Source organism: Chenopodium quinoa, unplaced genomic scaffold (genome assembly GCF_001683475.1).
Source record: "Chenopodium quinoa cultivar QQ74 unplaced genomic scaffold, ASM168347v1, whole genome shotgun sequence".
NCBI classification, from domain to species: domain Eukaryota; kingdom Viridiplantae; phylum Streptophyta; class Magnoliopsida; order Caryophyllales; family Amaranthaceae; genus Chenopodium; species Chenopodium quinoa.
This window is the reverse complement of record NW_018743863.1, coordinates 2,733,191-2,805,279: the sequence shown is the minus strand read 5'-3', so window position 1 is coordinate 2,805,279 and position 72,089 is coordinate 2,733,191.

Below are 72,089 nucleotides of genomic sequence, written 5' to 3'. Positions count from 1 at the left end.
TGACAGAAACAATATAATTCCTGACTAATAGAACTTATTTCTTAAGAAAGATAATATGGTAATTTGTGAAAATTATCTGATTCCTGAAAATTTCAATGTATTTATTACTGGATTAAAAAAATCTAATTCTTGTATGCTATAATCTAACTGACTATTATTATATTAAACCTAATTATAATTATCTATTTTCTGACTAATATTATCTAATTCCTTACACTTTCAATGTATTTATGACTGAATTAAAAAATCTAATTCCTATATGGTATAATCTAACTGACTATTATTATATTAAACCTGACTATTATTATCTATTTCCTGACTAATATTATCTATATCGTTTTCATTTCCTATATAATTCCTGACTATTATTATCTGCTTCCTGACTAATATTATCCTAAACCTAACTGAGATAATTTATTTCCCGACTAATATATTGTAATTCCTTATCCGAATAATCTAATTCCTGACTAAGACATGCTAATTCCTGACTAAGACATGCTAATCCCTAAGTATTATAAATTTAAAAAATATGTAATTACTGTGTGTAATATTGTAATTCCTGACAAAAATACAGTATGATATAATTTATATTTACTTTTGTTGTAGATTATTACAAATATGACAAGATTAAAAATATAAGTAATTGTCTAGTAGGTTATACTGTGTTGGACTACAATGATGGATATTTTTTATACAAAGCTCATTCAAGATCTGTTGGTTTCAGCGTTAGAAAACCAAGAAAGAGAAGAGATACCAATGATAAACTATATGAGTTTTATTTTAGATTCTCTAAGAAAGGACATACAAAGGGTAAAATGAAGATAGCAGGTGAACAAAATTCAGTGGAAATACCCATATTGGGTAAAACTGATGAAAAAAAGAAAAAAGAAAGGGAGGTAAATGAGAGAAGAACTGGATGCAAATCTCATATTCGTTTCAAGAAAAACAAAGAAGGAAATTTTGTAGTTCTTACACATGAGTTCGAACATAATCATGAATTGGTAATAGCAGTTCAACGACATCATCTAAGATCAGAAAGGCAAATATCAGCTCCAATGGGTGAACTAATTGAGAGCATGGTTGAAAGTGGTATAAAACCAATGGATGCTTATAATTATATAAGCAATGAAGCTGGAGGAGAAGAATGTGTAGGTCATACTAAGAGAGATCACCTTAACTATTTATCATGGGTGAAAATGAGTATTGTTGAAGGTGGAGACATGCAGAATGTATTAGACACCCTTCAAGAAAGAGCGGATCAAGATCCTTCATTCTTTTACAGACTGAAATTTGGAGAAGAAAATAATGTTGTGAGCTATTTTTGGCGTGACTCTCAAATGCTTTAAGATTTCAAAGCTTATGGTGAAGTTTTAATAATCGATACAACATACAGAACAAACAAATATGGGTTGATATGTGCTCCATTTGTTGGTATAAAAAATCACTAGAGAACAACAATGTTTGGATGTGCATTTATAACTGATGAAAAGAATGACACATTTGTTTGGCTTCTTTCAATTTTCAAAAAGTCAATTTGTGGAATAGAACCAAAATCATTCTTCACTGATCAGGATCTTGCAATGAGTAATGCCATACCAAAGGTAAGCATATTTGTTTTTATAATATATGGTTTCCTTATTAAATTATTTTAATAACTGATAAAAATAGATCAATACGTGTTTAACTTTTCTAAGAACTATTTAATTCCTGACTAACAATATATGTTTTAGCTTCATAATATATGTATTCTATAATTTAATGTAACCTAATTCCTGACTAAAATATTAATATTTCTTAGAAAAAAAATGCAATACTTGACTAAGATATATGAATGATTTCAATTATTTAATCCTGATTAACAGAATCTTATTCATGATAGAAACATTATTAATCTTGACATAAGTAATCTATTACATGAACAAAATTATATCATTACGAATTAAAATGTATTTAATTTCATTTTAAGTCAATTTTTGACCAAAATTTTATAATCCCTGAGTAAAATATTCTTATTCTTTTTTAATTTATCTAATTTCTGACTTGAAAAATTATTACTGATTAAGATAATATATCGTATACCTGACAAAAAAAACCAATACCTGAATAAAGCAACAAAACAAAAGTTTTTGATAATAACAACAGCAAATATAATAACAACAGCAAATAAAGAAATATAATGTATTAGTAAATTTAAAGTCATTACATGTCATTTTTTCCATATATTGTAATGTTATTGATTGCACTTAAAAGTTAACAGACAAATAAAAGAAAAAGAAAAAAAAACCCTAGAATCTGAATCTTCTTCTTGTTCTTCTTGAGATTTTTAAACTTGTTTTTTCTTTTCATCTTTTTTTTTGTTCTTTCTGTTCCTTCTTTTGTTGATCTTCTTCTTTCTTCTTTTTGTTGTGTGCTTCCTGGCATTTCTCTTGTGCTCTCTTTCTCTTCCTCACTTCTTCAATTTCATTCTTTTCCACTTTTCATAGAGCTTCATCAGTCCATCCTTCACTCTATCTCTCCTTTCCAATAGATCATTTTTTTTTCAAAGTTTTCAATAACATTTTCTTCTGGAGCGTTTGATGAAGTAGAAGACTGAGAATTGTTTTACATATTTGAGGAATATAGAGAAACATTAATTTTAGGAGAGATAACATAACAGAACAAAAACATGAAAAAAGTGTGAGAAAATAATGGTTTTATAGACAAATAAAAAATATTTTAAAAAAATTAATTACATATATTTGACCTTATCCAAAAATCTAAGTAAATATCTTTATTATTACATATTTTTGTCCTTATCAAAAACTCTAAGTAAATATCTTTATTCTAAATATCATTTACCAAAACACAGAGTATTCACAGCCACGCTAAGTAAACTTTAAGACTATTTAATTCTTGATAAAATATTTTTATACCTGACATATATTAACTAATATCTGACTAAAATATGTTAATTTCTGGCTAAAATATGCTAATTTAATATATTAACTAATATCTGACTTTAATATGCTAATTTTTGACTTTAATATACTAATTTCTGACTTTAAATATGCTAATTTCTGACTAAAATATATTAACTAATATCTGACTAAAATATGCTAATTTCTAACTTAATGCAAATTTCTTACTAAAATATGCCTTACAAAAATATACCAATATCTTAAATATTTTATCCAATATCAGACTAAAGTATGTTAAGTCCCGACTAGAGTAATCTAATTCCTGATTAAAATAATAAAATTTTTGAGTGAAAAATATAAAATCCTTGTTTAAATAAATAAATTCTCTTTGCAGGTTTATCTAAATTCAAGACATAGATTATGTCTATGGCATTTGCAAAAGAATTTTGTGTCACACTTTGGAACTCTAAAAACCAATTCTGAATTTAAAAATATGTTTCACAAATGCTTAAGTGAATTTGAAGATTGCTGGAACAAGATGGTTTTAAAAAACATGGATTAGAAAAAAAAAATGGTTTGACAGGTTATACAGGCTACGAGATAAATGGTGCACAACATAGAGCAAGGACATTTTCTCAGTAGGAATTTTTCATCTCAAAGAGTAGAATTAGCAAATAGAGCAATTTCATTTAAGGCTAACAGAACCACTAAGCTTTTAGAGTTCTTTCACATATTTAATTTGAAGCTTCTGTAAAAGATGGAGAAGCACTGAACAGAGTGGCAACTTCAGATGTACTACTAAGAAACAAAGAACAACAACATCAATATTAAAACATGCAGCTGAAGTTATACTCTAAACTTATACAAGGATTTTAAGTTGGAATTTGATACAAGTCTAGGAGCATATGCAAGAGAAAAGGCCACTTCAATGCAATATGTTAAATTCTTTGATGTTTCTCTTGATGAAAATTATAAGCACACCTATCAAGTCATATATTACATTCTAAACCATGAGTTTATGTGTTCTTGTATGTTTTTCACAGAGACTGGATTGTTGTGCTTTCACATCCTCAAGATATTGCAAATGTACAACATACATGCTATACCAGAGAGACACATTCTGAAACGCTGGACAAAGCTTGCTAAATCAATGATATGGGATGAGAATCAATCAGGTACACACATACTTTGTTATTTTAATATTTATTATTTGTTAATTAAATATTAAATGAAAGTATTTTACTCTTAATTATAAGAATTTATTCCTAACAAATATTATATAATTCCTAACAAAAATAGTCTTTTTGTTGAAATAAATATAGTTACTTCTGATAAAACAATTTAATTATTACAAACATAAACTTATACCTGATATAAATATTATTATTTATGATAAATATAAACTTATCTATTACAAACATAAACTTAAAAGAGAAACTTATACATTAATACCATTTTCTGCATCAGTAGGAATCCTCTCGCTACCATCAGCACTAAAAACTCTAATGTAAAAAATTTGAATCAATATCATGATAAATATCTAGTCTTTCTCCTTCAACAATATTATTGGATGATACAAAGCTTGTCCATTCATCATCAATAAAAAGATCACCACATGTTCTTGTATTTTGTGGTACGCTTAACACTTTAACTTCCCAAAATCTGCCATTATTCCCACGATAGACTCTAACTGGACCTCTGAATCTTAAAAGAAAACCTTTCCAATCTGCAGGAAGTGGCTGAAATATATAAAAAAAAAACACAAAATAGAATTAAAACATTAAATATTTACTAAGATACAAAACAAATATATAAGTATAAAGCTTAATGAATTTACCAAACTAAGCCGATAAATTGATCTGAACTTAACATAACATTTTGCCAAATTTTCATAGAAATCAACCATTGTCTTCAAGATTGTACAAAAGAAAAAATATAACTTATTGTGAAGTTCTGATATAAGACTCAACCTTATAAAGAAACAATACAGGTTGTTAATTTAAGGTTTTTTTTATAGAAAAAACTTAATTTAAACAACCTTTAAATAGAAAATAGTTGTGTATGAACAACAATAATTGACATGTAATTTAATAGAAGAAATTATGACTTTTATCTTTTTTTAAGAATTTTTTCATGATGCAATAAATTACTTTGAAATTATATGACTTTTTTAGTTTTTTCAGATTTGTATGAGTTATTGAAGATGCAATTAAATACTTTTTTTTTTTAGATTTGTATGACTTTTTGAAGTTGCAAATAAATACTTTTTCAGTTTTATATGTCTTTTTTATGACTTTAATCAAATTTGTATAACTTTTTCATAATAAAATATATTAAATTTTCATATTTTTATAACTTTTCATGATACAAGAACACTTATGGCCCAAGGAGAAAACAATATTGTTTTTACTGAAAAATTTTAACTTACTTTTGACCAAACATATTTTATTCCTGACATTAAGATTCTTATTCCTGATTAAACATATCTTATTCATGCCTATACGTATCTTATTCCTGACATTTAGATTCTTATTCCTGATTAAACATATCTTATTCATGCCAAAAGTATCTTATTCCTGACATTATAATCTTAGTTCTGATATATGTATTGTTATGATGATTGATAATAATAATAATTGGCCAAAAAAATCTTATTCCTGACAAAAATAATCTAATGCTTGACTGAAACAATTTTATTGCTTACTGATAATTTAAGTCCTGAAAAACATATTTTAATACCTGATACACATATTTTAATTCCAGACAAAACAAAACTAATAAATTACAAAAATAGTCTCATTCCTGATCTAAAAATTTTAATTCCTGAAAAAGTACCACCACACCCGCATGTATTGTTTATTATCTTATTTATCAGGAATTAAATCAAAGTACTCAGGAATAAGATCAATTTTGTAAGGAATAACTTATGGCTCAAATAGAAAACACATATTAAAACTTATTGCTGACTTTTCTTATATTTTTTATGACATATATAATTTTATTAATTTCTGATGTTAATATTGTTATCTCTAATAATTATAATATTACTCCCGAGCTATATGTTTTTATTCCTGAGTTAAATTGTCCAATTACTAACAAAAATGTAGTAATCTTTTTGTTTTTTTTTTGTTAGGAAATTCAAATACAGATCATTCATTAATAAACACTCCTTGGAGGCAATCAATAACAAAGAATTTTTATAAACTTGTGACAATATGTCAAGGGAATGAAGAAGCATCAAAAATATGTGATGATACTTTGGAACAAATGTACAAATCTGTAAGGAAAGTGTTCCAAACAAATGAAGAAAAAATTCGTGAACTTGATGAAGAAGAAGAGAGAAGAAATAGAGTAAAAGATCCAAAACGACCAAAAACAAAAGGACGGACAAAGAAGAACAAAAGAATTAGAGGACATTTTGAAAGAAGAAGAACAAAAACTAGAGATCCAAATGAGTTTGGAACAAAAACTCCAAATCCACAACTCATTTAATATAGGGTCACTCATCAAATAATTTTTTTTATATTCAAATTAGTTGTAAAACATACTATGTTTTGATATTTTGATTTTGATATTTTAAAATTTTAATATTAAGGTTTGATATTTATGTATAATTCCTAACTGAAGTAATTTAATTTCTGAGTAATATAATTTATTCCCTGTTAAATATAACTTTATTCCTGATGAAAATAAACTAAATCCTTACCATCATTTTCTTATTCCTGATAAAGATAATCTAATTTCTAACATAAACAACAATATATCTGACTGGTATTATTAAAGAAAAGAAACTTAATATCTTACTTTTAAAACATATATATATATATATATAATAAAAAATAAAATATATATATATATAAATAATTGTAAAAATAACTAACAAAAACAAAATTTATATGTATCTATACAAAACAAACCTAATATCTGACTACAAAAAGACAATACATATACATATTAATAATTGTAAAAAAAAAAAATCTAACTTTTGTCTTTAATTTCCTAAATCTGTTGTTCAATTTGTTTTTGTTGTTTTTGCTCCAACAAACATTGCCTCTCTTTTTCTCTTTGAATGGCAACACTTTCCTTCTCATATTTGGCCTCAAACTTCTTTCTTGTAGGCTGAGCTTTCCAAATTTTATGCTGGTTTATAGAAAATGCAATGCAATTGTTCCACAATTGCTTCTGCAAAAAAATCTCTTCTCTATTAGCCAACTCATAAGATACTCTGCATCTATACAGCTTCCGATTTTGATTCTACAAATTTATACATAAATACAAAATAAGAATATTAAAAATAATAAGTAAAAATCCAAAAACAAAAGAGAAAAAAAAAACTTACATATTTCAAGTCAATAAGACCTCCATCTTAATCCAGTGTATTTTTTCATACACATTAATGCAAAAAGCCCACAATCCTGATTTTCAGTGCATGTCTGCCATGTAAATTCATGTTCATCCCATTTCAACTTTGTAATATTATTATTACCTTGTGGATGTTCTTTCTTTTGTAAAAAAATACCAACAACTTTAATTTGTATATATATATATATATATATATATATATATATATATATATATATATAATTTTCAAAGAATATACTTAGATATTTAATTTAAAATAACTTACCAACACTTTATCTATTCCCTGTAATTTATCTCGAGTCATATCACTCTTGTTATTTATCCAATCTATTTTTGGTTCAATACCAGGAATGAAATTAAAAACCAGCAGAGTAAAATAATTATGGAACCCAATGGGAAAGATTATCTGCAAAATAAATAAAACATAATAAGTAACACAATTATTTGTGTAAAATAAATTATTAGGTTAATAGCTGATACTTGGTTAAATATAAATCTAATTCCTGACAAACAAAACCTAACACCTGACAATTAAAATATAATACTTGACTAAAACAATCTATTATCTGAGTACTATGAATTATCAACAGACAATGAATATTTATCAGCCAAAGTTGTTATTCCTGACAAAAGTAATTTAATTTCTGACTTAAATAATGTAATACCTGGCTAATACATCACTATAAACCTAACTAAAAATGATATAATACCTGACAATAACAAGATAAAACCTGACCAAAAAAAGCTTATACCTTACTATGTTTAACTAATTCCTGAATAAACAATATATATTACCAAACTTAAAGAAGAAATAAAGTTAAAAAATTACCAACTCTGTTTCAGCTATGTTGACCAATGGAAAACGCTCAACCCACTTGCACATGCAGTTATAAATTTCGAATCCATTATGTTGTTTCAGTTGCAATTAAAGCTCCTTTTTTTTCAATTGCTCTTTAAACTTTTCATATTCTTCTAGATCATTTTTCAAAGTCTCCATAATTTTTCATGTTCCTTAATGTAGTTAATTTCTTTTCTATAAGCAGCTCTTCTTTCTACGTATCTCTTTGTAAGATCTTGCAAAACAAAAAATATAATAAATATATTATGTTATATAAATAAAAATTTTAAAAATAATAAGTAAAGAAAAAGAAAAAACTTACAGCAACTTCAGTATGAAAAACAAATCTTTTCTACTGAAAAGTTTCTCTATGAGTTATTTTGCTCTCTTCAATATTGAGCACAGAAGCCCAAGCATCATGAATACCATAATTAATCCACTCAGAGGGACGCAGAGAACATAACTCCTCTTTCACAAAAATAATATCGCTCTGTGAAATATCTTGAGTGGGAAACTGACAAATAATAGTACCTCTATCTCTTTTATACAGACTGTTGTTACGCCTCTTAACTCCCTCATCTTCTCCAATAGGATCTAACTCAAGCTCCTCAAAATATTGCATAAAAAAGGAAATCACACATATATTTTTCATGTTCACTCAAGTTTTTCAGATACAAAGGCTTATTTTCGTGCAAATTACTACAGACAAGAATGTCTTGATTTTGAATCGGAAGCTTGTGAATAGGTGGTTCATCCCAATATGAATCACCACTTACTTCCAAATTAGCCTGCAATCTCTGCTCCTGTTTTTGTCTCAATTCATGCCATCTCTTCTCCCTTATTTCAGAATATTTATCAGCAACAATAAAAGTAGATTCACTAGGAACATTTGTAGCAGTAGGAGTACTATAAATATCAATTAACTCAATGCCTGTGTTTGGGAGGCTGATTTCCTGATACCATAAACTCATCACCAACAATAAGAGGTGTAGGAGTTTTATATATATCAATTATGTTAGCAGTAGCAGAAGTAGGAGATTCATTTGCTATAGATTGCTTTGGAACAGATTCACCAGGAACACTTTTATTCCTCAATAAATGTAAAACTGCACATGCATCTCTAGGCTGAGGTTGTACTTCCTACAAGGAAAAAAAGAACTGTTAATACTCCTACTACAAGTGTTCTTGATAATATAAGTTAATTTCTGATAAAAATCTTCTATCTTCATAAAATTAATATAATATATGACTAGAACAATTTTATTCCTGACAAAAGTAATTTAATTCTAAATTTAAAGAGTAATTTAATTCCTAACAAAAGTAATTTAAGTCCTGGAAAGAACAATTTTATTTCTGACTAGAACAATTTTATTCCTGACAAAAGTAATTTAATTCCTGACATAATCAATGTAATTCCTAACGAAAGTAATTTAATTCTTAACTAGAACAATTTTATTCCTAACAAGAACAATTTTATTCCTAACAAAAGCTATTAAATTCCTGACAGAAATAATATAATACCTGACTTATATAATGTTATTCATGATATATTTAATCTAATTTCTGACTGAAAACATCTAAAATATGACAAAATTAATATATTTACTGACAATGATACATTCTGAAACTAATTAAAAATATGACGTACATATTTTAATTCCTGATAAAACAAATCTAAAATTTGACAAAAATAAACTAAATCCTAACAATGATAACAATCAAATTTCTGATAAAATTATATTTATTCATGACAAAATATATTTAATTTATGATTATAAAGATTAAATTACTAAAAAAATTTAACAAAAAACATTACCTGTTGCGCCTGATCAATAGCTAAAGGGGGTTCTTCTGTAACTTTAGACTAAATTACAACATCAGATTTAGTAAAAACCTGAAAGCATATCAATATTACAAATAAAAAATAAATACAATAAACACATTTATTTATATAAAATATGATAGTTAAATACAAAAACTATTTATATAAAATATTCAGTTAAAATACAAATATTACACCTTAGATGTGATGTCATCATCCTTGTCACTTTTATTTTCTTGTTCAGAAGCTTCTCGAATTTCTTTTTCAGAAACTTCTACATTATGTTCTTAAGATACTTGTGGTTCTGGTGGAGTAGGAGGAGTAGGAGTAATTAAATTAAACCTAGGCATAGAATTATCTCCCTTCAAGAAACTACTCCCTTCTTACACAAGCATACTCTGATTCTCATTGATACCAGAAGAATAAATTTCATAGAGTCCCTTAGGTTTCTTTGGTGTTCTTGGAGGTGATGTGGAACTAAGAACACCTTCATCACCAACTAAATGAACCAGATTTTCTGATGGTCCTGTGCCAAGGTCAGAAAATATAGCACCTTTTGCACCAACTGAAACATCAACTAATTCTACTTCTCTATTCAAATTTTGATCAACATCAATTTCTTCAACAACATTCAAAACATCGAATTCATCTGCATTATTCTCTGGTATCTTTTCATTCCCACTAGTTTCAGGTATATCAATTTCAATCTCTACATTAATTTTGCTTCATTAGTTTGCATCCTCTAAATTAATATCAGATACAAATCTTAAATGACTTTAATATATAAAATAATAATAATAATAAAGATAATTAAACTTACAATTTCATCAGCCTTAAACTTTATATCAAACTGATCCAAATCAGTAGCTAAACTTTTGGTCTGAAGAGCTGCTTCAACTACTGCATCAATTTTTGCTAAGAATTCAGGATTATAATATATATCATCTTCTCCTTGAGATTGAGAATATTTTGAATATGTTTTAGCTTCATCCTTCAAATAAATAGCAAAGTCTATTTGGTTCTCTGATACGATCTTCAAGTCACGACCAAATTTCATCATTTTCTTCTTCACAGGCTAATAAAAATAGAATAAAAATAGAATAAGTAAAATATAATAAAATGTCCTAATTCTTATTCCTAACCGAAGTTATTTAATAAAAACATAAAATGTGTTAATGCTTAGTGTAGTAATTTAATTCCTAACTAATATAATTTCTTTCTTGTCTATAATAATTTAATTCGTGATTGAAATAACTTATGTCCTTAATATATTAATTTCATTCCTGACCAAAATTAACATATTCCTGACTAAATTTTTTTTTTTTTTGCAAATAAAAGTAACCTAATTTCTGACTGACAATATTAATGTTTATTGACATAAATGCAAATTATACAAAATCAAAACTTGAAATATAAACTTTAAAAATTAAGAAAGAGATGAAATCTTAAACTTACATCGATATCCATATTATCAATATCAGCATCAGTGGGATACTCTTTAGGAATCCTGTACATTATATATCTAACTTTGTCATCTTTAACTTTCTTCAAATCAATGCTAGTAATTTGTACACCCTGGTCTACCTTCTTTTCAACTTTCTTTTCATATAAATTTTCATCATAATCAGTGTCTTCAAGCATAAACTCAATATTGTCAAGCCATAAAGCTTTTAAAAGAGCCTGTTGACTTTTGCCAGCATATTGTTTTGGTATGGCAGGAGGATACAATTTCACAGTACCAAAATCAATATTTTCTGCAACAGACTTAATCCTCTCATTCAGACTTTCACAACTCCAATTCATTACAAATGACTTCCGATGCAAAGTGGTTCCAAACTCAAACTTTTGCAAAAATGCAATTACAAAAGCAACAAGACATCCATTTACTTGTTTGGATTTAGTTTTCAACTCCTCTCCTGCCTTCTTCTTTAAAAGAAATGCCTAAAATTCTGCTATTGAACTACATAAGAAGTCCATAACATAACCAGCCTAGTTGAAAGACTTAATGAAACGTACATCTTCTAAAGACTTGATGATGTTAAAATTGGGGGACTTATCACCCATTGGAGCAAAAAAGTTAGAGACAGCAAACATAACAAATAGTTTCTTAAGATCAGAACCACCCTGTCTATTTTTCTCAAACAACATTTGATAAGTAAGAAAATTGACATATGTCTTCTTCTTCTTCTTACTCTGAACAACTTTTTCAGAGTCCTTCTTACTTGGAACAGTTTTTTCTTCTGTTTTCCTCTTCTTTTTTTTTTCCGTGCTTCAGATTCATTTCCCTTTTCTGAGTCATCTACTTTTTCTAAATCATCTTCTACATCCAAACACAAAAACTTCCTCCACTCTATCTTCAAATACTCATCAGGATTAAATGATTCCTTGTTTTTAGAAATCTCTTTCACAGCTATATCGGTATAAGGAATACCTAACACATCGGCAATATCAGAACTATCAATATGAATTGCATGTTCCTTTTTACCCACAATCATATTTCTAGCCTTGGGATTATAATGGGTTACTATATAACTGTACAACTGATGGATAATATTTTCCTTCAGATTCATATGAAGCAATCCACCAAAACCAATGTCTGTTACATCCTTCTTTTGCTCATCACTTAAATCTTCCAGAATTTGAGAAAAATAATTAGGATTAGATTTATTTCCAAGTTCAAAGTCTGAAATATCATCTTCAGTGAGAGGGTGGTTCTGATTTTAAGAAACTATTTGTTATGTTTGTTGTCTCTAACTTTTTGGCAAGTTTAAAATTAAAAAGTAAAAAATAACATTAAAACTATAAGATGAATAAAACAAACTTATTCTTCACAATACTTATATTATTCATGATAATAGTAATCTTATTACTGAGGCTAATTATCTTTTTTCCGACCAAAATAATTTAATTTCTGACCAAGATAATCTTAATCCTCATTGAAGAAATATTATACATTATCGAAGTAATTTCAATACTAACAAGAAGAACTTAATTTATGATCAAAATCATCTAAATCCTAACAAACATATACTAATTTCTAATAGAAAGAATATAATTCCTGACATTATAATAGTGAAACCTGACAAAAATAATGTATTTAGATTATAATATGAATAAAACAAACTTATTTCTGACAATAATTATGTTATCCCTGATAATAGTAACTTTATTTCTTTGCATAATTATCTTTTCCCTAACAAAAATAACTTCAGTTCTGACCAAAATAAACATAATCCTGATGAAAGCATTATAAAATGTAATGACACATATCTTAGGCCTGATTTAAATAATCTTATTTCTGAGCATAATTATCTTTTTACAGACAAAACTATCTTTATTTCTGACCAAAATAATCTTAATCTTGATTGAAGCAATATTATTCATTTCTGATGTAATTTCAATACTTAGAAGAACTTAATTTATGACAAAAAATATCACATTAAAATTATGAAAAGAATAAAACGATCTTATTCCTGACAATAATTATGTTATCCTTGATAATAGTAATCTTATTTCTGAGGCAAATTATCTTTTTCTTGACAAAAATAACTTAATTTCTGACCAAAATAATCTTAAGCCTGATTGAAGAAATATTATTCATTACTGAAGTAATATCAATACTGACAAGAACTTAATTTCTGATTAAAATCATCTAAATCCTGACAAACATATAATATTATCAAAATATAATAATAAAATTCAAGATAATATTATAAAAAGCTAATTTCTGATAGAAAGAATATAATTCCTGAACATATAATAGTGAATCCTTACAAAAAAATGTATTATCAAATTACAGAAATATAATTACATACAACAGTAAACTAATTGTACACAAAATATTCTACATAAAAACCTTAAGTGCTATGTTTACTAATAACAAATTGCATTTTATCGAACACCTAACATGCTTTGGTTATACAATTTTTTTTTTTTCGAATTTAAAAGACTTTATTTCGAATGTCACACCTAATAGATTGACTTCGTTTAGAACCTAGTTTAGGACCACGCTTCTTCAATGGAGGTTGTGAATGATCCCTATAGAACAAAATAATAAATTAGTGAATAAGAATTCTTTTTAAAAAGTATAACCTAAAAATAACTGAAAAAAATAAACCTTTCAGCCATTGCAACTATCTGCTTCTGTGTTGGTGATTGTTTAGTTCGTTTCTTATAAATTTTTAAAATGAAGAATCATTTAGAGATAAAAGGTCAGCCGTTAATGTAGTCGTAAAGGACGAATATTAGAGTTTATATTAAAAAATTAAAATTAAGTAATGGAGTGTAACTGCAAATAAAATTAAAGCTAGAAACTGAAGGAGTTATGCGAAATATTTGGGAAAATGGAGGTAATTTGATAGTAATGGAGTGTAACTGCAAAAACGTGGGGAAGAAGAAGAAGGAGAAAGGCGGAACGTTAGAATGAATTTTGATTTTTTTTTAAAAAATGAAAAAAAACAGTTTATTTAATGTTCGGGCTGCGCGCGGGCCAAATAAAAGAACGGACTCACATGAGTCCGTTCTACACAATAGTTTTCGAAACTCATTATTTTTCTAAAAGATTAACTATCAATCCTAATGCTGTTAGAACTCAAAATAATCTTCTCGACTATTCTGGAAGATTATAATCAATCCTAACAATTTTAGGAATAATAATTAATGAGCCCTCCACTAGATCACTGGGCCATAAAACCATTTCAGACCTATATTAGTATTTGGACCATAATTTCCTTATTATTCATCAGAATTGGGCTTATAATATAACATTGGAAAGCTCTTTACGAGCCCAACCCAACTACACTATTAATGGAGCCTTATCATGGACCAATAAAAATTGGACTGGCTATTTCCATAAACAGAGAAGATTTTAAAAACAGAAAGAGATTTTTATTAAAAGTAACACATCACAAGACTTTCACACTTTGACTTCATTTTATAATCAAGTGAAGTGAAAAGTATTCATCATTGGGTTTGGTTTTCGGGAAACACAATTGGGTGTCTACAGAAGCCCCCACTTTGACTGAGTTTGGAGAAACGCATGTTTCGAAAACAAAGGTCAAAGTAGCGATAGAGAAGGAGAATGAGTCAGAACGTTCTGCGATCTAAAACCATTCTTATAACGCCGATACCTGCAAACTAGCATTAGTTAAACAAATAAAAGAGTTAAGAAACGCGTATCTTGCACCGTCGAGCATGCGTCTCTGGAGTAACATATTTTTTGTTGTTGCATTTTGTTGTGACGACCTCCATAATGCCTCGTGAACGCCATCGTCGAAGATCGCTTTTTGCAGTTGGTTTGTTTTTAGGTTTTTTGTTTCTTGGTGTTGTGTGATTTTTGTTGATATTTAAGTTAATGTGTGTAAAATTCGTTGCTTAAATATTTATAATGTTTTTAATTGAAAGTTTATCTAGGGTTCTTTGTGTTCATTACCGAAATCGATCAATTGATCCCCAATTCGTTCATTTTTAGTGGTAATTTTTGGGTTGTTGGTATATAATCTCTGTTAATCGGTTTGTTGAAGTGAGAATTAGGGTATTGGTTATTGATTCTCTATGCAAGGTTCTTTCTTTCTACATTCTTCGGTGTTTTAATCTGATAATTAGTTTTTCTCTAAGGCTAATTAGTGTAGAATTAAGATTTTGTCAACAATTGTTGTGTTCTTGGTAAGTACCTGTTTCTGGTGGTGCTTCTTGCGCCGATATAGCTGATTGTTGCTGCTATAGTTGTTATATTAGCTGTTGCGCGTTCCTTCTTTTCTCTAGTGTTGTTGGTGATAAATCTAAAATGGGTTCATTTCTTGGTTAAGCAGGATTTTTATTTGAGTGTTTGGTTAATCAAAATTATATTTCCCTCAGAAGGCTATATATATATTATATAAACCAACACTACTACTAATAGATAATGTTGATGCATATGTTCATTATTGTTTCTCAAGTATTTTCGTTTTTAATTAGTACTTCGTAGTTCATATTATTCCATATGTGTGTGTTTGTGTTTATTTATTTATTTATTTTTGGTGGAATATGTCAAAGATTAATTCATTTTTGGCTGTGTATAATTCTGTGTGTGTCCAATTCTTTGGTAAGACTTAATCTTAGCAGTAATCTCATTTGGAGTACCATCCCAGAATAGATTTCTCAGAGCTACTGGTATCCCCTCCTTTCGAAGTATATGCATTTGTTTGATTCTCTAAGCTTCCACATGATCTTATAAAGCCGATTTTGAAGTATATGCATTTGTTTGATCTTTGGTATTTTCGAGATAAAGCTGCTGGTATCCCCTGCTTTTGTCCTTCTTATTGTCTTTTTAAGCTTAAATGAATTATTGGGTTTTATATATGAAATTTTAATTTAATTCTACTTTGAATGATTGTTGGTATTTTATTGTGTTGCTTTTTTTTTTTTTGTTCAGATTTATAGTTCTATGCGATTACCTGTATGTTGTACATCTTTTGGTGTCAAATTGTCAATAATGCTATATAATCTTCAAGTATGATCTTCTGTGCATAATGGCGTATTTATTTGGACTTGTCAATGTAATTATGAATGCCATTTGTAAGCCTGAAACATGATGAAGAATTATCAGTGCACTTGGTTATTCTCATGATTTATACACAAGATGAGACGATCTTGTGAGAACCTTTGATTTTTGATGTCTTGTTGGTTTGCTGATGTTGTTGCTGCTGTTGTCGTTCTAAGTTGTAACAAGCTTTAGGTATGTTGATACTCATAAACTACAACTGGTTTGTAATAATAAGATAGGCATGTGATGTCTTACAAGTTGGAATACCTTGTTTTCAAAGATGCTTATAATCTGTTATGATTTAATCACATGTGCTCACTCATTACTGTATATTGACAGGCTAAAGTCGTATCACCTAGTCAAAAGTAATTCCTAAATCCTATAACTAGGGGTGAACGTGGTCTGGTTTGGTGTGGTTTGAGTCTAAACCAAACCAAACCGCAGAATACGGTTTGTCAATTTTCCAAACCAAACCAAACCAAACCATATTAGTATTGAGACCAAACCAAACCAAACCAAATCGTAATAATGCGGTTTGGTGGGTTTGGTTTGCGGTTTATGATGAGACGACATTTTTCCTAAAAATTGTCATATATTAATAAACTTATAATAAATTTCAAATAATTAGCCCAAAGGGATTGAATTATACTACAAATTTTTAATAAAAATAACAACCAACTAATCAAGTGCTAAGTGCTAACACAATAACACATAATAAAAATAATACATAACAAATTAATAGTGGAAAAAAACATAATACTTTGTCCAAAAAAATAATTCATACTACATTATAGTTATATTGACCTATTGAATTTTAAGTATTGATATTTAAGATTTAGTATGGAGTATAGTAGTATACTGACCTTATAGTTTTCTAATGATTTTTCATTTTTTTCATTTTTTATTTTTTTATAATATATAATAACTATTTTAATTTATTTAAAATTATATAAATATTAAAATGCGGTTTACTGGTTTGGTTTGGTTTATAATTTTTGAAAAACCAAACCAAACCACAAACCGTATTTCCCAAACAATCAAAACCAAACCGTATTTTTCCAAACCGTAAACCAAACCAAACCGCTAAAATGCGGTTTGGTCTGGTTTGGTTACGGTTCAGACCAAACTGTGTACAGCCCTACCTATAACTAAAGTAGATAGGGAAGTAGGGTCGAATCCACAGGGGAACTGGTCTTTCTATTCCTAATTGATTAAAGCAATCTAAATTATAAAGTAACCAATATATTATAATCAAAGGATAACTAAGCTATAAGAGTAAAAGTAGGGAAGAAAAAGAATAGAGGAAATCAATGAATAAAAGACGTAGCGCATAGGTTCACCAATAAATAACATTCAAGGGTAAAGCATAATAATTAAACATCAATGCATCAATTAATCAGATCATAAAGGGTTTTCGCTACGTATTACAATCACAGAATTAATCTACCGGTATTAAATCTTATCTCTTGAATCTCGACTTAGCCATTTATGAATTAACCTGCCTATTGAAACTAGACCTAAACATCAACTATCATCTCCGAAACTCGAATCAATATTGTCAAACTCATGCATAAAAGATAAGGCCTAATCTAGTCACAGAGCATTAAATCAATCAATAGGAAATTAATCTACCATTAATCAAAGTAAAACTTCTCACACATAATTCAACCTAATTTAATCAAAGTAATAAAATAAGACATGATGAAAAAATTAAAGTAAATAACAGAGATTAAAGTAGAAGAAATCGTTACCAAATAATCTGAAATAAGGAGTTGAATTTAGAAAAAAGTTGTAGAGAGAGAAACTAAACTAAAATCTAAGTAGAGAGAGAAAATCTAAAAGAAGAATTAAGAAAGAGTGAAAGAAGATACTAAACTTGTGTAACGGAAAAGTATTTATATTAAGCAAGAATTCTAAACTAAAACAAACTTAAACGACGATTAAACCCTCCTAATAATGACACGCGCCCGATTGGGCGAGGCACCGCCCGATCGGGCCCGCCTTTTCACTCTCAGGTGCGTCTCTCGCACCTTGCCGAGCGCGAGTTCGGGCGCCAGCTTCTCTTCCCCCCCGGTCAGGCGCGCCTTCGGGCGAGAGCTCCTTTGGCCAGGCGGCACTCTTGGGCTACTCTTAGGCCTTTGATTGGGCTCCAATTCTTCGGGCCAATCCGGATTTCCTCTTCGGGTCTTGAATACTTGGGCCAAATGCCCCGGTATCACATATACCGAGCCCTTAATCACCGGTTCGATGGCTCTAACCAGCCTTGGGCTATGAAGGATGGTCGTGCATCTCCAATGCTCGTAGATACTCCATAAATTCCCGGGAAAATGCTCCAAAAGTGCAAATCCCTACAAAAGTCAACCAAATCTACGAAAACACTAGAAAACACCAATAAGTAATAAAAGTGGGTCTAAAGAGCCAAAAACACTACAAATTATGACCAAGGGACGGGGGTAAAATACTACATAAAATGGACATATCAAACTCCCCCAAGCCAAACCTTTGCTTGTCCCTAAGCAAAGATCTTATCAATGAATAAATAAATATGCTTCACCCCAAAAAGTAAAAATCAAGCACAAACAATTTAAGGTAAATCTAATAAACATGCTTCAACATCAACCAATCTCATCCATCCAATTACTCTTCCTCCCTAACAATTATCAAATAGAGCAAACCACAAGAGCATATAGAATTCAAGACTAGTGTTCACACACTCAACTCTCATTTATGTGGCGAGTAAAAGATGTACTCGATTGCTCTCCAACCAACCCCTTTATATGTGAACAATGCCCTCCCAACTCACACTCTCGTGTGTTTAAAAAGATGTACACTCAACCTACTAGTAGACTCGAAATATGTAAAATCATAACTTGCATTGATAAACAACACTTTCACATTCATACAACTCTATGCACAAAGGTTGGAAGGTTTTTAAAGCTTCTAATCTAAGGCTAGGGTAAAGGGTAGGAAACATTTTGGAATAAGTGAGAGAAAAGCTATGCTTAAAGGGAGTAAATCCTAATAAAACCAAAGGTCAAAATAAAAAATGACCAAATCATCTCCACCCATAACTTAACTCCAAAAAGTTCACCGATCAATCCCAATACTTACAAATTCACTCATAAAATATGATAATAAAGAAATAGAGTGAATTAACAAACTTTATTTTCCAAACTTGAATTTTTCATTGAAACTCAAAGATTTTTTTTCTTTCTTTTAATGAACCTCCAACTAGAACATTTGAACATCAAACAATTTTTTTTCTTTTGAAGTTCACTTTTTTATTTATTTTTTATTTTTTTTTCTGAACTTCTCTTTTTTTTTCATAACATTATACTTTATTTTTCAATAAAATTCAACTTTCAAACTCATCAAAAATAACTATGATAAAGAACAAAATATCTTCTCAAAACCCACTCAAATTGTGCAAATAATAAGCACACTACAAACTCCCTCACCTCACTCACTAATAGCTCCTCCAAGCCAAGCTTGGGACTAGTAACCAATGGGGCAAAATAGGCTTTTAATGTGGCTAATAAATAACAAAAAGTCAAGGCAACAACATGGGTAGTAAGAAGGGAACAAATATATCTAAAATCATCTGAAGGCTACCTAAAAGAACAAATGCCTTCGTCCTCTACAATGTGCATAATAATGAGTCATATAAACATTACTTATAGTTTAAAACCAATACTCAAATTCATTGACATATACCAGGAACTATCACACAATTCCTAACCAAATCAACTAGTCAAGCACTATATTCACAAGCAGTTGGACAAAATTGACGCATGTTAGGACATCTAAGCAATTAAACTTCAAATCATGATCAACAAATCCACAATGCTTATCATCATATACCAAGAATCAAAACAATATTTTCCAAGTATGGGGCACATGCAAGCATGATTTATAATTCATTAGATCGTATTTTCGGATTTATGGATTTTTTTTTCAATTTTTTTGTATTTTTCATAAAAGAAAGCAATAAAACTAACCTAGAAAGCAAAAAATCTAATCTAAGAAAAAACACCAAAAAAAATAAAAGAGAAAAAGAAAGATACCAAATCCAAAATCTCCCCCAAGCTAGAATCAGACAATGTCCTCATTGGCTCGGGAACTAGCCCATCATGGCTAATCCTCATCATCCTCATCCATGGAGCCGAATCCTCCACCTCCGCTGCCACCTGCACAGAAGAGCTACCCCCAAAATAATCAGTGTGAAAAACCCCCCCGGCGGTCCCCCGAAAGGAATGTCTTGGCCGTACCCATGGAAGGCAGAATAGTCAGTATAAATACCATGGGCAGTGGGATCCCTATCGTATCCCTAGGTGGAGGCTGAAACCAGTCAGGGTAAATGGCATCGTCGGGAATGTTGCCCCGACAAGCATAATCATCATACATAGGGTAGATAGCTCTACCCTTGTTCCTCTCAAGGTACCCTAATCTATGGTCAATGGAGCCTACAATCCTCCTATGTTCAGTGTGGGAATGCTCAATACGGCCTAAAGCCTGACCTATACTCTGGAGGTCCCAAACTGGGTTAGAGTCAACATAGGGGAAAGAGTGAGACATGCGAGGTGGTGAATGCACTACCTCGAGCTCAAGCTGGAGTGGTGGTACTGGTGGTGCTTGCCCCCTAGCATGGGAAAATATTAGGTCGTATGTGTAGGACGCTTGCTTGGGGGGGGGGGAGAAGGCGATCAAGTCAAGACTAGGTAGGGGAAAGATAAGCAATGGCTGCTCAGTCCCAGTCCTAATACACCAGTGGGGAGTTTGCTCACTATCTAATCGTACCCAACCCAACTCCTAAAAATACCTAGCAGTCATATAGGTATCTGGTCTATAGTTAGTCATCTGGTGGGGTCCACTCTCAACAAAACCAGCCTTTTTAACTGCTATACTAGTGATCAGGCCTCCTATACGAATAGGGGTACGAGACTGGGTACTAGCAGTGGCATGTCTACTCAGGTGGTGGATGATGTATCTACCTATGTTCAGTTTACCAAAACCAAACACATAGTGTCCAATAACAACTAGTTCGTTGGTTTTGGCGTTGTGAGGCTCGTTCCTACCAAGAAAACATAATCATGCAAATCTTTGCCAGATTTATGAGATAAGGTGTTGGATAGGTTTCCTACTAGCATGTTGGGGGTCGGGGGTCGGTAAACCAGTTAAAGCATGATAAATATCACCCATTTTATAATCAGCATGCCATTGAAAAGGTAATTCAGAGTTCAATTCAAATAATTTACAAAATTCAACATAAGTCAAACTAATATTCCTATTGTTCAACCTAAAAAATAAGTTTGGTCCATTTCTACTATTTACAACTTTCAAAGAGGACAAAAATTCACACGTTAATTCACGATATTTAGGATAATGCATGTCTACAAATTTTCTCATTCCTATATCGTTCAAAAAACGTTTAACAAAGTCATACAAACCATAAGATTCAAGGGTAGAGCGGTGTAACCACCGTGAAAGAATTACCTCCCACCCGACAAGGTGTTCTAGCCGTTCTTTTTGCTCCTGGCTAGAAATTCGGATTGTTGGCAAATAGGGGAGTTGCAAATCCGGATCATACTCCTCCCTCGAACTAGAACTCCTCCCAAAAATTGATTGGGCCCTCTTTGAATCCATAATAGAGAAATGGGTATGAAATTATTTGATTGAAACTTGAAAATTTTAATGTAGGATTGTAGAGGATAAATAGAGGATTAAGATTATGTAAAAATTATTGGATTTGGGTAAGAGATTGATCGCGGGTGGAAGTAGGTCGTTGGGACTACTAACCCTAATCAAATAAGAAATTTATAATACCTAAACTTACACTAAACTAGTTAGTGGCAAGTAAAGGGTCGAACCTAAAAGGACTAAGTGTATTAATTTGTGCCAACTAGACTACTAGGAAAGGTTGTGAGATATAGAGAGATTAAATCAAATACTACTAAGAGCAAATAACTAAAACTAGGGAAAGTGGAATCCAATTACATCAATGTATTCAACAACATCATACAATTAGATGAAAATGCCCTCGATTAGGAACATCAACACATTTAACTCACTCTCACACAATTAAGCATGTTAATTATCCTACTAAACTAATTCACTCTGGTGCAACTAGCCTAGCAAAGGTGTGGAAGAATTTAGGGCTCTCAACCAACTCACTCTTGCACAATTGATTGAAAACACAATTAAGAGGATAGAATCGATTAGTTAGAAAGATTCTAATCCATAAAAGCATCACCCATACACAATAATCAAGAAACAATTTCATACTAATCACAATCAATCATTCAATTCATTAATATAACCTTCATCCAATTCCCTAGAACAAAACCTAGGCTAACATAATGAAGAAAGACATGGGAAACAAGGTAAAATAATAATAAAAATAAGATTAAACAAACAAACTAATTAATCTACTCAAATCAACAAACAAAAAGCAAAAACTAAGAATCAAGCAAAGAAATAAAGATGATAGAAAGTTAGAAAATGCATGCTCATTGAATAGATGAGAAGAAGTTCCGCAAAGTTGCTTCTTTAACCTCTCAAAAACTCCATGGAAATCCAAGCTTTCTCTCTCTACACTACTCCTAAAATAACCCTAAGAGAGAGAAAATAAAGGCTAAACTAATCTAATCTATCTAAAATAAAAATGTTGATTGAAAGTTGTGAGAAAATAACCCCAAAGTGGTATTTATAATACAAGTTAAATAAAAATAAAATAATAAAAAATAAAAAGAAATAAAACTAAATAAAACAATTAAAATAACTAAACTAAAAACCAAAAAAACAAAACTACGATAAAAAAAATAAAAGAAAATGAAATGGGAAAAAGAAATGCCAAAACCCCCAAAATTCCCCCCAAAACCCACGAAAACAATCAGACTACCCTCTTCTTCTTCCCTTTCGAATTTGGCTGCTTTTATTCACCATATCAACAACAAACAATCATCCTCACCGTTCATCAACACTATCATCATCTAGCATCACCAAAATCTCGGCCTTTGGATTAATAGAAGGAATCGTGGCCGTCCGATTTTCATTAAAATCACGTGAAAAGGTCGTGATTGACCCACAATTGCGCGCCCGCACAGAAGTCACACACAGGTTGCGCAAACTTACTGCCTCAACTCTGATTTTAGACTCCATTTGTGTGCTTTCGGACAGGGCTACGCGGCCATGAATTGGTTGCTCTATGAGTTTGGGTGTTAGGCAAATTGCGGCTGCAATTGTTGTTGTTGTTTTGGTGGCTGACTGTGGTCTTAATTGGAGTGGAGTGCTGGTGCGGTTGTGGTGGGCTGATAGGTGGTGTTAGTAGCGGATTGGTGGTGGGTTGCTGGGGCTAGTTTGGTTGGTTGATTGGTGTTGCGGGTCAGTGAGAAGAGGAGATGAAAATCAGGGGAGATGCGTGGTTCAGGTAGTGGTTCGCAATTGGTTGCGTGAGGTGGTTGGTTGATTGGTGTGGGTTTGGTTGTGATTTTGGCGGCTGGTGAGTGTGGTATAGGTGGCTGAAATTGAGTGGCTGATGGGGATGTGCGTGGTTGTTGTGAGGGTGAGTGAGCAGGGAGCGGGGCAGTAAGTTGATGGTGGAGGTTCGCAGGTGGTTGCGGTTTTGTGTGTGGAAGTGGTGGAACATGGGAGAATTGATGTGGCTGTGATAGGTGGGTGCTTGTGGTTGTGCAGTGCTGCTGTAGGAGGCTGGTGGTTTCCGGGGTGGTGATTGGAGGTGGTAATTGCCGTTGGTGAGTAATTGGGTTGCTGGTGATTGTTTGGTGATGTTAGGTGCGGTTTATGGGAGCAGGGGATTGGTTGGTGATGGTGGTTCAGGTGCGGCTGGGTTGGTAGTTCAGGTGGTTTTTGTTGGTTATTGGTGGTGATGTGTGTGGTTGCTGTTGGTGTTGGTGGGCAGCAGTGGTGGATGCTGTCTTGTGTGGTGAAGGGGGCAACAATGGTGGAGCTTGGTTCAATTTTTGTGCCTCGAACCTCGGACCTTGAACCCGATTGACCAAGGACCCGAAAACACCTACAACCAAAAACAACACGAGGGGATGATCGAGAACAAAGTAAAAATAAAATAAAGATAAAATAAAGTAAAGTAAATTACTAAAACTAAAAGAAATTAAATAAAATCAAAAGAAAATAAATAAAATAAAATAAAGAAAGCAAACTTGAAACTAAAATAAAAAAAGAAAATGAGATAAACTAAGAATTATTAACTAAAAATACGAAAATAAACTAAAAACTATTAAAAACTACTAAAATACTCAAAATAAAGATAAAAGACTTGAATAAGCAAATAAAAGAAATAAAGAACAAAATGGGCTAAATAATTGTAAAATAAGCCGGAAAGCGACTCAATAAACGCCCTAAAAGTGACATAAAAGGCACTTATCAGAGATGGAGAAGAAAACTTAGAGAGAAGGTAGAGAAAAATGGAGGTTTAGTGAGAGAAAGTAGGGAGGAAAGAGAAAGAAATGAGGAAAGAAAGAAAAAAGAAAAATAAAGACAGACAAGGAGTCGCGCCCGGTCAGGCGAGCTATCTCCCGATCGGTTGATCTGGGCTTTTATTCTTTGTTGCTCTCGCGCCCGGTCAGGCCAGCTTCGCCCGATCGGGCGATCTGTTGCCCAAAAAATCTTGTTCTCTCGCGCCCGGTTGGGCGCCCTTTGATGAGGGTCGGAACTAGGTCGTTGAAACTAACCCTTACCCTAGGCCAAAAAAAATTTGTAATCTCTCAACAAACCCTTACACAAGTATAATGGTAAGTTGAGGGTCGAACCACTAAGGAACGGTGGGCGATTATCTATTGCCTAAGTCAAGCTACTCCAAAATGATAGGGTGTAGGTATGTAAACTAGGACAAGGATGACTAAACAACGAATTGAAATCAAGTATGTAAAACGCTAGGGCTAGGATCCACATGCAATCGTAACGGATTCAACAAATTGGGAGGTCAAAGTGACTAAGTCAAGCAATCTAAGGGAAAACCAATCATGCATCCAAAAGAGCGTATCAAGCTATTTTCCTAGAGGTCGAACTGGCGTCAACTACGATAAACTCTAGCTAGGAACCTCACAAGACACCTCAATCGTTAAATGCAAGCCACAAATCAATGGTCCGTATCAATGTGAACTTACAATGCAATCTAGTGTAACAATCAAAGTTAGCTACTCTTTAATTAATCACACACATGCACATGATCATCAACAATTTTAATCACATAGTCAACTCCATCAATTTCCCCCAATTAGCATTAATCAATTACTCATACATGCTTCACCATTACCCTAGCAAGCAATCTACTCACTAGCCATTAAAATTAAGATCAAAACAGCACTAAGCAACAAATTCATTATGATAAAATCAAACAAGCTAAAATCAAACACAAATCAATCAAACTTCAATCAAACTAGAACAATCAACAAAAAAAAAGAAATCAAACTAAAGATCAAACTATAGATTGAATTAAAGAAAAGGAATCCTTACAAACTTTATCAAAAATCAATGGAAATGAAGAAATCTTCAATCATCAACAATCCACCATGAATTTCTCTCTCTAAAAACATAGAGTTTCTCTCTCTAAAATCTTTCTAATTATCCTCTAATTCTGATCTAATTATTATCTCTTTCTCTAATCCCCCTCCCTCTAAAAATAGAAGGAAAGGCTATATATAAGAAAGATACAAAAGAAGAGTTAGTTAGATCGTCCCAAAAGAAAACCCAGAAGGTGCGGTCGCAACAAGGGGGAGGTGCAGCCGCAAGAAAATGGGTACGGAATAGATACCCAGGCAGGCACGCCCGCACCCGCACTAGGCGCGCCCGCGCCACCCAGGTGCGCGGCCGCACCACCCTCGTGCGCGCCCGCACCTGGCAGCAGGGGAGCAATCCCCTTCTCCGTCCTAACTCATCCTCGTGCGCTCGTCTTGGTGATGATATGAACACTAAGGTAGGCAGTCCTGAAATGCTATTTTGGTGGGTTAATGCCAAAGATGATGCCCCCACAGCATGCGTGCACCGATCTCATGAACTTTCTCCTTGCATTCCTTCAAACTTGAGCTCCAAATGACAAGCAAGAGGCATCCAAAGTGATGGGAAATATGAGAGGAAGGCTCGGGAATCCTCAGAACACGATCATAACCTGAAAATACACAAAAACAAGCAAATTAAAGGGAAATAGTCCAAATAAACAAAGAAATGCACAAAGAAAGAAAACTAACTAAGGAAAGCACAAACTAAAGGAATAAAGAACAAAACTAAGGAAAACTAAAGAAAAGAGCTATAAAATAACATGAAATTCATCCTAAAAGAAGCCAAATGAGTGCCATTAATGACACTCATCCAATTCCCCCAAGCTAAACTTTTGCTCGTCCTCGAGCAAAACAAAGCAAGAAAGAATAAGGATGAAAGACTTATTCAAAAAGAAAAAGAAAGACTCAAGATGAGATTATACACTAAGACTAACTATCGTAGGAATCACGGTTGTTTTTAGCTACAACAAGCCATTTTAAACCCCTAGATCGCCCTAGAGGACGAGTAATGCTCTCGTAAGGGTATCCTAAGAGTTTACCCATAGCTCTCCCCCAAAATCCAAGAGGCAAAACCATATAAAGAAAAAAAAGGGAAAAGGGAAAACAAAACCTTTGCGAAATGGACTTACAAAAAGACTACATTGAAAATGAATGAAAATTTTTCTCAAGTAATCAAGGTATGCATGTTCCAGGATATCCAAGGTTGGTTGAAACATAAGGTATGCTAAGCATAGGAACTAGACATCACAATCCACGTTCATCCCAAACGATCTTACCGCGTTCTCCCCACTAGTCTCAAATCTCCACATAGTGAGCATCCCAATGATTCCTCAAAGGAACCGAAAAAGAAATTATTTTAGGCTACTCGACATCTAGACTATGAATTCCCTTTCCTTAGGCAATGACAATGATTCCCTCCCCCAAATAGTGACTCAACTTCTAGGTCGAAAGGGCTTTCCCAAAGGTTGTAACGTAAGGCTTAAAGGGTGAAGGTAGGCTAAAATTTAAAATTTGGCGGTTTTCCTATATAGTGAAGCAAAAGGGTGATCAATCCTCAACATCACGATCAAGAAATCACCAAACAAAAACAACTACACCCCCAAGCTTATTCATAGCTATACTCACAAGAATATGTACAAAAAGCGTAAACGCTTCTCCCCCAAGATTAAATGAAGCATTGTCCTTAATGCTTAGAAGGAGAAAAGAATACATTAAAATATTTTTGATGTTTTTCACTTTTTCAAATTTTTTTTTGTTTTGTTTTATTTGCTATTCTTTGTCCTTGCCTCTTTCCAACTTCGGACGACTTTTTTAATTTTGCACTGATTTGTCCAAGCCTTTTTTAAATTTAGGACGGCTTTTACTATTATTCATTTGCCAATATTAAAAAAGAAAACATAACACAAGCTTGCATCAAGGGAACCACATATCCCAACTTTTTCACCACAAACTCCACCAAGAATGATCAATTGCTTCACTAAAAACAAGAAAAGAAAGAAAATGCAACAAAAGGCCAAAGGTCTAAAGATGTGGCTTGAAAAGAAGGTAATAGGCTCAAATGGTTGCAAGTAGGCAAATGAAAACCCAAAAATAAAGATCAAAAAAACTATCCTAAAAATGAAATACACCACCCCAAAAAGATGCCTTTGTCCTCCCTAGATAGCTCGGTCTCGGGTTGAAGAATCATAAATCAAGCTTTATAGATAAGGTCCGCAATAGTCAAGGATCCACGCCGCTCATACAAAATAGGTTGAAGGCTTGAAAAACAATGAACCTCAGATGGATGGAGCAAAAACTCACTAGTGGTGTCAAATCGACTATAGGGAGCAACTACCAAGCATGCCACAAACAAGTAGAATCCGGCTTCATGATCCTCCTAGTTCAAACCAACTACCATAGCATACACCTATCCTAGAGTCAACCAAGCATAGTCTCAAACCGTGCATACCTTTACTACCTAGGAAGAAATTCATTCAAAAGACAAAGTCCAATGTACAAAGTCCAATTCATAAGTAAAACAAAAAAAGGGTGAAAAACAAGCCTCAAAGCATACCACATACCAAGACAAGAACAAAGTAAAAAGAAGGGAAAAGAAAAATAAAAGGAAAAGAAAAGAAAAGGAAAGCCATAGATAAAGAAAGAATAGGAAAAATTGAGAAAGAAACTGGAAAGCAAATTAAACACATATATCCCAATCGACATACAAGTGATCGAATGACAACATCGTCAACGATCCCTAACACATTACGTGTTAACAAGCAATCATCCTCGAATTGTTCAACTTTCCCTAAACTAAACCTAATCTATGCATCCAAAAAAATAAAGAGAAAAATAATAAAGGTCTCACCGGACTATCCATGCTTAGCATAATAAACAAAGGCGATAGAAAGAACCACATTCGTTGCGCTCCAAAATCATAAGCATCATCAAAAAGCCATGTGAGAACAAGAAAAGCAAAATAAGCTATAAACAAAGAAAAAGGTTAGTAACTACAAAACAAAAGAAAAAGATACTACAAAGTAAAACTAAACGAGGCTAACAAAAACATTAAACAACTAAGCAAAACTAAGCTAACAAAGACCAAAAAGGAAAGTAAAGAAAGACTAAGTAAACAACTAAACAACTAACTAACTAAAAGACACTAAAATACAAAATTTGGATTCAAAGGGATTTGGATTCAAGAGCTTTTGATATAAGGGAGCAAGAATCAATCAACATCATCACAAGGAAAACATCACAACAACAATGGCAAAACAAGCTCATGGGACTAGCAACAAGCATCAACAAGACTAGAGACCAAGAAATGAAAACCATATGCAAGAGGCAATTAAAATACAAGGTAAGAAACAACAAAAAATATTGGCAACTGAGATAGAAATGAAGTTCCCCCAAGCTAAACATGAATACATATTAACATCCCAACAATACAAATCAAGCACATAAAACATAAGGGATGGAGGTAAAAGGCACAAAAGTGAGGGAACTAAGACTCATCATTACCACCACCACTTGGCCCAGCCTCATTCGAATCATTGTTGCCCATGTAGTCATCAAAGGTTGGGGGTGAGTAAGGAGCCCAACCTCCGGTGAATCCCTCGGGCCAACCATAATGCCCCTTGAAGTTATCTTGCTGCCAAGGGGCGAGCGGTGTGAATTGCTCGGGCAAGGTAAGCTCAAATGGATGGTTAGGGTGCACATAGGGGTAATTAGGGTCACCCCTATAGTCACACCCTCCGGGAGCACGGTAATCATAGTTACCACGCTCGTCCGGGTAAGAATGAGGCTCGTTACCAGGCTCTAAAGGCCCTTAACAATAAGGATGCCCATGCGAAGGTATAGGACCTTGATGGGGCAGAAAGTAAGGATAGTTAACCGGGGGAGTGAGGTTCCCTCGGTTAACCTCCGCATCATAGAGTTGTTGTTGTTGAATGAACATACGTTGTTGCATTTCGGAAATACCTTGCATATGGGAGTAGAGGGCCTCAAAATATTTTTCATACATGCCCTCCAAGCGAATTTGCAACCAAATCATTTGGTTGCTTAGGGCCTCCAAGTCGGAGCTAGCAAATTGAGGTTGTTGCACTTGCCCTTGTTGATGTTGTTGTTGTTGTTTTTGTTGTCGTTGTTTTTGTTGCTCTTCTTCCTCTCCTTCTTCTTCTTCCTCATCGGAGTCAAAGTAGGGGAGACGAAAGCTCTTTGGGACATGCGACACATTAGGGGTGTCCATCTGGTGGAGAGATGTAAAAAATGGGTTGGGAAGGTAGCACCAATGCTTGTTATCCCGAAGCCACTCATAATGCCCCTCCTCATAATGCTTAGAGATGAATTGAATTTGCACCAATTGTTTCATATCAAGGTATAAGGAGGATGCATCTCCAACCGGCTGGAAATATGGAAAATGATGATCGAGGTGGAGGTTGGTCAAGAGCCTAGTGACCATTCCCCCACAAGGAATCTCCCCGGTGTCCCTGTCTTGCAAAGCTACACAGTAAGTGGCAAAGATGTACCCCAAATTCAACCGGCCACGATATTCTCCTTTAGTGGCCAACCATAAAATTTTGAGCTCCAATTTCCTCATCTTGCCCAACTCTTGCTTGGGGAAAAACGAGTACCCCAAAAGACGGTGAACAACCCGAAGACAAGGTTGGTACACGGAGCAAATCTTGGCTTCCTTGGTGACAAATGCACCACCTCCGGAGATATCATCCCACCAAGAATCTTGATCATACTTCTAAAAAATATATGGCTTTATATCCAAGATATCACCATGAGGATCAAAATCTAGAGTGGCATTGAATTGATCTAAGGAATGGTCGAAGAAGTTGTTGAAAATCTGGAAACGAACCCTATATTGACCTTCTATGGGAACTAGCTCAATCGTAGCAAAGAACTCAAGAGTGGGCTCAACATAGGTGCGGTAGCTATGGGAGATGAATGTGCCAATCCGAAGGTTGATCAACAACTCTCTTACATTCTCATTAATCCCCAACACGGACATGTTGGGTTATAAGTAGTGCCTTGTGGGTTTGAGGGAGCGGTTTTCCTTTAAATTATGGTACCGGTTCTTTTGTTTTTGATCGTGGAATTTTCTTTTTGGTGGTGGAGTAGGTTTACGTGTTTTAAAGGTGGATGTGCTTGGGGTAGGTTCATCAATGGAGGTGTTTGTTTTGCTTTTCTTGAAAACTTCTTTGAGGACTTTCGACATGATGAATTCAAAGTGTAAGATCACAAAAACCAATCACAAAATTTTCCAACAATCCGAAAAATTCACCAACCAAGAACTTCAATTTCCACCAATCACAATTCCAATCTAAATTTCCAAACAACACCAAACAACCAACAATTTCTTCCGACACAATCAAAATCAAAAGAAGAACCAACCAATACCATAATATCACCTTACTACCCAAACTACCAAAATTCAAATTCCAAATTTCTCAACAAAATTGCTCACAAATGCTACAAAATCAACAAACAACACAATGTGAGTTTAAATCAAACAACAAACAAATCAATAAATCACCAAAAACCAATATCAATCATCAAAAATGATACTACTACTATTCATGCTCATGAACAAATCAAAACTTGCAAATATATGACATAATTAAGCAATTAAAAGCTAGAGAAGATGATTATACCATATATGAAGCATGATTGAACCACTTTTAGCCACCAATTCCCACCAAATTGAAAAGCCCCAAATTATACCCAAGTATAGAGGAGAGAGATTGGAGGTTTAATTTGGTGAAAGTAGTATTAATTTGATGATTTGGATGAAAATGTAGAAGGTTTTAATGAATTTTGAGTGAAAATTTGAGTGATTTGGGTTGAAATTGGATGAGTTGTTGAAGTATGTGGTGCGGTTTGGAGGGTTAGAGGGTGATAGGGGTCGAAGCTATGAAGGAGGAATAAGGGGAAATGAAAGAAGAAAGGAAGGAAAGAAAAATAAAGGGGGCACGGCCAGGGGTGCGCTCGCACCATGCCTTGGCGCGCCCACACCAGCCAGGTGCGCGGCTGCACCAGGCACGTGCGCGCCCGCACCTCTGCTAGCCCGATTCCTTCTTTTTTTACTTCTTGGTGCGTTCATCGGTGGGTTTATCGATCAAGATCAACATTTGGGCTATTGAACCCACTGAAAGTGGCAAATTCAAATCAAGATTTTAGTGGGTTCAAAATCCCAAAATAATGGTAGCACCACATGAACCCACCAAGAGCAAAATTCCTTCAACTTTAAGGCACAAAGTCCCCTATCTTACCTCACTAAAATTCTTACCCTTTTACCTCAAAGTTTGATGATATCGAACATAATCACATCAAAAACCGCAAACACCTTCTCATTCCTCACGCTCACTTGATGAAATTCAATCCCAAAAATGCAATCTACAAATCCAAATAAGTAGAAAAGTGAAAGAAAAGAAACTAAAGGAAGGAAAAATAAGAAAAAATCAAAAATCAAAAACGAAAAGTTAGAAATATCCTGGTTGCCTCCCGAGAGGCGCTTGCTTATGGTCCTAAGCTTGACCCTTCCTCGAAATCCTGGAGCGTTAAAGAACACCACCTTCTTCAAGGTAGCGGAAAGAGTAAATTCCTCTTCAACTTCTATCATCCTCTTGTTGTTGCTTGATGAAACTTCCTTCAAAGACTTTTCAATTGCAATTTTTTCTTTCTGTAACTTCTTTCTCTCTCTCTTCTTCGTAGAATCACTAGTTTTTTTATTTGGCTTTTTATTCATTGTAGATGGTTCCTCACCATCCATACTCATGGAAACATCCCCTTCATCTTGATGATAGAGCTCAAACCGATGAGGAATTTCAACTTCCTCCTCGTCCATAAGCTTGGGAATCATCATTTTCTCTTCACTAACCTTCTTGCCATCAAAACTTGAAAAAGCCTCATCACAATTCTCAAGAACTTTGTTAGTTGAAGAATCAATCATGCACACATTATCAAAAGAGCGAGGGGAATTAGCACACATAATTCCTTGCACAAGAGACAAAGACTCAAGCATTGGTTTCAACTCAAAACTTTCCTCTTTCTTACCAACTCTCAAAGTAATACGACCTCCTTTCACATCTATTAAGGCTCCCGAAGTGGCTAAGAAAGGTGTTCCTAAAATGATAGGGATATGGTCATCTTCCGCAATCCCAAGCACAATGAAATCAACGGGAATAGTGAACCTTCCTATCTTAAGAGGAACATTCTTAACTCTCCCCATTGGAATCATAATAGTCCGATCGGCCAAATGAAGGGTTATGTTAGATGGGAGGAGCTCACCTAGCTTGAGTTTCTTGAAAATGGAATAAGGCATGACGCTCGCACTAGCTCCAAGATCACAAAAAGTATCATCAAACATTTTTCCCTTGATCTCACATGGAATAGAGAAATTACCCGGATTCTCCATATTCTAGGGCAACTCATTATGAATGAAAGCACTACAACAATTCCCAACTTCAACCGAATCAACCTCATTACACTTTCTCTTCCCGCTCAAAATCTCCTTAAGGAACTTAGGGTACCTAGGCATTTGGGTAATTGCATCGGTGAAGGGGATAGAAAGGTGAACTACCTTGAGCATACCAAGAAACTTTCCGAATTGCTCTTCTATTTTGTGCCTCAAGAATTTTTGTGGGTATAGAAGGTCTTGTCTCCACACTTCCTCACGCTCTTTCTCACTACTCCTCTTTATCTCTTGCACCTCCTCATAACTCACACTCTTAGACACAACCTTCTCAACTTCCTCTCTTGGGTCACTCCTCTCATCATCCTCCTCAATGGACTTTGAAAATCCCTCACCTCCCACTCCTAGTGGTGATAGAATACACAGGTTTCTTAGGTTCCACTCCTTGATAAGGCAAAGAGGATGGACTAGCATAATCCTTTAGAGTGTTGGCTAGTTGGGTTCTTTGTGTCTCGAGAATTTTGTTATGAGTCATCATCTCATTAAATTTCTTGTCACTCACCGCCATATATGTGTTTATGATCTTTGTTTGGTTATCAATCATTTCTTCCAAATTTGTTTTAAATGATGATGGTTAGGAATAAGAATTTTCACCATTGGCTTGAGACTTTGGAGCAAAACCGGGTGGGGGTCCCCTTTGGTTGTTATTTTTAAAACTTCCCCGATTTTGGTTGTTGTTCCAATTGCCTCGGCCTTGACTATTGCCACGATTATGGTAATGGTTACCAAAGCCTTGATATTGACTTTAGTTTCCATACCCATGGATTGGGTTTTGATTACTATAACCTTGGTTGTTATAGTTACCTCGGAAACCTTGGTTTCCTTGGTTCCTATAGCCTCCATTGTTGTAGTTATGGAAACCACCTTAGGGGTGAGAATTCCTATTGCCAAAATTCTTAGGTCTATCAAACCTTTGACCACCATTGGCATTAGACACAAAGTTCACATGTTCACATTAATTATTTTCAACATCATCACATCCATCAACAAAAGTTTGAGAACACATGGAAGAATCATGATCATAAGATCCACAAGAATCACAAAATAGACAACCATTTGGCATGTTATTGGAAGTAGAAGGAGAAGAGTTAGAAAGTGTACCTCTCCCTTTGGATTGGGAGGGAAGACTCAATGAATTCGTAGAAACACTCTCAAGCTTGGCTTTGATAGATGTCATTTCCTTCCCTAGATTTGAAATTTGGGAGGACAAGTTGTTAATCGCGTTGATATGATCCACTGAATAAACCGTTGAGCAACTCTTGCTCATAGACTCCCTCTCTCCTTCTTTCCAATCTCTATAGTATCTCAAAACATCCTCAATTATGTCAATTACCTCTTCTTCCGTCCTATTCATTATATCTAGCCTCCGCCGTCTTTTTTTGTTGGTAAAAGCGAGACAAGAAAGCCTTTGTGACTTCATCCCACGTCCTAAGGGAATTGTGCTTAATCTCCTTATCCAACCACTCTAAGGCACGACCAATAAGAGAAAAGGGAAACAACTTTAGCCGAATGAACTCTTGAGAAATGTCGTTCACCTTGATAGTATTACAATACTTCTCAAATTCCTTTAGGTGATTCAACGAGCTCTCACTCTTGGCTCCACTAAATTGCCTCCGTTCTATCAAAGTAATCATGGCCGGTCTTATTTCAAAATCATTCGCCGGTGTTGTAGGTGGAGCAATGCCGCTCTCAAACCTATAAGCACCGGGAATTCCCAACTCCTTTAAAGCTACTCTTGGATTCTCTCCCATTCCTTGCTCTTCTTCTTCCTCAAACTCTTCTTCACTTGAGGAAATTAGGCTCAAATATCGGTTGGCTATCTTTCTTCTTGAAAGAGTTCTTTCAATTTTCGGATCCAAAGGAACTAAGGACCTATCATGAGTTCTACTATGCAAGCAAAAACTCAAAAGAAATTATTAGTAACGTGGCTACAAGTGTAGCCTAAAAGAAAGAAGAAAAATCTATTTGTGTTTTTGAATAAGATGGAATAGACTCAATAATAATACACAATCACAACACCGTTCCCCGGCAACGACGCCATTTTTGACGAGGGTCGGAACTAGGTCGTTGAAACTAACCCCTACCCCAGGCCAAACAAAATTTGTTATCTCTCAGCAGACCCTTACAGAAGTTTAATGGTAAGTTGAGAGTCGAACTACTAAGAAACAGTGGGCGGTTGCCTAAGTCAAGCTACTCCGAAATGATAGGGTGTAGGTATGTAAACTAGGACAAGGATGACTAAACAACGAATTGAAATCAAGTATGTAAAACGCTAAGGCTAGGATCCACATACAATCGTAACAGATTCAACTAATTGGGAGGTCAAAGTGACTAAGTCAAGCAATGTGAAGGAAGACCAATCATGGAACCAAAAGAGCATATCAAGCTATTTTCCTAGAGGTCTAACTAGCGTCAGCTACGATAAACTCTAGCTAGGAATATCACAAGACACCTCAATCATTAAATGCAAGCCACAAATCAATGGTTCGTATCTAATGTGAACTTACAATAAAATCTAGTGTAACAATCAAAGTTAGCTACTCTTTAATTGATCACACACATGCACATGATCATCAACCAATTTAATCACATAGTCAACTCCATCAATTTTCCCCAATTAGCATTAATCCATTACTCATACATGCTTCACAATTACCCTAGTAAGCAATCTACTCACTAGCCATTGAAATTAAGATCAAAACAATACTAAGCAACAAATTCATTATGATAAAATCAAACAAGCTAAAATCAAACACAAATCAATCAAACTAGAACAATCAACAAAACAAATTAAGTCAAACTAAAGATCAAACTATAGATTGAATTAAAGAAAAGGAATCCTTACAAACTTGATCAAAAATCAAAGGCAATGAAAAAATCTTCAATAATCAACAATCCACCATGAATTTATCTCTTTAAAAACCTAGAGTTTCTCTCTCTAAAATCTCTCTAATTATCCTCTAATTCTGATCTAATTATTATCTCTTTCTCTAATCCCCCTCCCTCTAAAAATAGAAGGAAAGACTATATATAGGAAATATACAGAAGAAGAGTTAGTTAGATCGTCCCAAAACAAACCCCGGAAGGTGCGGTCGCAACAAGGGGAGGTGCGGCCGCAAGAAAATGGGTACGGAACAGGGACCCATGCAGGCGCGCTCGTACCCGCACTAGGCGCGCGTGCCACCCAGGTGCGTGGCTGCACCACCTTCGTGCGCGCCCGCACCTGGCAGCAGGGGAGCAATCCTCTTCTTCGTCTTAGCTCATCCTCGTGCGCTTGTGTTGGTGATGATGATGAACACTAGGGTAGGCAGTCTTTAAATGGCCATTTTGGTGGGTTCATGCCAAAGATGATTCCCCCATCGCATGCGTGCACCGATCTCATGAACTTGCTCATTGCATTCCTTCAAAATTGAGCTCCAAATGACAAGGAAGAGGCATCCAAAGTGATGGGAAATATGAGAGGAAGGCTCAGGAATCCTTAGAACACGATCATAACCTGAAAATACATGAAAACAAGCAAATAAAAGGGAAAAAGACCAAATAAACTAAGAAATGCACAAAGAAAGAAAACTAACTAAGGAAAGCATAAACTAAATGAATAAAGAACAAAACTAAGGAAAACTAAAGAAAAGAGTTATAAAATAGCAAGAAATTCATCCTAAAAGAAGCCAAATGAGTGCCATACGTGACACTGATCACCCTTCTCCCGGGCAGGCGATCTAAATCACCGTAAACGTCAAATCCCGCGCCTGGTCGGGCGCCATTAGCCTGATCGGGCCAAAATTCCTGATTTTTCTAACCTTACTCTCGCGCCTGGTCGGGCGAGCTTCGCCCGATCGGGCCCGAGGCTGGCTTGGACGATTTTTTTCTTTCTTCTTTTCTTTAATTTTTGGCTAACTCTTTTCCTTCAAACCTGTACAAAAACTCATAAAACTCATTAGATTCCCTCCTCTCTCCTCTCACAAGAAAAAGAAAGAAAAACTAGTCTAAAAAGCATTAAAATACGGGTTGCCTCCCACAAGCGCGAGTTTAACTAGGTCCCGCACGACCCTCTTACCAAGTATATGAACAAGGAGCCTTGGCCTAACGCTTGGTCAGGTGGTTTCTCACCTGGTCGAACAGTGTTTAGGCCACGGCGTGGCTTCCTGAAATACCCTGTGGGACACTAATTCACGTTATCTGGTGGATCCTCCTTGACTTGGACTGGGGGTTCTTCAATGCTTGACAGGGTAAAGTCGTATCCCCTAATCAAAAGTAATACCTAAATCCTCTAACTAATGTAGATAGGGAAGTAGGGTCGAACTCCACAGGGAAACAAGTCTTTTTACTCCTAATTATTTATTATAATCTAAATTTTCTAAGTAACCAATATTTTTGGGAATAAATTCTATACTACGAAGAAAAAGTTTAGGGAGAAAAGAAACAATAATAAGGAAGCCTATGGTCACAGGTTCATTAATAATTAATATTCCAGGATAAAACGAAGTAATTGATATTTAACAATGCACAAATAACATGATTAACAGGCTCTCGCAATTTATTAATCAACATAGATCTAACAGGCTCTCGCAATTTACTATATCTAAGTTCCTATTGAAAATAGCCTTTAATATTAAATTAACATCTGCTCGATTCATCAATTTAATATTGCTAAACATTTACAATAATCAAATTACATCTGCTCGATTCATAATCTAATTGCAAAGAATTAAAACAATTCAATAAGAAATTATCATGCAATATCAATAATCAATAATAACAAATTATCCCTTCATATTAATTATGGATCCCCATAAACCCTACAATGAAATTACTCACGCATCATCATAACTTAACTAATAAAATAATTAAATAAAAGCATAATCAAAGAAGCAAGTAAAATAGCTGAAATTAAAAGGGAAGAAATTGTTATCAAAAGAAAACTGGATTAATGGAAGTAATTAAGAATAAAAGTTGAGAGAGAATTTAAGAGAGAGAAAATATTCTAAGTAGAGAGAGAAAGTCTAAGAAAGAAGGTAATCTAAAAATCCGTACAAAAAACATACTTAAACGTTTTTCTAAAACAAAAATTAAGGCTACCTAATCAGGTCCCATAAAAAAACGCGCGCCCGATCGGGCCCGCCTTTTTCTTCGCATTCCTTCTCCGCAGCATCGCCTGATCGTGCTAGATGCTCGCACGATTGGGCGAGCTATAGCACGCACAGCACCAATGCCTTGCCGTGCCCGATTGTGCTAGAGGTTGCCCGATCGGGCCCTTGCTTCACTTTGAGGCTCGGACTTCGATTGGGCTTGATTTCTCGGCCAAATTCGGATTTCCTCTTCGGGTCTTGAATACTCGGTCCAAATACCTCGGAATCCCAATTACCGATCCCTTAATCACTGGCTCTCACCGATCCTGGGCTTCAAAAGTGGTCGTGTCCTTCTAGCTTCCGTAGTTGATCCATAAAGCCTGGGAAAAAGCTCCAAGAGTGCAATTTCCTGTAAAGTACAGCTAAAACTACGAAAACACTAGAAAACACAAATTAGTAATAAAGTGGCCCGAAAGAGCCAAAAACACTACTAATAACGACCAAGGGACGGGGGTAAAACACTATATAAAATGGACATATCAAACTCTCCCAAGCCAAACCTTTGCTTGTCCCTAAGCGAAGAGCTCATCAATGAACATATAAAACATACTTCACCCCAATAATCAAATCAAGCACCAACGATTCAAGGAAAATCTAATGAACATGCTTCAACATCAATCAATCTTATTCATCTAATCACTCTTCCTCCCCAACAATTGTCAAGTAGAGCAAACCACAAGAGCATATAGAATTCAAGACTAGTGCTCACACACTCAACTCTCATTTATGTGGCTAGTAAAAGATGTACTCGATCGCTCTCCAACCAACCCTTTTAATGTGAACAATGCCCTCCCAACTCACACTCTCGTGTGTATAAAAACAATGAACGCTCATCCTACTAGTCGACTCGAAATATGCCAAGTCATAACTTGCATTGATAAACAACACTTTCACATTTACATAACTTCTATGCACAAGGTCGGAAGGTCTTTAAAGCTTGTAATGTAAGGCTACGGTAAAGGTAGGATAAATTTGGGATTATGTGAGAGAAAAGCTATGCATTAAGGTAGAAAAATCCTAATAAACCCATGATCAAAATAAATGATGATCATACATCTCCATCAACATAACTAACTCCAACAAAAACCATCAAATACAACTTTAATCATCATAAACAATCCCAACGCTTACAATAATCACTCATAAAAATATGATAATGTAGAACTTTGAGTGAAAAACAAACTTTGAACTCATTCTTTTTTTTTTCTACTTGAATTTTTTCTTCTTTTTTTTTTCTTTTTCTTTGAACAACCTTCAAATAGAACATTTGAGCATTAATAAAATTTTTTTCTTTTGCTCTTTTTTTTTCTTTTTAACTCATATTGGAAAATTCAACTTTGAAACACAATATCAATATTTTCCAATCAAAAATCAAAGAACAATAACTCTTCTTTTATTCCCACATTGTGCAAATAATATGCACACCACAACTCCCTCACCTCACCAACTAATAGCTCCCCCAAGCCAAGCTTGAGACTAGTAACCAATGGGGCTCATATAGGCTTGTAATGTTGCTAAATAAACAAAAAAAGGGCACAAGAAACAACATGGGTAACAAGAAGGGAACAAATGTATCTAATACTCTGAAGGCTACCTAAAAGAATGAACGCCTTCGTCCTCCTCATGTGCATAATAGTAAGTCATGAAACACTACTCATAGTTGCAAATCAATACTTAAATTCATTGACATACCAGGAATTATGGAACTATCACACATTTCCTAACCAAATCAACTAGTCAAGCACTATTTTCACAATTAGTTGGCAAAATTGACTCATATTAGGAATCCAAGCAATTTAAACTTCAACTCATGGCCAACAAATCCATAATGCTCATTATCAATAACCAAGAATCAAAACAAATTTTCTCAAGTATGGGGCACAGAGAAGTATGATTCATAATTCATTAGAACGTATTTTTGAATTTTTTTTTATTTTTTTAATTTTTTTATATTTTTCATATATAAGAAAGCAATAAAAACTACACTAGAAAGCAAAAAAAAAAAAGAGAAAAGGAAGAGAATTACCAAGCGAAAGAACACCCCCCAAGCCAAATCAAGCAATTCCCTCATTCACTTGGGAGTGGAGTCTACTCCTCATTCTCATCCATCCTCGAATAGCCCCCTCCATGGCTAGAACCGGCTCCTCCATGGCTAGAGCCACCACCTCCATAACCCGAACCACCTGTGACAAGCGCACTTTAGGGCGCGCTTTAGAGCATATTTTAGGATGATTTTGGATGTATTTGGGGCCGCTTTGGCCGATTATTACCTTGTTATGCTTACGTTCCCCATATTACGTGCTTCACGGGTTTCGGTTTGTTTTTGATGTGTTTTCAGGTAATATCAACCGAGTTTAATCGGATCTCGAGCCCTTGATGCGTAACTGAGCTAGCCTTGACCGGAGTCCGAGGAGTTAAGGAAGTTCAAGTGCCGTGCATTGATTACATAGCACAGGCAGCACGACCGTGTTACCATAGGCACACCCGTGCTGGCCTATAAGCAAGCAACCCCAGGCAAGGCAGCACGGCCGTGCAAGCCAATAGCACGGCCGTGTCAGTATCAACGCACCCGCACGGCCGTGCAGGCCATTAGCACGGCCGTGCCAGATGTTGCACGTGTCCGTGTCAGCTTCAGTATGAGCCCCGTGCTAGAGCATATTCAGCACGGCCGTGCCATCTTTAGCACGGCCGTGCCAGGAAGCTGCACGGCCGTGCCATATATAGCACGGTCGTGCCAATTTGAAGAAGAAATCTGGTTTACTTACTGACAAGCTAGCACGGCCGTGCCAAATACAGCACGGCCGTGCTGATCCAGGGTCAAATACAGCACGGCCGTGCCAAATCTGGTTTACTTACTTTTCCATTGATCCGCATCAATACAATTGGTATTATTCATTCTTGTTTATTAATCAAGCTTTATTATTCCTTAATCAGAATTCATGTTTATATCTATTATGCTTTTGGAATTCATTATTGCTTTGATTATGAATATGTGTGAGTAGTCTCCTAGCTAGGGTTTCGGGATAAAACCCGGCCTAGGTAATCTATGTAATTGAGGATTGATTTTGATAAACGGATTGTGATTAAATTGATTATATGCGATTGCATGTTAATTCATTATAATAGGAGTAGCTAACCTAGAATCTTGAATTTGATTGCATGATATTCTTGATTTGAACAAGAGATTGTGAATTGAGTATTTCATTATTGAATGTGGTTTGATTATGTATCGAGTAATGTTAAGTGCATGAGAAATCCAAGCTTAGTATTGCCCGTTGTCTTCCTATCACATGATATTGATCAGACATATAGTCTTTGCATATCCCGTTTGTCTCTGCGATTCCTTGTTGCGTAGTTACCGATGGTTTGGTGAATTCCCGTTCTCCCTAGTGTCTTAATTTATTGATTTATTCCATCTTATTAGAAGTATTTTAGAACACCATTTTCCATTGATTTCGAACTAGCTTAGGTTTAAGATTGATTTGCAATTACTCTCGTTCCTCGTGGACCGAACCTTTATTTGCCATTGTACTTGGTTATAGGGTGTTCGTATAAGTATTGTTTGATTGAGAGTTAGATTGTAGCGACCGATTTAACCCTCGTCAAAATGGAGTAGTTAGGGTCCACATTCCCCCCAAGCCCACCAAAAGGTACATCGGTCCCATAACCATGGGCCGATGAGTAGTTGACGTAGGTACCAAAGGCACTTGGGTTCGTATATCCACCTTGCAGATATTGGAACCAATAAGGGACAAGTGAATCGGGGGGAATAGCCCCCCGACAGGCGTAGTCATCATACATGGGGTATAAACCCCTCCCTTGGTTCCTCTCCACATACCCTACCTTTCTATCTAGAGACCCTACTCTAGCGTCTAAATCCCTAACCAAACCCTCAACTCTCCCTTGCCCCATCTCAATCCTATCTAATTGGCTCCTAAAAGCCGAGAAGTTATAAGGGGCGTTGGGGTCTATGTTGTAGTTGGTAGAGGAAGTGGGAATATCGTATGTAAAGGGTGGAGGTGGTGGATAATGTGGTGAATGGTGATGAGGTGAGTGGTCTACGGGAGATTGGTGGGGGTGAGGTGGTTGAACCTCACCTTGACCGTCTAGCTCGAAAGTGTAAGAAGGCTCCCCCTTCTCAAATTTGGTCAAGTTGCGGTTGGGTAAAGTGAAAGCATTATCCCTCGTACCCGATTCCCGTTGAATCACCCACCAAGTCTCCCCTCCCATGACATTAACCCAATTAAGGCCACCTAAATAGGGTAGGTCCATAATAGTTGGGCCGGCTACCTTACCGTCATCGTTAGGGACAAAGCTAAGGTGTTTGACCGCTATGTGTGTAACTAGGCCACCAAAGTAAATGGGTACCCTAGACCTACCCGCCTCGGCCGCATTGGCCACTCGTTGGAAGTGGTTGGCCATTTTGTGGACTATATTAAGCTTATCACTCCTAGGGATCATGTATGACCCTAGCAATTCAAGCTCATTCCGCCTAACATTGGCGGGTTCATGCCTTCCAAAAATGGTAAGGCCAACAAACCGTTGCCAAAACTTTGGCACGGGATGTTGTATCCAAGTGCCCTTGGCATGTTGGAGGTTCAAATTAGGATCCCTCGTAAGGGATTGATAGACAACGACAATGTTGTCTTGGGGCGGTTCAAGGGGCCTATCCGATTTCAACTCAAAAAGTTTACCAAATTCTTTCAATGTCAATCTAACATCATTATTAAATAATCGAAATTGAACATGAGAAATTAAGGCATTTGATTTTATGACATTAAAACTAGAAACGAATTCTAAGGTTAAATAATCATAAGTATCGTAATGCATGTTAAAGAAACCACTCATGCCAACTCCCTTGAACAATTTTTCTACATGCTTATCAATTCCTAATCTAATAAGGGTGGGGTGATGAATGAAACGAGTGGGAATTACCTGCCTCGTTGTGAGGTTGAGCATCCTTTGTTTTTGCTCTTGGGTATCAGACCACCCTCTCCCATCCCGGAACTTGCAAATCCGGGTCAATTCTGGCCTCTTGTAGCCTTGAGCTTTCCCCCCTTACCGTTCTTGATCTCTTGAGAGCCATTGAGATTAGAAAATATAGGAATTGAGTAGTTTCTCTCTCTTAGGGTTTAGAGAAAGTTGAGAGAAAATGGTAGAAATTGGGTGTAGATTGTAGAGAAAGATGAAAGGATTAAAAATATGCAAAAAATTTTGAGTTTTGATGGAAGGATTGGAGAACATCTTGAAAAATAAGTGGGTTTGAAGGTGTAAAAATGGAGGTTTTAGAGGGAGAAAGTAATGGAGAAAAAGATGAAAGAAGAGGAAAGTGAGGAAAGAAAGAAGAGGAAAAGTATAAAGGGGACGACCAAATAGGCGCGCCCGATCGGGCAAGCCTCGCCCGATCAGGCGGATAATGTTTATTTCCAGAACCTTAGTTGCTCGCCCGATCGGGCGCGAAGAAGAACGAAAATTTCGCCCTTTCACTCACCTGATATATCTTTTCCTTCACTCGATTTGCGCCCGATCGGTCAATCTAGCCCGATCGGGCGAAATTTGCTCGAGTTTCTGACTGCACTTGCGCGCCCGATCGGGCAAAATATTGCTCGACTTCCAGGTCTCCTTTCGCGCCCAATCGGGCAGCCACGCCCGATCGGGCGAAAATAAAGCTGAGATTTCCCTTGGTTGCGCGCCCGATCGGGCGAGCTTCGCCCGATCGGGCCCGTGCCCAGTCAGATTTCCTTAGCTTATAAACGGTGAAATTTCACTCTCATCGCCTCTCTAAAATAAAAAAAAAATACAAAGGAAAACTAGTCTAGAAAGGAAGAAATATGGGTTACCTCCCGCAAAGCGCTTGTTTATCTAGGTCCCGCACGACCTTCTTTTCACCTTGATGCTTAGGTTGGAAGTGGAGTTAGGATGATTTCCTCCACATCTTTACTAGTAGCGCCCTCATGATATACCTTCAGTCGTTGGCCATTTACCTTAAACTTTTCACCCTTGTCATTGACCAACTCTACCGAGCCAAATTTGTTCACCCTTGTGACAGTGAAGGGACCGAACCACCTAGACTTCAACTTTCCTGGGAAAATATTTAATCTACAATTGAAGAGAAGAACCTTATCACCTAGTGCAAACTCTCTTGGTAAGATCCTCTTGTCATGCCACTTCTCGGTCTTCTCCTTGTAGATTAACGCACTATCATATGTCGATAATCTAAACTCATCTAACTCATTGAGTTGGAGGAGTCTTCTCATACCCGCGACCTTAGAGTCCATGTTAAGCTCCTTGATCACCCAAAAAGCTTTGTACTCCAATTCCACGGGAAGATGACATGCCTTGCCATAGACTAATCTATAAGGCAAAGTACCAATTGGTGTCTTGAATGCTGTTTGGTTTGCCCAAAGTGTGTCATCGAGCTTCATACTCCAATATTTCCTTGACTTGGCTACTACCTTTTCTAGGATCGCCTTGATTTCCCTATTAGAGACCTCAACTTTACCACTATTTTGAGGGTGGTAACTAAGCCCGGTTCTGTGATATACGCCATACTTCTTAAGGAGGTTATCCAGTTGTCTTTCATGGAAGTGGGTACCTCCATCACTAATGATAGCCCGTGGAACACCAAACCTCGGAAATATGGTCTTCTGGAAGAGCTTGGTGACTACCTTGGCATCGTTTGTTGGTGAAGCTATGGCCTCAACCCACTTAGACACATAATCGACGGCTACAAGTATGTAGCAATTCCCATTGGAAGATGGGAATGGCCCCATGTAATCAATACCCCAAACATCGAATATTTCTACTTCAAGAATCCCGGTTTGGGGCATCTCATGCCTCCGCGAAATGTTGCCAGTCCTCTGGCAAGAGTCACAAGCCTGCACAAAAGTGTTAGCATCCTTGAACATAGTAGGCCAATAGAAGACTAACTCACTAATCTTAGCCACCGTTTTAGTTAGGCCGTGATGTCCTCCATTAGGTGAGGTATGACAGGCGGTAAAAACGCCATGAGCATCCCATTCGGGAACACACCTGCGAAATAATCCATCTGCACACTCACGAAACAAAAAAGGATTATCCCAAAAATAATGTTTAACATCAGAAAGGAATTTCTTTTTCTGTTGGTAAGACAAGTAAGGAGGTAGAGTACCACCCATTAAATAATTAGCAAAGTCTGCATACCAAGTGTGTTTCTCTACAACTGCATACAGGTTGTCATCAGGGAATGAATCATCTATAGGAAGAGAATCCTTACCCTCATCATACCTGATTCGTGACAAGTGATTTTTCACTAAATTCTTTGCTCCCTTTTTATCTTTTATTTCAATGTTGAAGTCTTGGAGCAAAAGAAGCCATCGGAGTAGCCTTGGATTTGATTCCGCCTTAGCTATCAAATACTTCAATGCTGCATGATCAGTAAAAACAATAACTTTAGAACCAACAAGATATGATCTAAATTTTTCTAAAGCATAAATAACAACAAGGAACTCCTTTTCCGTAGTGGCATAGTTGACTTGAGCTTCATCCAAGGTTTTTCTTGCATAATAAATAGCATGCAAAACCTTGTTCTTCCTCTGTCCGAGAATGGATCCTAGCGCAAAGTCACTTGCATCACACATGATCTCGAAAGGAAGGTTCCAATCGGGAGCACATATGATAGGTGCCGATATTAAAGCCTGCTTAATCCTGTTGAAAGCCTCAAGACACTCGTAAGAAAAAATCTTTGATAAAACAGCGATAAAACCCCGCATGACCCAAGAAACTTCTAACTCCCTTAACATTAACTGGGGGAGGTAATTGCTCAATCACTAATATCTTAGATTTGTCCACTTGTATGCCCTTAATAGATACAATATGACCTAGGACTACTCCCTCTGTCACCATGAAGTGACATTATTCCCAATTAAGAACTAAGTTGCACTCTTCACATCTTTTTAAAATTTTAGCGAGGTTAATTAAGCATGAATCAAATAAAGAACCATATACGCTAAAATCATCCATAAAGTCCTCCATAATAGACTCTATGAAATTAGAAAAAATGCTCATCATACAACGTTGAAAGGTAGCGGGTGCATTACATAAACCAAAGGGCATTCTACGATATGCAAAAGTGCCATAACGGCATGTAAAAGTAGTCTTTTCCTGATCTTCAGGGTGAATCGGAATTTAAAAGAATCCCGAATACCCATCCAAATAGCTAAAGAATTTATGATTGGCAAACCTCTCAAGCATTTGATCTATAAAGGGAAGAGGGAAGTGGTCATTTTTTGTGGCAATATTTAATCTACGATAATCGATGCACATACGCCACCCTGTTACAGTTCTAGTGGGAATTAATTCATTTTTTTCATTGGTTATCACCGTCATCCCACCTCTCTTTGGCACTACCTGCACTGGACTTACCCATTTGGAGTCTGAAATTGGATAGATAATACCTGCATCAAGTAATTTCATAACCTCCTTCTTGACTACTTCCTGCATGTTGGGATTTAATCTTCGTTGGGGTTGAATGCAGGGCTTCTAATTGTCCTCTAGATGTATCTTGTGCATACAAAAGTCAGGGCTAATACCCTTGAGATCATCAATACTGTACCCAATAGCTTTCTTATGGGTTTTGAGAACCCCTAGAAGTTGGGAAGTTTGTAGGTCAGTAAGTGCAGTATTGATGATCACGGGGTGTAGTTCCTGTTCTTCAAGAAAAATATATTTTAAATGAGAAGGGAGAGGTTTTAGCTCAGGTTTCTTGACCTCTGCAGGTTCTGATTCCTGAACTAAATTTACTACCTTCAATGTTTCCTCGGGGCTTAACTCTTCTAAGGAAAGAGCCTTTTTAATATCTTGTACCTCATTACCCCAAACGCTTGCATTGTTTATAGATAAATTCCCGCAGAGAACTTCCTCTAGGGGATCCTTCGCAAGAAACTGTGGCAAGCTATCATCACAAATATCATCCATTATATCAATTACATCAATATAACAACAATTTTCCTCTAGCATAGGCCCTTTTAAAACCTTCCCTAAATTAAAAGTAACATTGTCGTCACCTACAGAAAGGGATAGTTTACCATTTTTAACATCAATAATCGCTCCCGCAGTATGAAGAAAAGGCCTACCTAATATAATGGGTATTTGTGTATCCTCTGCCATGTATTGAACAATAAAATCAACAGGAATAAAAAATTTACCAACTCTGACAGGTACGTCCTCTAAAATACCTAAGGGGTATTTTACCGAACGATCTGCCATTTGCAAAGTTATATTAGTAACTTTTAATTCTCCCATATTAAGTTTAGCGCAGACAGACGATGTCATGACACTGACACTAGCACCCAAATCACACAAAGCTTTATCAATAAAAACATTCCCAATATGACAAGGGATAGAAAAACTACCGGGGTCCTTTAATTTAGGAGGGGATTTGTTTTGCAATAAAGCGCTACACTCCTCTGTGAAAGCTACAGTTTCTACTTCATTAAAGGCCCTTTTCCTAGTCAGAATGTCTTTCATAAATTTAGCATAAGCAGGAACTTGAGTTATTAAGTCAGTAAAAGGAACTGTTACCTGCAGGTTTTTCACAACCTCTAAAAACTTACCAAATTGTTTATCAAGCTTACTCTTTATATGTCTATTAGGGAATGGAAGCTTGATAACTGGGCTTTGCACATCTCCTCCCTTATCCTACGATTTACCCTGCACAGAAACATTAGTAGGGTTAGTATCTATTTGTAGCCCTTCAGGGCTAGCAGGAATTAACATTTGGTATAGAGGAATCTAGATCAGGAACTGGTCTATCTTCCTTTGGCATAGGAGGTCCATCATAATGTGAACCACTCCTTAGAGTGATTGTATTAGCATGATCTGTAGGATGGATAGGTTGTGATGGTAGAGCTCCCTACTGACGGGATTGTAGGGTAGATGAAAGTTGTGCAATTTGATTGTCCATGATTTTATTATGGGCTAGGATATAATCAATTTGCGCATCCCTACCCTCCATATGCTTTTGCATATTGGAAAGTATTCCTCTAATTTCTGTCATGGTAGGGTCGGAAGATGATGAGGATGACGCTTGGCTTTTCTGGCAAGAATTAGGATGATAATATTTTTGCTGTGGTGGGGTTTGATGTTGTGGTTGTTGTGGAGGTGGAGGATTTTGTACATTGGTGCTCCGGTACGAAAGATAAGGATGATTTTTATAACCGGCATTGTAGGAATTGGAATAGGGGTTATTCTGCCTATAGGTTTGAAAGGCATTAACTTGTTCCATAGAGCTCCTACAATCTTGCTCCCAATGACCTACAATTCCACAATAATCACAAAAAGATTCATTGTTAGCAAAAGTAGAAACATTAGCTACAAAGTTAGGAGAAGCAGTAAGATTATCTAATTTTTTACAAATAGACGTTAATTGAGCTTGCAAAAAGGATACGAAATCGACATTATGTTTTCCTTTATTTGCAAACCCTCTCGGATTCCCATATTGGGAATTGTGTATTTCCATGTCTTCGATAACATGTCCTGCATCATCTACATTTAGATTCATAAACCTCCCACTAGCTGAAGAATTTCCATGTCCATTATAGAATGCTTGGATCAATTGCCATTGTGCTAGATTGTGGTGGGGGCACTCTCTCTGTAGATCCTTGGACCTCTCCCAAGCCTCATATAACGTTTCGTCGGCCTCTTGTGCGAAGTTCTGAATAGCACTCCTTAGCACCGCTGTTCTCTTTGCACGATAGTATTTATTATAGAAATTCAAAGCAAGAGTTTCCCAGTCAGTAATACCAAGTGCAGTTCTATTCAAACCATTAAACCATAATTTATCTTTGCCAAATAATGAAAAAGGAAAGAGAATCTCCCTGATTTGGTCTTGCGTGACCCCGGCTTGTCTAATGGTGTTACAATATTGGCAGAAATCTGCGATGTGAAGATTAGGATCTTCACCCTTAGCTCCACTGAATTGCTTCCTCTCTATAATATTGATAAATTTGGGCTTGATCTCAAATTGAACTCCATCTAGAGCCGGAGTGGGAGTAAGGTGCGGGAAATCTGTGAGCTTCGGTTGCGAGTAGTCACTGAGTTTCTTCTGGACCATCATCTCTGATTCTAAATCTGAAGGAATATCTGTGTCAATAGAATCAGAGGGAGGATTTCTTCGACCGTTGTCCTCCTCAGAACCCGCCAGAATTTGTCTATAGAGTTTCCTTTGCCTATGAAAAGAACGCTCGATCTCAGGGTCGAAAGGAATGTAACCTGATCTGGAACACCTGGGCATAAACAAAGAACTAAAGACAAATATGAGAATGGCCTCAAAGAACTAACGTTCTCTGAGGCAAAAAGGGGATAATCTAGACTACAAAAATATAATCAGAAAACAAAAATAAAACTGTTTCCCCGGCAACGGCGCCAAATTTTTACAAGGTAAAGTCGTATCCCCTAATCAAAAGTAATACCTAAAACCTCTAACTAATGTAGATAGGGAAGTAGGGTCGAACTCCGCAGGGAAACAAGTCTTTTTACTCCTAATTTTTTATTATAATCTAAATTATCTAAGTAACAAATATTTTTGGGAATAAATTCTATACTACGAATAAGTTAAGGGAGAAAAGAAACAATAATAAGGAAGCCTAGGGTCACAGGTTCACCAAAAATTAATATTCCGGGATAAAACGAAGTAATTAATAATTAACAATGCACAAATAATATGATTAACAGGCTCTCACAATTTATTAATCAACATAGATCTAACAGACACTCGCAATTTACTATATCTAAGTTCCTATTGAAAATAGCCTTTAATATTAAATTAACATCTGCTCGATTCATCAATTCAATATTGCTAAAAATTTACAATCAAATTACATCTGCTCGATTCATAATCTAATTGCAAATAATTAAAACAATCCAATAAGAAATTATCATGCAATATCAATAATCAATAATAACAAAGTATCCCTTCATATTAATTATGGATCCCCATAAACCCTATAATGAAATTACTCACGCATCATCATAACTAAACTAATCAAATAATTAAATAAAAGCATAATCAAAGAAGCAAGTAAAATAGCTGAAATTAAAAGGGAAGAAATTGTTACCAAAAGAAAACTGGATTAATGGAAGTAATTAAGAACAAAAGTTGAGAGAGAATTTAAGAGAGAGAAAATATTCTAAGTAGAGAGAGAAAGTCTAAGAAAGAAGGTAATCAAAAAACCCGTACAAAAAAACATTAACGTTTTTCTAAAACAAAAATTAAGGCTAACTAATCAGGTCCCATAAAAAACGCGCGCCCGATCGGGCGAAGGGCTGCCCGATCGGGCCCGCCTTTTTCTTCGCATTCCTTCTCCGCAGCATCGCCCGATCATGCTAGACGCTTGCACCATCGGGCGCTCTATAGCACGCACAACACCAATGCCTTGCCGCACCCGATCATGCTAGAGGTTGCCCGATCGGGCCCTTGCTTCACTTTGAGGATCGGACTTCGATTGTGCTTGATTTCTCGGCCCAATCCGGATTTCCTCTTCGGGTCTTGAATACTCGGTCCAAATACCTCGGGATCCCAATTACCGTGCCCTGAATCACCGGCTCTCATCGATCCTGGGCTTCCAAAGTGGTCGTGTCCTTCTACCTTCCGTAGTTGATCCATAAAGCCCGTGAAAATGATCCAAGAGTGCAATTTCCTGTAAAATACAACTAAAACTACGAAAACACTAGAAAACATAAATTAGTAATAAAAGTAGCCCGAAAGAGCCAAAAACACTACTAATAACGACCAAGGGACGGGGGTAAAACACTATATAAAATGGACATATCAATGCTACACACTAGAGATCCCTCTTCGGTCGATGGTTGCTTCAAATTGTCACTACATTTAGCACTTGCAACTCGATCTGGCGGAACATGTACTGTAGGCTCAATTTCCATACCTTGCTTGTTTAATTCCACCTTCTCATCTTCAAAGCCAAGACCGATAGTGTAGAGGGCTCTTTCTATTGCATCAACTTCCTTCTTCCATTTGTCTATTTCATTTGTAAAGGATGCAACACAAGATACCGCCTTCATAGGATCTTTTACAAGAGCTTGGGGCTTGTTAGAATAATTATGAACCACATCAACACTAAAAGACTTCTTCTTTGTCATGGGGCTTTTAGGGGTATTATTCAGATTAAAAACAATTTTATCATCCCCTACTGATAGTGTCAATTTGCAACATCTCACATCTATAATTGCCCATGTCGTGTTGAGGAATGGTCAACCCAAAACAATTAGGGTTTGCATATCCTCAGACATATCAAGAACAACAAAATCAACAGGTATATAAAATTTACCTACTCTAACAAGAACATCCTCTAAAACACACAAGGGGTATTTAAAAGAATGGTTGGCCATTTTTAAAGTAATATTAGTAGCTTTTAATATTAGATTACCAATATGACAAGGGATAGAAAAACTACCCAAATCTTTAAGTTTAAGTGCAGATTTATTTTGAAGTACGACACTACATTCTGCAGTGAAAGCTACTGTCTCCACCTCACTAATAGACCTTTTTCTTATCAATGTTTCCTTCATGAATTTTGCATATGTAGGAATTTGTGTAATTAATTCAGTGAAGGGAACTGTTACGTGCAAATCTTTAACCATCTCCATAAACTTACCAAACCGCTTATCTAAATTTGTTTTCAAGTGACGATTGGGGAATGGAAGTTTGATAAATGGCTTTGGAGCATTACTACTCTTATCTGGAGATGCTACCTTCCCTAGAGTCATACCCTGCAATGTAAAATCAGATACATTAGTACTACTCTTTAGCGCTACAGGGCTATTAGTTACATTGTCAGGTTTAATGGAATCAAGATTAGCATTATTTATTAAACCAGGTTCATCATCTCAGGGCATAGGGGGCACTTCATAGTGTGAAAAACTCCTTAGAGTAATTGCATAAGCTTGATCCGTAGGCCTAGTTGGCTGTGCTGGCAGGGCTCCTTGTTGACGGGCTTGTAGAGTAGCAGAAATTTGCGCAATTTTATTATCTACAATTTAATTATGTGCTAATATCGAATCAATTTGGGCATATCTGCTCTCCATGTGCTTCTGCATACTAGCCAGCATCGCTCTAATTTCTACCAAAGTAGGGTCGGAAAATAAGGAGGGTTGTTGTGGTTGGTTCTTCTGGCTAGCATTAGGGTGGTAATATTTCTGCTGAGTTTTTTGTGGCGCCTGTGATTCTTGTGGAGGTGGTGGATTTTGAACATTGGTGCTCTGGTAGGAAAGATATGGATCATTCTGGTACACAAGATTATAGGTGTTGGAGTAGGGGGCCTATAAGCTTGAAAGACATTGATTTATTCCACATAACTCCTGCAATCTTGCTCCTAATGACCTACAATTCCATAATTTTCACAGAAAACCTCATTAGTATTATTATTATTAATTGCAGAAACATTAGCTACATTTGCAGTACTAAGATTATCTAATTTCTGGCAGATAGAGGTTAATTGAGCTTGTAAAAAGGATACAGAGTCGACACTATGTTTCCCTTTTTTAGCAAAGCCCTTAGGACTCCCATATTGGGAATTATGAATTTCCATATCTTCAATAACTTGACCTACATTATCACAATTAAGGTTCATAGACCTCCAACTAGCTGCAGAATCCAATATTATTCTAAATGAATTTCCAATCCCATTGTGAAAGGCTTGGATCAACTGCTATTGTGCCAGATTATGGTGGGGACATTCTCTCTGTAGGTCCTTGAACCTCTCCCAAGCCTCATATAAAGTTTCATCGGCTTCTTGGGCAAAGTTCTGAATTGCACTCCTTAATACAGCTATTCTCTCTGCGTGATAATATTTATTATAAAAATTTAAAACAAGAGTTTCCCAGTCAGTTATACCAAGTGCAGTTCTATTTAATCCATTAAACCATAATTTGGCTTTTCCACATAAAGAGAAAGGAAAGAGAATCTCCCTGATTTAGTCTTATGTGACCCCAGCTTGCCTAATGGTATTACAATACTGACAGTAGTCTGCAATATGAAGATTCGGGTCTTTACCCTTTGTTCCACTAAATTGCTTCCTTTCTATCATTGTGATAAATTGGGGTTCAATCTCGAATTGTACCCCATCAAGAGCTGGAGTGGGAGTAAGGTGTGGAATATCTGTAAACTTTGGTTTTGAGTAATCACTAAGCTTTTTAGGTACCGCCATCTCTGATTCTGGATCTGAAGATACCTCTATATCGCTAGAATCAGTTGGAGGGTCTTGGTGATTATTATTATCACAAGAACCCGCCAGTATTTTCCTGTAGAAATTCTTTTGTCTATGGAAGGATCGTTCGATCTCAGGATCGAATGGGATGTAACCTGATCTGGAACTCCTGGGCATAAACCAAGAACTAAAAGCAAATATGAGACTTCCCTCAGAGAACTAACATTGTCTAAGATAAAGAGAAATAACCTAGACTACAAAAATAATCATAAATAAAAATAAAACCGTTTCCCCGGCATCGGCGGTAAAATTTGACAGGCTAAAGCCGTGTCCCCTAGTTAAAAGTAATTCCTAAATCCTTCCATCCTTCTTCAGAACTGGGACAACATTGGCCACCCATTTGGGGTATTTGGATACCCTGATAAAACCAGCAGTTATTTGCTTTTAAACTTCTTCTTTTATTTTAAGAGCTACGTCGGGTTTTATTCGACGCAACTTTTGTTTGACAGGTTTCATTCCTAAAATTAGTGGTATAGTTTTTTGAGCTATTTCTCTATTAATACATAGCATATCTTCATATGAACAAGCAAATACATCGATGAATTCTTTGAGTAGATTAATTAAATCGGTTCTTTCTTGTTCATTAACTGTTAATCCGATTTTAACTTCTCTTTTAATGGTTGAATCATTTGAGATATCAACCGTCTCAGTTTCCTCAATTATCAGTGTTTTCTTTTCAAGTGTTTCCATTGCTTTAATAATTTCTTTGTCATTTTCATTGTTAGTTAAGAAATCCTCGTCATCTTAGGTTAAAGAAAAGCACAAAGAGTAAGCAGAAGAAGACATATTATTGAATTCGAAAATCATTACATCGAAAAGGGAAATGTCCTTAGGGACTTGATTGCTAACTACCCTAAGAGAAGAAATAGTAGAAGGGTGGGGTGCTACAACTAAGGACTTGGATGACTCTACAGGAAAATACTATGACTCTAACTCTGACTCAGACGACTCTTCGAACATTGGTCCTTGCCCTGTCATTATGGAGATTTTCCTTCCACTTGGAGTAGTCACCTTGACCGTCTTGCGCCACCCTTATATTGATCCTTCTGTTGGAGTGATGAGCTTCGAGGGGTGAAAGTTCTTGCTTTGTAGGACCGTTTGGATGAGCGGGGAGTTATCCTATGTGTATCTCGGCTCATCTTTTTCTCGCCAAAATAATAATCCCATGACATTAACGTTAAAGCATAAGGGTGATTTCTCCTTGTGGATAGGAGTTGGGATTTCATCTAGAAAATAGCAGTCTAAGAAAATTTCGAATCCCGGTTTCCTTATGCCATTTACAACAAAAGGATCTGGAAATTCATAGCACCGATAGTCCTCTCCTTTTTTTATAAATTGTCCATTGAGAGTAAGAGGATACTGATCCATTGGGATTGCTTTGTTTTGGATGCGAGCGTTCCTACGCGCCTTAGACCTTTCCTGGGCTGTCTTGAGATCTTCTTGAGTCTATTCGAAATCAAGTCTGAATGTATCTAACTTAGGGAGGCCAGGTAATTCCAGCTATTTTTCTATTCCTTTCTTCTTTCCTAGAGTCATTCCAGGAAAATGCCTTATTTCTTAAGAATAGTGTTTATTGTCATATTGGAGTAGGGGTCGTGGAAGAGAGGGGTCCTTTCATCCTCCTCGATTTAGGAGACCTCTTCATTAAATCCCCACAAGTCTTTATTGTCTTCAGCGTGCTCCACATTAATGATTGGATTTTCTATACTTTAATCCTCATCGGTGAAGCATCGATCGTGATAGGAATTCCTCCAACTATGGCTTTTACCTGCTGGTGAAGAGATGATGGGACGACCTTTAGGTCATAAAGCTAAGGGCGTCCCAATAATAAGTTGAATGAAACCTTGATATCTACCACTTGAAATGTAGTAGCATGTTCTATTGCTCCCGCCGTTATATTAATGGTAATCTTACCAAAATCTTGACGACGAGTGTTGTCATAAGCTCTTATTCCTCGTGCTGACAGGGTTAAGTCTTCATCCCTTATGCCTAGCATCCGTGCAGTTCTGAGTGGACATACATTAATTGTCGATCCATTTTCTATAAGAGTTATTTTGGGTGTTTTTTGTACCTTGGGAGAGTTACAACACGAAGACTGATCCGGTGTGAGCTGTACCTGCAAAACAAACGGAGACACCGATTGGGTGGTGCACCGCCTCCGACGCACAAGTTAGAAACTTGAAGGGAGAGAATAAAGTGCGGAAATTTAGGCGGGTATCTGCTCGAATTCCAAGCTCAGATCTTTCTCTGATGTAAGAGAATACATATGTAATAAATGATTGAATTTGTCCCCCAACATGGGGAAATATCTCCCTATTTATAGGGTCATTGGAAATTGTGCCCTTATCTAGGTCACTTGACCTAGATTGTGATGGGCTGCGCCGAATTACGATGTTCTCTTGGGATTTGGGCCCTTGAGGGCCGCCATTTCATAATCTATCTGAACAAGCCACGTGTCAAATGGCTAGGGGGCCACTTGGGTGAGTCTGATCTTGACACATGGCCTTCTTTTATTGGGACACCTGTCTAGGGTAATTTTTACCCTAAACATTTGCCCCTCACATGGGTCACGTGGGGCATGTGACACATGTCCACCTATCAAAGGTGAACAGTAACGGGTAAAATTTTTGAATTTCAAATCAAAAATTTCCCCCCACTTTCACTTTCTATAAAAAGAAAGTTACCCCCCCCCCTTTTCACACCTTACGTTTACATTAACTTTTTATAGAGAGAAAGAAAGAGATTCTAGAGAGAGATTCTCTGCTCATGTCTGCGTCACAGCAAGTTCACGTTTCCGAGTGCGAGCAGTTCAACACCCGGTTTACCGGCTGCAGCGGTTTTTAGATTTTTCAGAGTAAAAGCGAGGTAAACGCCTGTACCATTTTAGCTTTTCTCCCTTTCAATTTGTATACCTTTTTTCCTCCGCCTGTGTACCTAGATTTTTTAGAGAATATAAATGAGTTCCCAATCCACTCAGCCGATCCCCGAAACGGCTGAGTCTAGAACAGGGGGTGCCTCTTCTGGACTGTCGGAACTAATATGCTCATCTCCAAATTCCGCCCTCTCTGTGTCTGTGCAGGACACAATGGCCAGGACGAAACAGACGGCCAAACGGTCTAAGAGCCGGCGCACTATGAGAGTGCCAGCCGATGAGGTATTCCCGGATGGGGAATAAAGGGATTGGGAGGGAGCAGGTCTGACGAAGAGGCTCCCTCTACTTCCGGGAGCTCTGGGGTACAGGAGGTAGACGACGAAGGAGCCGCCTCCTCTAATGGAGTCGGCGATGCTGAGGCCGGCCAAGGATCAAAGGCTGAATCCTCCGGCTCAGACCAGGACAATTTTACGGCTGATTATCAGCAGCCGCCCATGGTCGCTGACAATCCCAACCCTAAAAGGACCCGGATGCTGTCGGGTAACATTGCCCTTCTTAATAGTGGGTTCATGGCCTTCAAGGAAAAGCATCCCTTTGGAAGGGGTTGGGAGATCATCGTTCCTCCGGCTGATGCCGTAATGGCCTAGGGAGATGACATTGAGCACGCAGATGACTACTTCATCTTCTACGAGGCGGTTATCGAAGCCAGCCTCCGGTTCCCCCTCCACCCCGGGATTAGGAAAATCCCTAAGGGGTATGATCTAGGGGTTTGGAAGCTCACCCCCAATTCGTGGGTGAATATTCTAAGTTACATTGCCGCCTGCGAGTTTCAAAACTTGAACCCCAGCTTTTCCGGATTCGCTCATATGCACTATCTGAGCAAGGCTCCAATACTTGATGACTTTGGACAAAGTGTCCAAATAGTCTGGATGGAAGGACAAGTTTTATTTGGTTTCTTCCCCCACCCTAAGACACAACCGGACACTACGCCGGTACAATGCTGAACCGGATCTTCTAGGACATAAATGCCCTCTCCTAGCGCTATCAACTAAGGCCCGGGAGTAAATAATGGAGCCGGGATTCTTTGAAACAATAACTGAGCCCATGGGGGATGGGACTCACATTATTGTACCCAAAAACTAGATTCCCCATCCGGACATCTTCAAGGACGAGTGTTTCTTGTCCGCATGCGGGCTGAGTACCATGTTTCCCAAGGGTAGAATACTTCTCATCTGGAATGATTGTTATTTTAATTTAATTGCAAACTTGCCATAATTTTCTCTAACTACAAATTTTGGTTCTTGTAGACGAAGCCTTGAGGATGGTTGATCAGGCAAAGACTCTGGCCAAGTCTGCGGCGCTGCTGCGCAAAGAGGCTGCGCTGGCCAAGAAAGCAGCCGTCGAGGCTAAAGATTCCAACAAAGGAGGGGTAGGACCGCCTGACTTAATGTGTTTGCATATTTCCTTTTCTTTTACAATTTTGCCGGTTGGGTATACTTATCATTTGTTTATTTCTCAGGAGTCCGTCAAGAAGATCCCACGATCTTTCTCCAAGCTGCTTAAAAGGCAAGGAGATGATCTAGGAAGGGCCCTCCTCCTCCCCAGACACAATCATCTGCCCAATCCGATCGTCCAACGACCGGGGGCAAATCCCCTGCTGTGCTGAAAAAAATGAGCGAAAGCTCAGAACGCTCGCAGCAGAAGGTGTCGGATGTCTCTACGGCATCGAAGGGTGGCGAGCCACCTAATGTTGTAGGCGGTGCGACAACGCTTGGGGAGGAGCAGAATCCAGAGATTTATCCGGAAGCCCAAGGTAAGGGGCGGATTGAAAATACCTTGGCCACTTGATTTTATGAGAGTCAAGACGAAGGTTAATCCTTCTAAAGGGTCGGTCTGCAGCCGACAACGAATGAATGCCGGCTATGTTGCCTCTATCTCACAGATTATTACTTTTGATGCAGATCTGACTTCTGACCAGCCAGATCTTCCATACCTGATCTGCAAGTCGTGGACTTCGACCGGATAATGGGCCAACTAGCTGAGGCAGTGAATCCCAGAACCTTAACATCTTTTATCTTTAATTTTGCTAAGTAACTCATAAGCCGGCTGTTCTTGTCACAGACAATGCTGAGAGTGGATAGACTCCGGGGCCCCTTTAGGCAGAAGCAGGAAGAGTTAAATGACGCCAAACGGAGGGCCCTTGAAAACCTCAACTCTGCTGAATATTCTGATTATATGTGTAATTTAAAGATTAAAGCAGTAGAGTTGAAACAGGAGGAGCTAATCCGGAGTTTGACGGCTGCAAACGACGAAGCTAACAGCCGGGCTGATGACCTTGATAAGCAGCTGAAAGATGCCAAATCAGATCTAAAGGCATTAGAAGATGCTGACAAGGAGAATGCCCAACTCCGAAGAGACGTTAACCGCCTGAGGGTTGAGCTTATCAATATGCGCAACAAGCAGTCGGACGAGCTGGCCTATGATCAGAAACGGCTGACAGAGGAGAATGAGCGGGAAAACTTGGCCCGGCTGAAGATCACCTAGAGCCTCCTTTACCCAGAAATAGACTTTGAGGTCTATAAGCTGAGTTATGATTACGCCACTGAGGTGTATGATGCCCAGCTACTGGGTGATGCTCCTCCGCCTCGCTTCAAGGATTGGGCTGCTGAGCAGGGATATGATGTCTCTGATACTGAGGAGCCAGCGGATGAGCATATCGAGGGCTAAACCAGCCAGACTCAGCCGGAGCAACATCAACCACCTTTGCCTTAGGCGGGCCTCCCCAAACTTCTGCGGCAGTATGCCATTCTTGTTTCTATACCGACTTGTATGCCATGTTATGTTGTATTTTTACCAACCATGGGGTTGGGTTAACATTTTATTTCTCTCTTTCTTCACCGAAAGTATCCAGTTAACACTTGATCTGGCCTTTGCGCCATGTTAAATATTAATGAAGTATTCCGACTCAGTCGGTTGTTTATACCTGTTTGTGTTACGAATTTTCGATTTGAATTTTGCGTATGTTTGCAATTCTTTAATATTTTTCCCAACTTAAAAAGGCATATGGCATTTTGCAATCCGGGTGCTCTTGCCCCTGGGCGGCTGTGTGGTTGGTTTTATTTCACTTTGATTGATTGGATCGAAAACACTTGACACTAGGAGAAGTATGGAGTGTTTTTAGACCAATCAATCACAATGGTGATTGCCCCAAACCAAGTGCACAGCCGACCATTAAGACGGGTGCTTTGAGCTTCTTACCCAGGCGGTTATATTCCGTCTGGGGTTAATACATAGCCATTACACAATCTTTTGCCCCAGTAGGGAGAGTGAGTGCAACTTTGGAATAAATAACCTAAGTGAGAACTTCAGCCGATGACCGATTGATGCCCCAGAGCATCCGGTATTTGGTAACTTAGTCGTTTTTCATAGATTATTCTGGTCAGACGGCTATGAGTTGACCAATTCGGTCGTTCAATTTTTGCCGTGTGCATAGGTATGTAGAATCGACAAATAGTCTGTTCTCTGCGACGATTGCACCCGGAGGGGTGTCGCCGGACGCCTTTGTCCATGTTGGGACAGGAGATTTTATAAAATGAGCAACCATCCGGCCATTTTAGCCTTTGGTCTTTTTTAGGACCGGTTGTATAGCCACTAAGCGATTTTGTGCTTAGTTTTTGATCGGAGCCTTGGCCGATCGTTATTATAACATTGAATTTACACTAAGTGTCAAACTTAGTTGTTTAAACAAATGAGCCTGTCTGGGTATTACCTAGAAGGACAGGCAATTATTAAATCATACCAAGTATCAAACTTAATTAAATAAACAAAGGATCCATCTGAGTATTACCCAGGCGGTCAAACAAATGTAACCTTTACTAAGTATCAAACTTAGTTAGGTAAATGAAGAGTCCTCCTGAGTATTACCCAGGCGGATTATCAAAAAACAACAAATCAATTTTGCAAACAAAGTCTGAATCTTCATTAATTGACTCACTGTTTACAAAAAACTTACATTCTCAGAAGTAGTACTTTTTCAGATTGTCTACATTCCAAGTTCTAGGCAGGTGCCTGTCTTCTGGAGTTTCCAGGCGGTAGGTGTCGTCCCTTACTTCTTCATAGATCAGGTAGAGGCCTTCCTAATTTGGAGTTAGCTTCCCCAGCTTATTGGCCCTACCGGTTGCCTCCATTTTTCGTAACACTAAGTCGTAAACTTTCAAGGGACGCTTGTGTACTTTTTTGTTGTAGGCTCTAGTCATTCTTAGACGGTAAATCTCATGGCGTAGGGCAGCGTTGCCCCTGCGTTCCGGGAGGGAGTCCAATGCCAGTCGCATGGCCTCCTAATTTGCCTCTTCATCATATAGCATGACTTTGAGAGTCGGCTCGTAATGTTCGATAGGCAAGACGGCTTCAGCACCGTAAACCATGAGAAATGGGGTTTCACCGGTTGCCCCCTTCGCTGTTGTCCGGATGGCCAATAGGACATGGATTAAATCTTCTGCCCATAGGCCACCGGCTCTTTCTATTTTCTTCTTAATGCCGTCTGAGATGAGTTTGTTGAAGGCTTCAACTTGGCCGTTTGCTTGGGGCCGGCCGATAGATGCAAAATAGCTTGAGATGCCCTGATCTCCCAACAAAGTTTTTAGCTGAGGCGTCTCAAACTGAGGACCATTATCAAATACCATAGACATAGGTACCCCATACCGGGTGATAATGTTATTCTAGATGAAGGAAATCACGTCTGAGGTCTTGATGTTTTTAACCGCTTCAGCCTCCACCCACTTGGTGAAATAATCCACAGCCACCAAGATGTAGCGCTTTCCGCCTGGAGCAGGCGTGTAAGGACCTAGAATGTCCATGCCCCATTTTGCAAACGGGAGGGGACTGTGGATGGCCTTCAGATCAGTAGCCGGACGGTGAATAAGTCTGCCAAATTTTTGGCACTTGTCACACTTCTTTACCAACTCCCTGGCGTCTGCCTCAAGGGTAGGCGAAAAATAATGTCGTCTGGATCTGACGGCTAGTGACCTGCCGCCTATGTGGGAGGCGCAGAATCCCAAGTGCAGGTCTTCGAGAACTTCCTTCCCCTTTTCAGGGGTGACACACTTCAACAGGGGCTTAAGAAACCCTGCCTTGAAGAGTTCTCCATTTTTCAACTCGAAGCTTGCAGCTCGCTTATTCAGGACAGTTGCCTCCTGTGGCGAATCATGAAGTGTACCGTCTGAGAGGAAAGCCCGGATGCCATCCATCCAGGTAGAGCTTCGGTCTAGAATTCCAATGGGATCTTCATAGATGCTTCTCTTTTCAAGAACTTCCCAAAAGATTGACCGAGGCGTATCATGGCAGGCGGAAGACGCCAGTTTTGACAATGCATCCGCCTGGTTGTTTTCTGACCTAGGCACTTGATTCAGCTGGAATTCCTCAAGTGCCCCGACCTCTTCTTTGACTACCTGAAGATATTTGATCATAGCCGGATGAGTTGCCTCATAGGTTCCCTCATACTGGCTGAGACCAATTGAGAGTCAGAATAGGCGTCAATTTTAATTGCCCCTGCTGCCTTACACATGCGAATTCCGGCTAGCAAAGCTTTATACTCTGCCTTGTTGTTTGAGGCTTGAAACTTAAACCGCAGTGCATATTCAAATTTGTCCCCCTCAGGGGACTCATATATAATTCCTGCACCGCAGCCGTTCTTCGTTGAGCTTCCGTCTACATACACTTTCCAAACCTGGTCAATATTATCCGGTTGCATCGGTCGTGTCATTTCAACAATGAAGTCGGCAAACGCCTGACCTTTCACTACCTTTCTAGGTTCAAAAGAGATTTCAAGACTTTGCATTTCAATAGCCCATTTCAACATTCTGCCGGATGACTCCAATGTAGACATTGGCTGCTTGAGGGGCTGGTCGGTGTAGATTACCACCGGATGAGCCAGGAAATAAGGTTTTAATTTCTTGAAAGCCATATACAGGGCAAGGCCAAATTTTTCTACCATAGGGTACCGGAGCTCAGCATTTTTTAGAACATGGCTAATGAAATAGACCGGAAGCTGAACACCGTCTCTCTCAGCAAGGAGAACGGCGTTGAGGGCATGATCCAAGACGGTTAGGTACATGTATAAAACCTCTCTAAACAGTGGGCTAACAGGCCTTGGCAAAGAGTGCAAGTGTTCTTTCAGCCGTTGAAAAGCCGCCTCAGCATCATCCCCCCAATCAAATCTGGCCTTCTTCCTGATTGCTTGGAAGAAGTAAAAGCATTTGTCATCTGACCGGCTGAGGAATCTCCCCAGGGCGGCTAGACAACCGGTTAGTCTCTGCACTTCCTTGACAGTGCGGGGTGACTTCATGTCAATCACCGCCTGTATCTTTTCAGGGTTACCTCTATCCCCCTTTAATAAATCGGGAATCCGAGAAACTTCCCAGACTCAACACCAAAGACGCATTTCTTAGGATTCAACATAACCTTATGCCGCCTGAGTGTGGTGAAGGTTTCTCGGAGATCAGCAAGGTGATCCGCCTGCTGTTTGGATTTGATTATCATGTCATCAATGTATGCCTCTACATTCCTCCCAATTTGATTAATAAAGACCGTATTAATCATCCGTTGGAACGTAGCCGACGCATTTTTCAAACCAAACGGCATCACCGTAAAACAAAATAGCCCCTGATCAGTGACGAAGGTCGTCTTTTCTTGATCTTTCTTCCACAGGGGTATCTGATGGAAGCCGGAATAGGCGTCCATAAAACTCATCAAGGCTTGCCCGGCAGTTGAATCGACCAAACTGTCGATCTTAGGAAGCGGATAACTGTCCTTGGAACATGCCTTGTTGAGATCTGTGTAATCAGCACACATCCGCCAGGTTCCATTCGGCTTCTTTACAAGCACAACATTCGCCACCCAGTCGGGGAAATTACATGGCCGAATGAACCCAACATCCAATAGCTTTTTTACTTCGGCAGCTGCCGCCTGACTTCTTTCCTCGCCGTGATTACTTTTCTTTTGCCGGATGGGCTTCTTTTTAGGATCCACGGTGAGCTTGTGGACAGCAAGATCCGGGCTGACGCTTGGCATCTCTTCCACTTCAAAGGCAAAAATGTCTTTGAATTCTTTCAGCAGAAGGTGCAAGTTTGCACCCAACTTTGCAAAAGAAACCGTCCCAACCTTCACAGTACGCTCCGAACGGCTGTCGTCCAGAGGTATATCAATATGTTTACCAGCCGGTTGGGGACAGAGCTGATATGACCGTTCACCAGTAAGTGATTGCTATTTTTTCTCTTTCTTCACCTCCACCAGCAGAGGTGCCTTTCTTTTCTTCCCGGCTGCTGGTGGGGCAGCGCTGGGTCGGCATCCTTGACATTATTGACATTGGTTCCTGGCCGCCTGAGGCCACAGTGCCTCTAACGGCTTAGAGATAGCACTCTCGGGCCGTCTTCTAATCCTCATTCAGGGAACCAACAGTGTCGTCATCCCTCTCATACTTGATGAGCATGAGAGACGGGATGATTACTGCCTTGGCTACGTTGAGGGTTGGCCGGCCAAGGATAATGTTGTAGGCGGTTAACTCCTTAACGACCAAGAATCTGACGACAATATGTCGTCCTTGGCCCTTCTCTCCCACCCGGATTGGTAAGTCAATTCTTCCGGCTGGGTAGACCATCCCATCCCCAAAACCAACCAAGGGGTGGGTGACCAGATGTATGCTGCTAACGTTGTATTTTAGCTTTTGCAAGCACCGGAGGCTGATGATGTCTGATGAGCTGCCGGTGTCAATACGGATTCTTCCAACCAGCTAGTTCGCAACCTTACATTCAATGACGACCGGGTCATCATGCGGACGACGGACGCTGCCCCTGTCCTTCTCAGTGATCAAGACGTCTAGGAAGGAGGTGCTTGCAGATTCCTGCTCATCATCATCCTTGTCCATCTTACGAAGGTGGCTCTTGGTGCCCCGGATGGTAGGGCCACCACAGGAGAACCCGCCTGCTATTGTGTAGACCGACTCCTTGTCGGTATCCGAGCTACTAGCAGGATGGGGGGTAGTCTTGGAGGAATGACCCTTATTCTTCTTCTTTGCCCCGGTTGGGGACTTGGAAATGTAGGACATCAGCATTCCCTTCTCAGCCAAACGGTCCAACGCCCGTTGAAGGCTGAAGCAATCGTTGGTGTCATGGTTAACTTCCTCATGGTATTGGAAAAAATTATTTTTGTTCCTTGATTGAATGAAACTTTTCATTGGATTCGGCTTCTCTAGGGACAGCCGGTCCTTAATTTCCATGAGGATGGAATTGCAGTCCTTGTTAAACTCGTACTTGGGGACGTACAGTTTAAACTCTTTCTTCTTCTTTTGGGACGGCTGGTCAGAACCACTAACCGCCCATATTTCTTTTCTCTTCTTGCTGTCTTCTTTCTTTTTGGCCAGCTGGGTAGGTCGGCTGTCTTTCTGCTTGTCGGACTTCTTGGAGTCCGACTGGTTACCAGGCGAGTAGAGGTCAGTAGCTTGAATGTAGCTTTCCGCCTCCCTCATAGTCGCCTGTAAGGTGAAAGCCCCTTTTCTGACTAGGTCGAACTTAAAAGTCGACCCGTCTCTCAGACCTTTGAAAAAGTCTGTAAAAGTTACCTTATCAGACAATCCTTGAAACTGAATTATAATCAGATTGAACCACCTGACATAGGAGCGCATCCCTTCTCTCTCCCCCTTCTTAATGGTGCTCAAGTCCAAGCTTGTTTTCTTGGCAGGGATGTTCATCGAGAAGTTGGAAGCAAATAGGAAGGTAAGCTTCCTAAAACTATCGATGCACCCGGCTAGCAGATTACCAAACCGTTGTTGGGCGATGCCCTTCAATGTAGCCGGTAATCAACGACACCAAGTGGCATCATCCAACCCATGCAGATACATGAGGTTGGTATACGCCATGAGATGGTCTTCCGAATTGGTGGTACCATCATAGGTACCAACCAACACATTCTTAACCTTGGCCGGCTGGGCTGCCTCGGTTATCTCCCGGGTGAATACAGAAGGTTGTTCACCCAGGCAGACAGGACGGAGCTGCCAGTCCAGTGGCCGGACATTTGGATATGCCGCCTGACCTCCCAAAAGAGCCGGCTGCATGAAGTGAGGGGAATATTGTCCGTAAACTTGAGTAGGCACGTACGGTACAACTCCAATCATATGAGGGCCAGAATGGACGGTATTACCGCCTGTCTGGCTCTCATGCAAGGAGGATGCATTCCCTGCAGAAATGTTGTTGAAGCTGTCTAGAAAGTTCGATGTTGAAGCCAACTCAGACAGCGATTGGTTTCTCTTCCGGTTGATGATCTCCCGGGCATCAATAGATGATTTTTTACTTCCCACCGGCTGTTGAGTCCGGCGGGTGTTATTGGTATTCCTCTTAGGAAGAAGAATCTTGGACCAATCAATGGTCCCCGCTGCCTTCTCCTTTGGATGAGGAGTTGGCTGCCGATCTTTGACTAATTTCCCCTTGTCCAGAGGAACCTTCTTCGCTGACTGACCTCTAATCGGGCCAGCCCGGCTCTGGGTGATCAGCTCTTTAATTTCACCCTTGAAACTTGTCATGAACCTCATGAGTTTGTCTCGGGTGACAGGTGTTGATCATGTGGCCGTATGGGTTTCCCCTTCTGGCTGCCCAGGGGGTCGACTTGCACCCGCCTAGGAGGCACCCCGCTCTAGAGTCTCTCTGGGCCGGATGCGCTTGATTCTGAGAGAGTCGTCATCAGATGTAAAGGTCTCGACCTGGAGATCTTCATCCTCCTGGTCTATAAAGACTTCTAGGTCATCACCCAGACGGTTAGGGGGTGGTACAGACTCTTGAACCATCTTCGAGGTACTCTCCCCACATACAGCGCCAAATGTTTTGGGTGTTTTTGTCCCTTGGGAGAGTTACAACACCAAGATTGATCCGGTGTCAGCTGTACCTGCAAAACAAATGGAGACACCGGTTGGGTGGTGCTCCGCCTCCGATGCACAAGTTAGAAACTTGAAGGGAGAGAATAAAGTGCGGGAATTTAGGTGGGTATCTGCTCGAATTCCAAGCTCAGGTCTTTCTCTAATGTATAAGAATATAGGTGTAATAAATGATTGAATCTATCCCCCAAAATGGGGAAATATCTCCCTATTTATAGGGTCATTGGAAATTGTGCCCTTATCTAGGTCACTTGACCTAGATTGTGATGGGCTGCGTCGAATTACGGCGTTCTATTGGGATTTGGGCCCTAGAGGGCCGCCATTTCAGAATCTATCTGAAGAAGCCATGTGTTAAATGGCTAGGGTGCCACTTGGGTGAGTCTGATCTTAACACGTGGCCTTCTTTTATTGGGACACCTGTCTAGGGTAATTTTTACCCTAAACAAGAGTCATTGGGACGTTCGTTCTCTTGCAAACCGATGTGAAGTTTAGTGCCTTATAATGCTTGTCATCTTCTGGGGGTAAATCTTTATCAAAAAAGGTGATCAAGTTGATAGGAATAGGGAGATCACTCATAAGGAAGTTAGCCAACCCCTCGGGAGTGGTGTCAGAATCTATCCCAATCTTATCCAAGGCATTCATCACTGCCAACCTATGTTCTCGAGATGTTGCTAGAAGCTTCCATACATTCATCTCGACCTTGGTCTTCTTGAACTGCTTGACAATATCATTGTCTTCTATGATAGATATGGGAACTTGATGCGTAGTCGGTATAGGTTGTGTTGAAATGGGAGCTTGCATTCTCCCTGACCTTGTGAGGACGTCTATAGATGAATATTCTTCAACCAAGAAATCATCTATGGAATATGACACTAAAGGTGGTGGTCCTTCCATGTCTTTTAGGTAGACATCTTCTTCATCGTTGTCCCAAACCTCATTAATGTTTATGTCTTCTTCTTGTGGGATTTGGACTAGCTTTTTATCATCAATCATTTTCTGAATTAAATTTTTAAATTTAAAACAATTTTCAATAGTGTGTTCCCCTGATTGAGGGTATTGACAGTAGAATCTATCTGTCCTCTTTAGTGATTCAAATGGTCTCGGTTCGTGAGCTTTGACCTTACCACTCTCGGAAAGCATTTTGAACATTTTAGCGTATGAAGTCCCAAATAGAGTATAGAGTTTATTACTCTTCTTGGGTCGGTCAGTTACTTATAGAGAGAAGGGTTTCTTCTTCATGGGTGGAACCTTATCACACTTTTTCTGAAGCTCCTCTACATGTTTCTTTGCAAATTCGAGAGCCTCACGTAGTAAATATGTTCCCTCCCACATGGACCATATAAGCATTCTTACGTCTTCCTTGCTTGCTGGTTCAGGGAAGTCATCCATGGCATCAAAAAAGATTGCCTCCTCTTCTTCGATAGCATGAATTGCTTTAATAGTTTTGATGAGAGATGAGAAATCAACCTCGTTTTCCTCATCAGAGATGGCCAAGGAATAAGCGAGAGGTGCATTGTCAACGATTGGCTTCTTACTAGAAGGAGGCAATGGCTGTTTATTGTTATCAATTAAATCTTGGATAGCTTCCTTAAGCTTCCAACAATTAGTGAGACGGCCTTTACCTTGGTGATATTTGCAACGTGCATTGGGGTACAGTTAGTTGTCCTCTTCTCAACTAGTGGGTCCCCAAATGGTCTATTAGGAGTTCTATGACCTTTTGCATTTAATCGGTCAAATGTGGTGTCATAACTCATACCTATAGGAGTGAAGTTCCTCTTAAATGGTTACTTTTGTCCTTGGTTGTTCATAGCAAGGAATTCACTCAAATTAAAAGTGCTAACATTGTTTGAGTGGGTGGTTTTGGAAGAAGAAGGATTGTCGTTCTTCTTGTCTTTCCAGCCACTGTTGGAGTTACTGTTAGCAGCTTTCAGCTTAGCCAGGTCGTCTCAATATTAATTCCAGTGTCATAGACGGCCTTGAAGGTATGGAGATTATTTTGGTATTTGAGATGCTTAGAGTACTTCTCTTGAAGGTTCTTGATGAACAACCTCACAAATCTTTTTTGCTTGGTACTGCAATCATCCTAGAAGAGGCTTCCCTCTATTTGTTAAAGAAAGAAGTGAAACCTTCATTCTCCTTCTTTTTGAATATTTCAAGTTCCCTATAATCAGTTTCAACTTGAATGTTGCACTTGTACCTATCAATGAAAGCGTTGTTGGGGTTTGATGAGTCCGACTCACCGCAGAAACAACCCCGACCCAAGGAACCACTTGTAATTAATAAAACCATAAAGCATAAATAAATAAACATAAGAAAAGGAAGAACGAATCATACCCTTGAAACGAGCTTCGCCCTCTCAAAACGATCTCTTACTTGAAATCCTTGAGCACCGCAAATGCCGTGCCTCCAACGGTATCCACCCACAAAGGACGAACACGACTTTTTACGTCCGCTACCTTGGAGTTATCAAGGTCCGACCAAAACCCAAGTGTTAATGAAGTTTAAGAGTTTTTCCAAAATATGGAATGCTCTTTCTAACTCCCACTCAAGCACTTTACTCCAAATCTCAAGGTTGGTATTTATAGAGGAAAGTATGAGTGGGAATTTCTATCCCATCAATGTGGGATTCATGAAATTCGACAAATTAATTTAAAGCTAAATTAAATTAAATATATAAGCAAGTAATAAACCAACAAGTGTCCTAGTCATATGTAAAGAGGATTATGGACCACTTGGAGAGGAGGGGACAATACTTGCTCCCCACTCCTTCCTCTCCTTGTGACACTTGTCCACACCAAAAAGCAAGCATACTTACTAGCTTTCCCTTTCTACCCGACCTAGGCCCACGGCCCAGCTAGCCTCGCACTGTGCGGGCTGCTAGCTGCTGCCAGCTTGGCCCAGCACGCCCACGCACAGCAGTGCGGGCTACTGATGCCGAGGGCGCTGCTAGCTAGCCACGCACATGTGCGGGCTACTAGCAGCAGCGCACCCCAGCATGCCACGCACTGCTTGCGGGCTTCTGGCCGTGCTGTGCTAGCATGCCTCGCACATGGTGCGGGCTGCTAGCCACGCCTTGCTAGCATGTCTCGCACATAGTGTTGGCTGCTAGCTCGGCTAATCTCCTAGCACTCGGGATTCCGATGCTAGGGGTATTTTGGTCATTTTTGATTTATTACTAATTTGTCGTCTCGTCTTTTTATTATTTTTTACTCGAGTTTCGACGCTCGGTTTTGACGCTCTAAGCTCGAATTTCGGACGTCTAAATATTTAACACTCGGGCGACAAATTAATTTCTTCCGAATTAATTCGTCGAGTCGGTTCGTATATTTTTGCTTGGGTGTGACCCGAAGGGTTCAGTCAAGATTAAGCTGTAATATTAATTATATTAATATTACTGATCGGAAGAGGCCTCCACCCAGGAATTCCGATCACTTGACCTTACTGAATATATTAGCTTTCTAATAATTCTGAACCCGCTATCAGAATAATACACTTGTTCGAAGGACACCATTCCTTTCAGCTACATTATCTTTTGTAGTGGCCTTGCTTACTACAATAGAAGAAGCGCATCTTAGCCTTGTTTTTGAACTCCTTCTTCTTGAGCCTTGGAGAAAACTTAGCCGCCTTTCAAGAATAGGTTTTCTGGAGCTCTTGGATAACTTCCTTGTTGGATAGTTTGTTTCGGTTGTTGGTAAGTTGCATCTTAATTGCAACATATCCCAAGTGGAGTGAGCTTAAAAGCATATGAGCCACTTGCTCATCCTCCACCGATTTACCAATCAGTTCCAGATGGTTAAATAACCTCGTCATCTTTTTCACATGGGCTTAAAGTGGCATCCCGGATCTAAGTCTTGCACTATAGACCCTAGCCCATACTTCTTGCCTTTCTTTGCTGAGACACCCATCTTGCTGTGGCATGATCCTCATGTTAGACAATGACTTAGTCACTTCTTCCACGAGTCCATCATAGTTGCCCTTATCGCTCTTTGTTACCCTCAAATTGACCACATCTTCTAGAGCCTTAAGAAGTACATCCGGAGGGTAGTTGGAGAATTTCTTGTTCCACTGATCCAAAATGGAGTTTGCCATGAGTCGAGAGACTCTCTTGAATCATAACTCCACTCCTCATGAGCCACATCTCCCATAATCCCTTTTGAGTAGAAACTCTGGATGGGCGTATCCAAAGATGTGCTCTAGGTAGAAATTGCGGAGGGTCAAACGGAGTTCCTCTTCCCATTCCTTGGAATTTACCAAATTCAAGATAAATGATAACTTCTGGGGAAGTTCTGGAAACATTAGATTGTTGTCAATAGTTGAAGATATGATTCTACATTTGAAAGAATTTGAAATGGAAAATAATTCATGATACTTAAATAAGATTGAAATCATGCATTTTAATCAAACTTATTTAAAACGTCTTATTTACACATTTAAAAGTTGTCCCAATTTTGGGTGAGAATAAGTTGATTCCAAGATCCAAAGAAACAAAGAGTGGTTAAGCATGCTTTGGCTTGTCTTAACACTTAATCTCCTAAGGTAAGCAACGCTTTGCTAATGGCTCCAAGCCACTCTTGGTTGAATAAATCGTCGCATCTAATGCTCTCTCAACAATTTATTCACTTTGCCACAACATGTTAGGACTCCATCACTCATATCGTTGAGTACAACCAAAACCAACTTGCATACCCAGTATGCCTTACGTTCCTTGGAGAAGTAGTGATGCCTCGCTTTGGCATAGCCCACCACTACCCTCGTTCGGTTGGTAAGTGTTGTTTTGGAATGGCAAGTTTTACTCAATATTTAGGGACCTAGGGTTTTTATGTTGGTTGATTTAAGTGAACTTAATTAATCATCACAACATTAGAAACATGCATCTAACATATAATTCATATACATAAACATATATATCGAAAAACATAAATAGAGATGCATTTGGCAACTAACATGACCCCTTTAGATCTTCAAATCTTCAAAAGGTCTTCATTTGCAACTTCATGGCTTCGTCTTCCAAGACTTGACCAAAAATAAATGCAACTACTAGTATTTACGATTAGGACTAATCTAAATATTAAGGTACAAAAATACTCAACGGTCCGCAGACCGTATTTAGATTTACAAAAATACATCACGGATCACAGTCCGTATTTTCTATCCTAATCGGGCCCCACTAGTTGCCATTTCATAAAAACTGTGAGAGAATATACATTCCATTCATCCATTCACTATATGTGAATGGCCCATGCATTTTGCAACGATAAACAAGTAACAATGCATAAACACGCGAGAACTAGTAATTAATCTAGGTGGTTAATCCAATTAACACGCCTAATTAAAACTAGTCAAAATTGTTTTAACCGGTTAAGAAAATAATAAATGAAGCTTCCACTAAATTCCGCATCCAACTTAATTAATCCAATTAATTAAGTCGGTAAACCCAAATATTTGTCAAAATTAAATTTTGCAAATGTC